This window comes from Ochotona princeps, chromosome 8, assembly GCF_030435755.1.
Source record: "Ochotona princeps isolate mOchPri1 chromosome 8, mOchPri1.hap1, whole genome shotgun sequence".
NCBI lineage: Eukaryota > Metazoa > Chordata > Mammalia > Lagomorpha > Ochotonidae > Ochotona > Ochotona princeps.
In genome coordinates this window covers 56,740,366-56,812,454 of record NC_080839.1, presented here as the reverse complement: position 1 = coordinate 56,812,454, position 72,089 = coordinate 56,740,366, and positions in this window count along the sequence as shown.

Here is a 72,089-nt window from a genome sequence, read left to right as displayed (position 1 = left end):
TCCAGTCAGACTGGCCTACATTCAGAACTCTACTAACAACACCTGCTGGCATGGGTGTGGCGAGAAAGATACCCTCCTTCACTGCTGGTGGGAATTTAGGCTAGTAAAACCATTAAGGAAATCAGTATGGAGAGTGCTTAGAAATGGCAAATAAACTTACCATATGACCCACCTATCCAGTTCCTAGCAATATACTCAAAAGAAAGTTAAACTGCATATGATGAGGGGATCTGTAATCCTATATTTATAGCAGCACAATTTACAATAGCAAAGGCATGGAAACAATCCAGATGTGCGTCCAAAGGAGAGTGGTTAAAGAAACTGTAGTACATCTATTCCATGGAATATTATTCACTCATTAAAAAGAATAAAATTATACCGTTTGCAACTAGATGATCCCAACCAAAGACCGTTATGCTCAGTGAAATAAGACAATCCGAAAAAAGGCAAATACCCTATCTTCTTTATAATATAAGGAAACCATCATGCAAATTGGAATATATAGTGATGGAGCAATGGAGACTACCATATCCAGAAGTGAAGACACAATGCAACATGCATCCCTACCTCCAAGAAAAAAAAAAAAAAAGATGGACTCCCAATGAAAGTGTTGGACAATGGGATGTATCTAGACAATGGGATGATGGGCTGTCTGACATTGTCTGTACCAACAATGTCTTGGCAAATTTAAATAGCAGACTGATAGAATTGTAACTCCTTATGAAGAAATGTGCTGTTGTCACAATATGGGAAAAATCAGTCATGGTTGGGAATGGAGGGGAGGGGAATCCCAGACTATACAGAATTGTATGATAAAATTCAAAATTTCAAATAAAGATTTTAAAAAAGGAAAAAGGCATTGTATCCCCACATCTGAATATGGTAGTCTCTATTACTCCATCAGTATACGTTCCCATAAATGAGAAGCTTTCTTTTTTACACTCAAAATTTTCTCTGCCTCATTTGAACTATAAAGACTAATGTGATTACATTTAGGGCTCACTTAAATAATCCAGAGTAATCATCTAATATCAAAGTCCTTTGCTTAATCACATCTGCCGGAGCCCTTTCAAAGCCCAAACAAGGTAGAATATTTGTGTTTTGGGCCGGGCAGCGTGGCTAGCAGCTAAAGTCCTTGCCTTGAATGTGCCAAGATCCCATATGGGTGCCGGTTCTAATCCCGGCAGCTCCACTTCCCATCCAGCTCCGTGCTTGTGGCCTGAGAGAATGGCCCCAAAGCTTTGGGACCCTGCACCCGTGTGGGAGACCTGAAATACGTTCCTGGTTCCCGGCTTCGGATCAGCACAGCACCGGCCATTGCACTCACTTGGGGAGTGAATCATCAGACAGAAGATCTTCCTCTCTGTCTCTCTTCCTCTATGTATATCTGACTTTGTAACAAAAATAAATAAATCTTTAAAAAAAAGAATATATGTGTTTCAAACATTAGGATCTCAGTGTTTCTAAGGCCATTATCCACCTACTAAATCTAATAATAAGTAAACAGGAGTTTAAAAAAAGAACCGACAGGAGAAAATGATCTTATGTGATGGAATATAATTTAGGTCTATCGCAATTACAGAAATAAAGATTTCAGAGAAGATTTTCCAGTTAGCGTTCTTAAATACAAACAAGCAGAATGTGTGTTAAAGAGGACATCAGAAGCCATTAAGAAAGAAATGCATTATTCAATATAGTCCTAGAGGTACTCGCAGAAGCCATAAGACAAGACAAAGAAATCAAAGGAATCCAAATTGGAAATGAAGAAGTCAAGCTTTCACTATTTGCAGACGACATGATTCTTTACATAGAAGAACCAAAAAACTCAATACGAAGACTCCTAGAACTCATACGAGAATTTGGCAGAGTGGCAGGATACAAGATAGATGAACAAAAATCAACAGCCATAGTGTATGCAAATGGACGCAAGATGGAAGAAGATCTAGCCAACAAGCTACCATTCAAAATAACAGAGAAAAGCATGAAATATCTGGGAATAAATTTAAACAAAAGCGTAGAAGACCTTTATGAAGAAAATTACAAAACACTCAAAAAACAAATAGAACAAGACCTCAAAACATGGAACAACATCCCATGCTCCTGGATAGGCAAAATTAATATCATCAAAATGTCTATACTACCAAAAGCAATATATACATTCAATGCAATCCCAATCAAATTACCCACAGCATTCTTCATTGAACTGGAAAAAATGATACACAGACTCATCTGGAAACACAAAAAACCACGAATAGCTAGAACCACTCTGAAGAACAGGAACTTAACAGGGGGACTCACAGTCCCGGACCTCTGGACATACTATAGGGCAGTGGTTATCAAAACAGCCTGGTACTGGCACAAAGATAGAGAGGAAGATCAGTGGAACAGAATAGAAACAACAGATGGAAACCCACATAGATACAGTCAATTAATCTTTGACAAAAAGATAGACAACAATCCAAGCAAATGGGAAGGTCTGTTCAATAAATGCTGTTGGGACAACTGGTTGATAGCCTGCAGAAACAAAAAAATAGATCCACATCTCTCACCATACACCAAGATCAAATCTAAATGGATAAAACACTTAAACCTACATCCAGAAACCTTCAAACTTTTGGAAGAAAATGTTGGAAACACACTGCAACACTTAGGAGTAGGCCCTGACTTCCTAAAAAGGACTCCAAAAGCAGTAGAAATCGAGACCAAAATAAACAATTGGGACCTCATCAAACTAAGAAGCTTCTGTACAGCTAGAGAAACAATCAACAAAGTAAAAAAAACAACCTACAGAATGGGAGAAGATCTTTGCACACTACATAGGAGATAGAGGGCTGATCTCCAGAATATACAAAGATCTCCAAGAACCCAAAACACCAGAACAAACAAATTACTCAAGAAATGGGCATAGGAAATGGGCAGACATTTCACAAAAAGAACAAACCTAAATGGCAAACAAGCATATGAAAAAATGCTCAAGTTCTCTGGCAATAAGGGAAATCCAAATGAAGACTACAATGAGGTACCACCTAACTCCAGTAAGGATGGAACACATACATAATACCACCAACACTTGCTGGCGAGGATGTGGGGAAAAGGGAACCCTTCTCCACTGCTGGTGGGACTGCAGACTTGTACAGCCTCTATGGGAATCAGTTTGGCGAATACTCAAACAACTGAAAATCAACATACCATATGATCCAGCAATAGCACTCCTAGGGATATATCCAAAACATCTCCTACACAAGAAACCAACATGCACGCCTATGTTCACAGCAGCACAATCTACAATCACAAAAACCTGGAAGCAGCCAAAATGCCCATCAACAGAAGACTGGATAAGAAAGCTATGGTTCATCTACTCTATGGAATACTACTCAGCTATTAAAAAAAACGAAATGCAGTTCTTTGTGGACAAATGGGCCCGACTGGAATCCATCATGCTAAGAGAAATGAACCAATCCAAAAAGGTTAAATACCACATGTTTGCCTTAATCTGAGATGAAAAGATGACAACTTGGAAGATACTACCTGTATATTGTAATATTAGTGCAATCTCTAACAACCTGTATCCAATGCAATATGATAATGTGATACAATCTATAAACCAACAATTAATGTCAGAATACTTAAGATCTACATCGAAAAACTGTAAAACCTACTATACCCTCAATACGCTATGTTAATCCGTAATGGGGAGGGAGTGCAGGGAAGTCTTTCAGGACCATAAAAAGAGTGAGGAAAAGTACAATATAGCCTATCAAGATCAAATCTGGTATTTCATAGACAACAGACTCAAAGCGGCACTAAACAATAGTAAAACTACTATACCAATGCATGAGGGGGGAATCAGGTGCGATCCTGACAACCTCTTAACAGGAGGTCATGTGCGTGGAGCAGGGGGGCACTCCAGAGTGGAGCAGGTGGTAAGGAGGAAGCTTGGATCCCAACCATGAAGACTCCCAGACCTTCACCACAAACTATTAATACGAGCAACAAGGACTATACCCCAACTGCCAAGGAGGCCACAGGGAATTGGATGCCCTCGGAGGCTGAGTATTCTGAGGTCACCCACCCCCAACCGGAGCTTCCGCAGGGGATGGAAGAAGCCCAAACACTACCGTGCACAAACCAACGTCATCGGAAAGACAACCAGAAGCCCTGAGCGGTCCGCAGAAACAGAAGAACAATAAACGTCCTTCGGGACCAGGGAGGAGAGCTTTTTCTGGTCCGAGCCTGGCTCCACCTCTGGAACCCCACTCTCCCTCGCAATGACCATCGGGATCGCTCCAAAAACACCTCATAGCAAACAAACAATCATACAAACTAAAAAAACCTAAAATAAATAGACAAACAACAAAAAGTAGAGCTTGGAATCTGACAGGAAAGAGCTGGCTTGGATTGGCTCATGCCTCGCTGGGTGGGACACAAAGATTAGTCACTCCTCACCATGGTGTTGAGGATTTTCCTGCACAAAATGTTTCCCCCCAAAAAATGTTCTGCACCTTAATTGTTGACAAATGTCTTGTTAGAGTTACAAGCCAGTCTAGATTATCCTAAAATCTGCCAAGATCAGCAAAATTATACTTCAACACAACAAATGGCTAAATACTAAAATGAAATAGACACGAGACAGCTGAATGGTACCTTATAGCCATTTTAAGGTATATAACAGCCAGTCCTGTATATAAACTAAAATTGAAATGTCAATGAGCTAATCATAGGTTATGGTTAAGAACTTGCTTCTTTTTTTTTTTAACATACTGGTTACTCACAACCATGTCAATTCCATAATGTTGCAAATTGATGTTGATGTTATATTGGGACTCTTAATTGACTGGGATGATATTCTACCAGCTCTACCTTCAGACCAGAAATGGTCTCCCCAAGAAACTGTTCAACCCATCTGGACAATAAGTAGCTGGACTCTGTGCTTGGTATACGTTTGCAAGGAAAGAATCTTGGTTGAATTTGAACTGTAATATTGCATCAAGGTGGAGGAATCCACCAGGGAGGAGGGGAGGGGGAGGGGTGGGGGGATTCCCAGAGCCTATGAAACTGTCACATAATGCAAAATAATTAATAAAAAAAAAGAAAGAAATGCATTATGTAGAAAACATTGAGCAATTTTTAGGAAATAGAATTGGTCATTTAACACCACAATTTAGAACATATATAAAGATCTAAAAAGTTAAATTATAAGAGAGAAATAAAGAGGAGGAAACCTAGAAAGATATATATCAAATCTATTGATAAAATGTAATTGAGTGTAGAACAAATTTAAAGGTATATATACCAAAAGTGTAATCAAAATTAAAAATTAATAAATGTGAATAATATGTGTAATAGTGTTATGGCCAATTAATTAATGTACTTAATATAAAATTGGCCCTACAAATTAATAAAAAACATAGAACCAACATGGAAAATGCATAAAAATTTCCATTGCTGGAAAAATATTATTTTCTACTAAACAGGTGAAAATATAATCGCTCATCAATAATCAATTATTTTAAATTGCCATAAGCAAATGACATTGGTTGTCTACAAACAGCATTATTTATGAATAATAATATTTAGTGCTGTTCACAAAATGTGACGAGTATTCTTACACATTGGTGACAGAAATTTAAATTGTTATGATCTCTCCGTAAGTGTAGCAGTATGTAGCAAGTTTTTTTCAACTTTGCATTTCTTTAAATCCTATAATTCTACTAGTTACAATTTATCCTAAATAAATAAAGGTAAAACATAAAACATTTGTAAAAAAAAACTTTTTAAAATGTGAAATGTGAGCCTGGAATGGTGGCCTAGCAGCTAAAGTCCTCGCTTTGAACGCATCGGGATCCCATATGGGCACCGGTTCTAATCCCGGCGGCTCTGCTTCCCATCCAGCTCCCTGCTTGTGACCTGGGAAAGTAGCCAAGGACGGCCCAAGGCTTTGGGACCCTGCACCAACATTGGACATCTGGAGGAAGTTCCTGGCTCCTGGCTTCAGATTGGCGCAGAACCGGCCATTGCGCTCACTTGGGGAGTGAATCATCGGACGGAAGATCTTCCTCTCTGTCTCTCCTCGTCTCTGTATATCTGACTTTGTAATAAAAATAAATAAAACTTTAAAAAATGTGAAATGCATGAGCAGAAATAAATAAGCTAGTGCTAATATGCAAACATTAAATATACACGTTGTGAATGTAGCTTTAGTGAAAGGAGAATATCCATAGTAATTTGCAGGACTGTTAATATAGAACTCAAAATTATAAACACATACTTTCAGATAGAAATCCACCTTGTGCAAGGGGTTTTCAAAAGGTTCATGGAGAATATGTATTATGTAAAAATTCTGCAAAGAGTTAAAAAATTTACACCATAATAAACATGTTAACTTCTATTTTCTCACAACCTTGTGCATTTGCCAGCACACTTAGACAAATGAATCCCGTCAATAACAACATTGAAAACCCTACTTGCAATTGGACTATAAACAAACAGAGACTAGGGATAAGGAATCAATGTGGTACGAGAGAAATCTTCTGATACACTCACCATGAAAGGCCTCTTGGCAGTAGCGACATTTAACCAAAGAGAAAAGAAACATGAAAGGAAAGAAAGGAGGGAAGAAAGAAAGAATTCAGTCGAGAGCCTACTGAACAACATTTTGGAATCAGCCTTTGCAAAATACGTAAAGGTTACAGAAGACAGAAGGGGTAGACAGTTTCAGCAGTTTGTAAAAAGACCAGTGTTAGGAGATATAAGAGACACAGTGATCTGGACTTGACCAGTTAATATAATAAATGCCCAGAAGTTATAACTATCCAGGTTCTGTGGTATTTATCCCAATACCAATGGTTCCAGTTATTAATGTAACATGCCATATTTGTAAAAAACAGTTTTCCTCCATCAAAAAGTCAACACTTTGAAAAAAAAAATCATCTGATAATTTCCCCCCATTTTGTAAATGAAGAAATTAAAGTGTCCCTTGTAGAGTCCTTCCAGTGAGATCTTGCAGATAATCATTTCCAGAATGGGAACCAGGGTCCTCATGGCTCAGAACCTGTGCTTGCAGGTCTTCTTTTGCACTGCCTTTCAGGAACATTGCTCATGAACACATCCTTTAGAAATTGTGGGGACCTGATGTAAGGAATTAGTATGGATCTCCTGACTGGATAGCTCTAGTCCACATGTTTTCAACTCAAATAATACCAATCACACAATTCTTTTTACTCAACAATAATGAATAACATTTAATACTCAGTTGCTTTTTGTAAAATGTATGTAACAACTGTGGCCCACATACATGTGCATGTGTATGAGCATGTATGTATCTGTGCCATGATCAGTTTTAAAAGAAAGCACATTAACTTATATTCTGATCATTATACGAGAAAGCACAGAAATGCAATGATACATGAAATAACATAAAAATTCAAGGACTAAGTTTGAGATAATAACTCTACAGACTTGCTTCAAATTATAAAGCTCCATTAAATCAATTGTAACATTTCTGTTATTACCACATTATGGGATCATAACGAAGATAATAAATACTTGGCATTTACAGAGTTTCTTTCATCTAAATATTCCCATAGAGCTCAATCAACTTGATGTGCAAACTGATTATGAACTATATACAGGTGAAACAGAGGAGGCGATATAAATCACACTAACAACAACACGGTTTTCTCTTCCTTCCACCAGCTCCTTCATCACAGTTACTAACTGGTACAAGAATAAGACCCAAATTTGTTTTTTAATAATGAAACTGGAAGACAGTTATAAGAATCCTCTTATAATGTTGCATGGGCAACAAAAGCAACTTGGAAAAGACAGAAAAAATGATTTGATATTTTAGGGATCATGACTCATTTTCATGGTTAAGCCACTTTCAGAGTGGAGGTCAGCTTTACAGATCATCTGAACAGGAGAAAATGCAGAAACTTTTTCTCAGAAGGCTAGAACAGCACTCACGCAGGAAAGGTGCTTAAAAGGGCCAGGAAAGTGTATGTTAAAAAAACTATGCACAAATTTTGAAAATTTTTTATACCCAAATAAAGTGATGTTTTAATTAAATCTTTCTGTGGATTTTCAGAAATACCCATATATGTGTGATCCTGGCATTTTGTCACACAGTAAAAATGAGCTGCCCACGTTCTTATGCCTGGTTTTATTTTTTGAAGGGCAGAATCCAATTTTCACTCCTTAATCTCCGGAAAATAGTACATAAACTCCAATCATGGTCAATAACTGCATAATACTTTTGGCAGTTAACCAATATGTTGAGTTATCCAATATGCAGCCACTGGCCATATGTGTCTTCCGATTTTATTTAATTAATACAAATTTATTGATACTCAGTTCAGTTACTGGAAAGCCTTCAATTATGTTTGGAACAGGCAAGAATGAATCTACTTCGGGGGCAATAATTTCTATGTTTACTTGCAGGTCAAGAACATCTGATAAATGCTGAACATCCATATTGAGATTTGCTGAAAGTGAAATAATGCTACACATAATTTGGAATAACTAAATGTGATTTTTAGCTTATTTTCTCAAATGAAGCTATTGGAAAATTTTAAATTTCCATGTAGCCCCTATGACAAATGTAGGGGACGCCCGATTTGAGAATGTGAATTTCTGTTTCACTTTAGTGCATTTCCCCGTTATGGCAACAGTCCATGACAGCTGTCAGAAAGTTGTTAAACTGCCAAAGAGCGTGACATTCTGTCTCCGATGTTGATGTGAACAGTGGGATGCGGTCCTTTAATCCTCTCAATGATACCCACGCTCTGGCACAACCTGCCCATTCTCCAGCCTCTGGACCCTTTCCCGGCCACCCCTTCCTCAGTGGCTTTCACTGGCATTTCACATTCCATCTTCTCCCTCATGAATCCCTTGTAATCTGCACACTCTGTTGCACTCACAACAGATGCTCCTGAAAACCTTTACTTCTTTCCAAGTACTCTAGCATTTTACTCAATGGGTCTCCTAGCCTCTCTCAAGTCAGAGACTTACTGAGCCATGCCTTGAATGCAGCTTTTTATATTGTATTGTTCTGCTCATTCCATTTCCAAAGACTTGTGGTTTACCCTTGAGCTGACTGAATCTCCTGCCTCATATTTAGGTGGTTACACTTAATTAACACTCTCCCCTCATTTTCTCTTTACTTCAACTTTTCCCATCTATTGATCACCTTTCTGCCGACTCCTCGCGGATTCTGAGGCAGGCAGAGTGATTTCACAGATGATCTTCTCATGATTCCTCTCTTCGGGATGCCAGGAGGTATCACAAGTTTTCATTTTGAAATTCAAAAATCTCCTCTACAGAAGAACAGTAAACTTCCTTCAGGACTAGGGAGAGGAGCTTTCTCTGGTCCTTGTCTGCTTCCAATTTTGGGTCCCCACCCCCTCTTGTAATAACCATCAGGAGCGCTCCAGAAACCCCTCAAAACAAACAAACAAACAAACAAACAAACAAAACTAGAATAGACAGAGAACAACAAGGAAAGCTTAGAAACAGACAGGAAACGGTCAGCGGGGATGCACTTATAACTCACTGGGTGGGACACAAAGATTAGTTACTCCTCACTGGGGTATGGAAGATTTCTCTGCACACCCCTCCTAAACATGCTCACCTAAACTGTTGACATATATCCTGTTAGAATTATAGAGTCAGACCACCTGAAAAACAGCCAGGTTCAGCGAAAACGTGCTTCAATGCTATAAACTGCTAAATACTAAAATTAAAATAGGCATGAGACAGCTGAATAGCAATCTAAGCCATTTTAAGGTGTATAGAACACGGTTGAATATAAACCAAAATTGAAATGTCTATGAAGAAGTCACAGGTTGTGGTTGAGAACCTGCATTTTCCTATTAACATGTTGGTTAATCAATACCATGTCAATTAATGCCACAATGTTGTAAATGGTTGGAAATATTATGTTGGGGCTTTTAATTGATTGGGATGATACTCTGCCGGCTCTACCTTCAGACCAGAGATGGTCTCACCAAGAAACCATTGAACTTACCAGGACAATAAGATGCTGGACTTTATGCTTGGTAAATACCTCCAATGAAAGAATGTCAACTGAATTTGAACTATGGAAATGCAACAAGGTGGAGCAATCCGCCGTGGATTAACGAGCCTGCAGGACCTAGATAATCTCAGAATACAGAATACAAACCTAATAATTGTGTGTTTGCACAAAAACTCAAAACCCCCTCCCTCCTTTGCTCTCTTTCTTTATTCTACCCAGACTCCAGCCCAGGACTTCCTCCCAGGTTCCTGCACTGGAACCCTATCAGGCCCATATTTCCTGCCATTATCATGTCATCATTTAATGGGGAATGGCTGGTGCCCAGGCTCCTTTGCTCAGCCCCCTCGGTCCTTCCTTGGAGATAACCCATTTGCATGCTGGATTCCCTCCAAGTGTGTGCACACCATATGTGACCAGAACTACTGTGATCAAACTATTTAAGAGCCGGATATTCTCTTCTGGCAGAGTTCTCTGATGCCCACTGAGGTTAACTTGGTCTATCTATTTTCCATTCTTGTTATCCACTGTGTGTTTCTTTCTCCAGAAGAAGAGATCTATTACTTGAATACAGTTATATCTAACATATCAGATGTTAGTAGTTCATTCCCTGTGATGATCTTTCATTCTTTCTTGTACAAACACATTTAAATCATATTCCAAGAACCGGTTTCTGAACTGCTTCCTCCTCAAGTTCCTACCCATTGTTGTCCTTTAACTCCTCAACCCCAGACAGCGTTAGTCGCACCCTTGTCCCTCTGCTGAAACTACGTCTTGATCATGAATATCCAATTAGCCAATTCAAAGCTTTTTGGATTCTCTATCTTCTCATTTTGCTTGTAAATAACTCTATTTCTTGGTGTCCTTGACAAGAAAATTTCTTAGTTTCTTAACTGGACTTAGCCAGCACCTACTCTGCAACCAAACTTTATACAGGCATATCTCAAGATTCAGAGATCCCTCTTAACTTCTGCTCTCCAGGGCTTAATAACCACTCCATAGTAATAGCTCCCAAAAATGCTCTATCTTCCTGAGCTGCATAAAGCATTTCAAGTTATTCCTGGGTTATCACTCCATAGATAACCTATGAGTATTTGAAAATTAATTTCTACTGTCAGACTACGATATCTCATGTGAGTTCTGCATCTGTATATTGTTACATAAAAAGCAGGAAAACATTTAGTCCACAATTCACATATAGTCCTTTATTTGTCCTCTTTCCTTATTGTAAACTGACACAGTATAATACTCATTTGCTTAGCATTACCTTGTATTGGGTATTACAAGTAATTGAGATATGATTTAAAGTATACAGGAGGATAAGCATAGTGTTCTATGCAATACCAATACTTTTCACACAGAGATTTGAACACCCACTGATTGATATTCACCACGAGTTTTAGAAGCAAATCCTCATGGAGACTGGGTGAGGACCACCCACCACGAAACATACCACAGGTTCCCACTGTTTCTTCCCCGCCTAAATATTCCTCTATATTGCATATTCTGCGACTCAGGAAATATAATCAGCATAATTTGCTCATCCTCTCACCCCAGTATTTCAGGCTTAAAAGTTTGGAGACATACTCAAATACTTTATCTTTCTAGTATTTTCTTTCTCTACTTAAACTAAGCAAAATTAAACCCTGTCAGTTGTCCTTGACATTTTTTTCACCTTCCACCCCTCACTCTTGCCTGCTGCACCATTGTCCTGTGTCCAGCCACCAGCAAAGTTGATCGGAGGCTGTTTCTTCTTCTATCCTGTCACTAAACAGAACTCTCAGCCCAAAACTGACCCTCTAATATCACCCCCTTCTCAAACAATATGCAGCACTCTACAATTGTACATACGATTTCATAGGCTTTCTGAACTGGCTGCAGCTGATTTCCTGTGCTGCCTGTCATATTATCCGTGCATTCTGTGACCTCACTAACATTTCATAAAATTTCATGACTCCAGGCCTTTCTCAGAATGTTCATTGAGCCTGCAGTACTCAGACTTCACATCTCTATCCTACCTTTGCACAATCTTTGGAACATTATTTCCTGTAACATGGCTGTTAGGGAACCCCTCCCCCCTTTCGGACATAGCCTTTCTGGCCTCTACTTTCTATAGCATTCTCTGCGAGGATACGGCACTGGATAGGGCAGCGTTTCCTCTCTGTGACAGTCTTCCATGCAACAGTGAGTTTCCACAAGTGAAACCCATGTCTCAGTCAACCTTACATCCCCAAGAGTACCCCCCTTAAGTAGGCAGATTTGCAGGAAATGTTTACTCACTTGTTGACATAGAAGAAACATAATAACAAGTCATTCTTCAGAAGTTGTAATACTCTACAAAGTATCAGATACTCAGGAGTCCTAGCTGTAGCATAGTTCTTAGAAATAAAATCTCTTTCCAATAATAATAAATCTTTTAAAAACAAAATCTCTTTCCACTGAGAAGCCAAGCTTTTCCTAACCTCCATCTTTTAGTCTTTTTTATTCTTTTGAGTAGAAAATGTAACTATATAAAATCTCTAAAACCAGATTTAAGATTGAAAACAGAATATTCCCTTCAGCTATATTCCCAGGGCTGTCAATCAGATAACAGCCAGTGTTTTGTTTTGTTTTCACTTTCTGTCCTTCCGCAGCCTTGCTCAGTAAGGACTCAATATGATCCTAGTGTTACGCTCAACATTTTGTTGATTAAAGAAATAAAGTACAGCTCAAGGTGACAGCAAAGAAGTTTCCAAAGAACGGTGCCCATCTGCCATGGGATATATGAATAGGGAAATTGGAAAGGGCTTTCCTGATGGAATAGGGGGAAAATGCAGTGAAAAAAAGGCAAGCAAACAACTGAAGCAAACATGGCAGCGTTAAGGCAACAAGGGAACAATCTAGGAAAAAAGATGGCCCATCTTAGAATCATAATAATTCAGTTCCATCTAGTTAAATCAGATAAAGGAGCACAACATGCAAAACAAACAAAACTGAAGCCATTGCAGTGAAGTCCGGAGGGGAGGGAATTGGAGGACTGAAGCGCCAGCTGCCAAACTGCCTCTGGGCAACTCCCTTCTCTCAGGCCCAGGGCAACACTTTAGAGAACTCCTCTCAGCAATACTGCAGAATCAGAGCCAGGGGGGAAACAGAATGTAAGATCAAGTAAAGAAAATAGCAATCAGCTTATGGGATGCCATATTACCTATCACACTCATAATTCAGCTCTTCCCCAGACTGAACATACACCATTGTACATGCAGATCCATTCTAACTTGTAAGCTAAATAAATCCGTTTTGATGTCTACATTATACGTATGCATACACTTGATTCCAAAAACCTTAGAAGATCCAGAATAAATGCATGACTCAGTGACTGCCAACTTCCTTTGGAAAAAAAGAAAAACTAAAACGTGCAACACTTTTCCAAAGTCTTTATCAGTAGTTTCTGAAATTCAGTTTCCTTTACTTATTTCCAGCAAAGAATTGATCACTGAATGTGGGAATGCTAATGCTAGCCTTACTACAAGACTTCTCTGATACTCCACCTACATCTAAGTTCAGGGATGCATATCCAAAGGCATTATGATGGTTCCTAGGACAACAAACATCTTAAACCACATTTCCTTCCGCAGTGACTTCATGCACCAGTTCTTCAAGATGCAGAGCCCTTGCTGGCCACTCTGCAGACATTAGAGAAAATACAGATCCTTTGTTAAGAGTGAGAGACACTCTACAGGCACAGGGTGCTCAAAGATCTGAAATCTCAGCACATGAAACTAAACTTAGTGTGTAGAAAATGCATCTGGGAGTGGGTCTGAAATGATGGCAAACGGCTGTTTTCTATTATGTTCTTGTTACCTGCTGTGCTATTGACACACATACCCTTATGTTCTTTTAACTTGGAAAAAAAATATGAGCAGCATCAAGACAAGGAGAGAATTAGTGCATGTGTACAGAGTCAAAGAAAATCATAGATTCTGTATTTCACTCAGAAAGAAAAACTTAAAAATAAATATGCCAGGATTGGCAGAGTAAAAACTCAAGAAGTGGATTTTTACATTGAAGATTCTTTTAAAATAGAAGACTATCATTACTTTAAAGACAGCTGAGCCTTCCACTAGGTAGAGAAGATTTCTTGTATATAAGGACCAAAAGGAAAGTTGGGTATCTTGTTGGCTGAGCAGTTAAGACATGGGTTCAGATCCCTACTCTATGCTCCACTGCTACTTCCTGCCCATTCACTTCCTGGAGGCATCAGGTAACAGCCTAAATACTCTTGAGTCCCTGCCACTAAGCAAATCCTGACTGAATCTCTAGCTCCTAGCATTGTCTGATCCGACTTTGGCCTCTCTGTCCCACTGGCAGCCTTGAACACAGGACATCATGCCTGAAGAACATTGTAAGTCCTGAACAGAAACTGTGTTGTATCTTTAGCACAATGTAAACCTGTTAGAATGTTTCCAACATGTGTCCTGGAGGAGGTCATGTGACCACATTTGCTTTATGAACATATTACAATTATTTACGAACCAAGAGAACTTGGGGTGATACAGAGGTGGAAAAGTTTGTAGAAGGGCAGTGGATAACTGCCAAATTTGGAAGCAACTAAGGTTCTTAGTTAGGGGTTCTTCAGTAAGCAAATGGATATACATTCATATGGTGGAATGTTACTTAGTAATAGAAAAAAATGATCTACCAAGTCACAGAAAATACATGGAGGAAACTTAAATGCCTATTTATAAATGAAAGAGTGTTTCTGAAAAAGTACTTATGGTATGATCTGGAAAAACCAAGCCTGATGACAGTGAAAAGATCAGATGTTGCTAGAGTCCAAGGAGAGGAACAGGTAAGTAGAGGGATTTTTAGGTCAGTGAAATTATTTTGTGTGATTTTGTGATACTAGAGGCATGCCATCACATATTTGACAAAACCCATAGAACCATACAGTACCGAGTATGTACTACAACTACAGACTTTAGTTAATATCGTGTCCAGATTAAATTGTCACTTATGATAAGCATATCAAATAAATATTAAATAGGAACAACAGCATAAACAACACAGCAGAAGCACGTGAGTATAGGGACTCTGCACCCATACCTGAGATCCGCAAGAAGCCCCTCACTCCTGCCTTTGGATCAGTTCAGCTCTGGCACTGGCAGCCATTTGGATAGTACACCAGTAAGTAGAACTTCTCTCTCTCTCCTTTCTGTAAATCTGCCTGTCAAATATAACTAAATTAATCAATCATTAAAAAAATTAGTGTGTCAGTACAACTACAAATATAATCCTGTAAAACTTTGTTTTGTATTTTAGAAAAACAGGTGGCTAATAAGCAATACTAGTATATTTTAATGATCTATGATTATTGTATAGTTTATTTTACATGGGTGAAATATTCATTTTTCTATTCAATTATAGACAATGATTTATAGCCATTTTCTGTATTCCAACTAAACTAAGGTCTTTTTACATTTTATTTCTTAAACTTATTTGGTGAAATATTAAGTCTTTCATTATAGTATGAATCTAAAATATGTTATCTTATAAGTTAGAAAAAAGAGCAGCAGGTGTTAGAGGTACTGACAAGGGAAATCAGAGGGAAATGTCATTGTGTTTTTAGAATTGCATCTGTTGAACACTAAACAAAACATTAAAAATTAAAAATCTATATATAGGAGCCTGTTTAGTGGCACAACATGCTAATCCCCCACCTGCTGCACCAGCAACCCATATGAGCACTGAAAATTTCTCTTTCTTTCTGATCTTTCTCTTCGGTAACACTTATTTTCAAATACATTGTTTTCTTAAAATTTTAAAGATTTGGGTCCAGCATGATAGCATAGGGGTTAAAGTCCTCGCCTTGAATGTGCAAGGATCCCATATGAGTGCTGGTTCTAATTCCAGCAGTCCCGCTTCCATCCAGCTCCCTGCTTGAGGCCTGGGAAAGTAGTCAAGGACAGCCCAAAGTCTTAGGACTCTGCACCCGTGTGGGAGGCCTGAAGGAAATCCTTGGCTCCTGGCTTCAGATCAGCACAGCTCCAGCCATTGTGGTCACTTGGGCAGTGAATCATCACAAGCAAGATCTTTCTCTCTGTCTCTGCTCCTCTCTGTATATCTGCCTTTCCAATAAAACAAAAAAGTTTTAAAAATTTAAAGATTTGTTTTTATTTGTAACACAGACTTTACAGACAGAAGGAGGGTGGGAAGGATGGAGAAAAGGAGGAAGGGGGGGATAGTGTGAACACAAGAGAGAGACAGTGAGATCATGCTTCTGTTGTTCTTCTCCCCAAATAGTCACAGCTGCCCAAGCTGAGCTGATCCAAAGACAGGAGCCAGGAGCTTCTTTCAGTTCTTCCATGTGGATGATGGATCCCAAGGACCTGGGACATCATCCATTGCTTTCCCAGTCCATAAACAGGAAGCTGGATCAGAAATTGAGCACCTGGGACTTAGAACTAGCACCCAATGGCATTCCAGTACCACAGTTGCAGGATAACACCGCACTGACTGCTCTAACTTTCAAAGAAACAAGCATATCTCCTTAAAACTCACATAGTTAATACTAACCTTAACCAAACAAGTGAAAATTGCTACAGAGATAATTGTATAAAATTGTTGAATGCTATCATTGAGAACACTAAATTTGAAAGATATTCTTTGCTCACATATTGGAAGAAATGCTATTGTTCAAACATCTATACCAACAAAAATAATCTATAGATTCAATGCTATCTATAGATTTCAATGCTATAAAATGAAAATTAGGAAAATAAAAGAACTGGGAAATAGAATAATAAAATTCATAAGCAATTACAAAGACTCAAACAACCAAAGCTATCATGAGGGGAAAAGTGGTCAAGCTGGAGGCATCAAAAAAAACCTGATTTGTAAGTATAAAACAAAGCTCTAATAATTAAAACAGCATGGTAATGGCATAAAAGCTGGCTCAATAGAAAGGCTACAATTTAACTCATACACATATTTATTGGCAAAAGTACCAAGAATAGGGCTCATTGCAGTAGCCTGGCAACTAATATTCTCAACTTCCATGCACCAGGATCCCCTATGGACACTGGTTCATGTCCCTGCAGCTCCACATCCCATCCAGTTCCCTGCTTGTCACCTGGGAAAGCAATCGATGATGGCCCAATGCGTTGGGACCCTGCACCCATGTGGGAAACCCAGAGGAGGCTCCAGGCTCATCGTTTTGAATTGGTTCGACTCCAGCCATTGCAGTCGCTTGGGGAGTGAATCAGTAGAAGGAAGATCTTCCCCTCTGTCTCTCCTCTTCTCTGTATTTCTGACTTTCCAATAAAAATAAATTTTTAAAGTACCAAAAATATTCATGGGAGAAAGGAGTATTTTCAAATAATGTTGCTGGCAAACCTGTATATAAATATGTCCATAGGAGGTCCATGACAAAGAAAATAGAAAAATTTCAAACAAAAATCATCATTTCTGATTTTCCTTGCTTCAGTCTGCAAACATAGTACTACAAGCACAGTTCCTTAGCTTGTACCGGAATCACTGTCTTGTCTTCTGGCTAACATAGATTTGAAGAATAAAGAAGAAAAAATAGAGAGGCAGAAAGAGGGAGAAGAAGGATAAGAGAGACAGGGAGTGTAGCACAGCAGCATCATTAAATTTAAAATTATACATATGAAAAACATGAAACATTCCTTTACAGATAAAGAAAAGAAAAAATGAATCAAAATGTTTTTAAAAAGAAGTTAAATCCAAGTTAAACAACTGAACAATTCTTGTCCTTTGTACCTATTCTGTAATATACAGAAGTTTTGTGGCTTTTTTACATCCTGCTGGATTTTTAAAAAAAACTTTTTATTCATTTAATTGTGGAATTCTGGAAGATACTATAGTTCCCCAAATCTTCTATTCCATATCAGCAGAATTTTGCATAAGGGAACCTGAAAAAATTCATATAAACCATATATTATAAGTAAACTATATTTATTTTTGGCAGTGAAATAAACTAATCTTTTAATTCCATTCTGCCCTCCCATCACAAATGTTAAAGCACTACATTGGCCCCAGTGTCCTGATCTGAACCCCCCCGCCATGAAGTGATCGAAATACAAACATGTCTTCACACTTAATCATGTAGGCTAAAATTTCTGGAATGCCAGTTTCTTATGAATTCAGGTTGGCTCAGTAAACTTTAATTGGGCACTTTGTAGTCATCAGATACTGCCAAATATGAGGATATAAAAGAAGCAAGATTCCAACAATGCTTTTCTTATTTATAAACAGCCATTTCTGTGGGAATGAAATGTAAATTACTGCCTCTTGATAAAATATCAAATAGCTAATATCTCAATAATAAAGAAACGTTTTGCAATACATGTGGCATTAGATTATTTAAGTTTTCTAACTGCCTCAGTGGAATGGCAAAGAGCAGGTGCAAATGTGGGACAAAAGCATCAAAGGATACTGGTGGAACATGGTGTCCCTAACCGTCAGAAATTTTAAAACGTAGCAATTTTTTTTTCCCTTTTGGTGACTAAGTAAGCCCCTCAAGTTCACAAAGGGCAGCATTGAGTTCTTGGTATCAAGGTCTTTTCATGCCTTCAGTACATGGGATGAGAGGATGTTCCCTGTCGGGTATAGTGCAATTATTGATGAGAGGCAACATGTATTAGTAAAAATTCATTGTGACTCATCCCTTTTCAGTTATTTAAGAGTCTCCCTCTGTGATATTGGAATCATTAAAAAAAAAAAAAACACAGGAATAACTGATTTAAAACACCTTTTTAAAAATCATACCAAATCCAAAGTTTCACAAAACTGAATCATATTTAGATGAGTCACCTGTCTACATTTTTTCCTACCAGTGGATTAAGAAAATCATGTTTACCTCATTCTGAAAAGATACCTTTAATAGCTTCCTCCAAAAGCATGGAGAGAACATCACTACTAACCATCTAGATGTCAAATACACATAAATAGCATATGAAAAGCTCCCCTCAAACTAAGGAAGGCTTGGCAAATAATCTGTATATTATAACGTAATATGCAATTCTTAATTCAGAAGTAGTCCAGAGGCTATTGCTGTGGCAATGGTGAATTAAGCCCCCACTTATGGTGCCATCATCCCATATGGGCAATTTAAGTTGTGCTGCTTCGCTTTCCATCCTCTCAAATAAAAATAAATACATCATAAAAATGTTTTTAAAAATGACGTAGGCTAGTAACACGAGAAAGCACGCTTTGAGGTATGAAAAATTTCTTTACTTTTAAGCTGCTTTTTGTTGTCTTGCTGCACTTTTTTACCTTCTTGTTCAATTTCCTCACCATCATTCTTTCTCCCAAATGACCAAGGAAACTATACGGATGCAATTGAATCTGTAGCATAAGTCCTCTGGACATGATATCCAGAGATCACCTCTTCAATATTCAGCTATTACCTTAGACTTTTTCCAGTCCATCTCTTAATAATTACTATTGAGGAGCTTATTATCTAATTTTTAAAATATTTTTTTAAATCAAAATTAGAGTGACAGAAGGAAAACTAAAGAGAGAGAGAGTTAGAGAGAAAGATTCTATACATTGTTCACTCCCCAAATACTGCAATGCCTTGAACTGGGTTACTCCGAAGTCAGGAATCAGGAGCCAGGACCTTTTTCCATATCTCCCATGGAGGCAGGGGCCCAAGGACTTGGACCATCCTCTGCTGCCTTGCCATCCAGAAGCAGGGTGCTGGACAGGAAACAGAGCAGCTGGGACTCAAACCAGAACCTAGATGGAATGATGGCAATATAGGCTGAGGCTTATTTACTACACAATGGCCTTGGCCCTTAGTTAATTTCTTTTTACCCAGCTATTTCTAAATAGACATGAAAAAGTGATCTAACTAGATCATATTTTACATAAAACAAATCTGAGAAATTAGGTGAAGAGTAAAATAATGAAATTATGTTTTCTGATCATAAGGAAATGAAATTACAAATCAATAATAGAAAGGTATCAGGACAATTCCAAAACACTAGGAAAACAAACATTCTATCCAATGTCTTTTATTGACAATTAATACTTGCACGTATTTAAGGAGAACAATGTAGTATTTTAATATAATTTAATATAATTATACATTATGGAGCTTTTAAACTAATCTAATTAACATATTAATGTCTACTTCCCACACCTTCTTTCCCAGCATCTGCCATCTGAAATTCCACTCTCTACTTCCTTGAGTTTAACATTTTTAGATTTCATGTGTTAAGTGAAATCATGCAGAATTTGCTTTCCTTGGCTTATGTCACAAGGTACAATATCTTCCAGGTTTACTCATATTATTAAAAATAGCAGAAATTTCTTCTTTTCTTAAAGTCAAATAGTGGGTTATTAAGCATCCATAACACATTTTCTTTACTCATCCATTGATGAATACTTGGTTTACACTATTTTTTGACTGATATAAACAAAGCTACACTGAACATGGGAGTATAGACATCTTTTAAACATCCTGATTTTATATGTATTTTAAAAGATATATTCATTTATTTGAAATGCAGAGTTACAGTGAGAGAGAGAGAGAGGGAGAGAGAGAAAGATATCTTCCATGTACTGTTTGGGAAAAGTCTAAAACAATAGCTGAATATCAATAAGGCACTGTTGGGATATCATGCACAGAACATTTTTGGTGCACTTCACAAATGGTCACAGCAATTGGAATGTGGTCCAGGACAATGCCGGGAGTCAGGAACTTCCTTTGATTCTTCTATGTGGGTGAAGTACTTTGTCCAAGTACTTTGTCCATCTTTAGTTTATTTACCAGGCATATAAGGATATACCTGGATTGAAAGTGGAGCAGCCAGAATTTGCATCGACATCCATATGGGATGCCAGAGGCATGGGTGGAACTTCATCTGCTGTACAACATGGTCATCCCCATTTTAATATTGCCCAAAAATTCAAGCAATGTTCCAATCCCTTTTTAAAAATATTAAAATAAAATCTACATTCCTGCTGCCTTAAGCAACTCTAGAATGAGGCAGTAGTGGAACTACCATTTCTGTGTTGCAACATTTCCTAGGGTTGAGGAAGGCCTCTAGTTTTACAGGCGTGGGTTATTTAATTTACCACAATAACTCTCAGAATGTTTTACTCATTTATCTTATTGCTAGATATTTTTAGACATTCAATTTATAAAATTTAAGATTGATGAATCATTGGGAATACTGCAAAATGACATCAGGACCTAATGCATTTATAGTCTCTAAACCACTGATGGAAGATAAAATTAATACTAATTGATATAGTAATAAGAGTGTAAATATAATAAATGTAATATAATATACATCATAATATAACATAATAATAAGAGTATAATACTAATTTAGTAATATTGTGCCTACTATAGTTAGGCACTGTTCAAAATATCAAAAAAAGGGCATCAAAAATAATTTTGTAATGATTAATGTCAAAACACAGATTTCATAAATGTCAGACAGAATTCTACAAAAAATAACTATATTTCTTTTACTCCCTTTGTTTCCACCATAGGTCTTCCCCATCCTTCCTTTCTCATATTTTCCTTTAATTTTTTCAATAATATAATTTCCATTTATTTTAATTACTAGCTTAATGCAGTACCAACCATAATGTTCAACATGTAAAAAATAGACCATTATTCCACAAGTTAAAAATTACAGAGTTTGAAATCCATTAGTTACTAATATGCATTTTGCATTAACTGTGGAGACATCTCATAGCATCCTTATTTCCCAAAAAGGCTCACCAGCTACAGCAAGTGCCATTGTTGGGCTAAAGTAAGATAATTGTGAAGGTACTATTTAAAAAAAAAATAGTGCTACAATAATCTAAAGTGTATTATCCCTGTGGTTGTGTTGTAGCATATTCATTCCAACAATTTAGACATCAATATAAAAAAATACAAATTACCATGTACACACTCAGCAGTAAATTTTCTCCCTACAAATGAACAAAGGAATGCATACAGATAATCAAAATTACATGACATTTGTATAGAAGATCTACTTTGGGAGAAAGTAAAGGTGTAATTTTGATAGCCATCAAAAATAAGATTGATTGTTGATGTAAACTTAAAGTTTTCACATTAATTACAATTTTCCATGTACTTGGTTTGGTTTCAGTTTTGAAACACTGCTGGCAAATACAGGTTTCCTAAAATCGACAATGTTTCGTTCCATGCTTCTCTGAGGCAGACCCCATATTTGAGACTAAATTAATACCAGGCCTTATATACTTGTGTCAATACCTTTTCCAAGGCATTTTTCCCACTCCTGAAGTAGCTTAAACCTGTAAGTTTCAACAGCAAAAATTTTTAAAAAGACAACTGTAGAATTTCTTCAAATAAAACCTCCCTGTCTCCCACTTGTATTCCTTGAATAATGATTTTATTTGATGTCCCAAAACTATTCAAGTCAAAGCAGAATCTGATGACAATAGATATAATCTTTCAGTGTCCACATGGCATTAATGACCAGCAGTACTCCACTTCATAGTCTGTAGATTTATTTCACATTTCCCCTTCAAGCTTTATAATAAGCCTGTAAGATTTTAATGCAGGGGTGATTGATAACTTCTCAACAATATAAATGTGACTTATCTTGACATAGAATATTATGGGAATATAAAAATAAAGGGCATCAGCTGTGAATTTCTGAATTATTTAGATTGTTATTACGATTTCATGACTTGGATTCAAAAGTGACTTCATATATCCTTTGGACCAACTACTTCATTTTCCAGAGAAGAAATCAATTCCCAGTGACTTAGTGCGAAAGCCAGGGCAAGAAACACAGTACCTTGATTCCCATTTCAGATATATTCCACTATTACATGCACTATTTTCTGAAAATGAAAAAAGAAAAAAACAGCATACAATTTTCCTGTATTTGCAAAACCAGTCTCCACACGTGAAGCTAAGACATAGTCATAAATTTAAACAAGCGTAAAATGTAATTAGTAAAACACAAAGGAAAAGCAGATTTTTAGCATCTGTAGAAAAAATCTGGGAATTTAGGGGAGGTAATAATCATCATTTCATACTCTGCAGTTTTTCAGAAAAGGACTCACTTCTGAAAGTGAATGACTAACTATGCCTTCTTTGGTTACTACACAACCTTAAACGTCGTAACATGTCAGCATTGCTCATTCAGGCACTCAGTTGCTTTCGTGACAAGCAGAAATCTAATTCCACTGTATACAGTTTTCATGCTCAATTTCGTAAACCAATACTTCCTGGGATCTACTCTCAGTTTAACACTGTTTGGTGCAGAGCTCCAGAATAGCATCCCTGTTATCCATTCGCTAACATTGTGGCCTCTTAGACATTTAGAGTTGTCTCCAGTGCAACGTTCCACCTGTGTGTTGATCTCATCTCCTCTCAGATGCCTGAGTAATGTTTCCACATTTGTCCTTCTCTCTCCTGCATCACCATTTTTCTCTCTTTATTGGTTAGCTTCCATCAACCCAAAACGTGCTGCAACATGTCACATGTTAAACATGAAAATTAAAATACAATTGACAACCTCTTCAACTGCCATTCTGGTTTTCTGCTCTGCTTGATAGAACAACTTCTAGAAAGAAATCACTTTGTCCAGGACACTGTTTCCGTTTCCTGTTGCCTGTTCCATCAAAGCCTCATGTTGGGCAGTACTCAACTTTCATTTTACTGTATTTCTAGTGGACTTTCATCCTATCCTTCTGCTTTAGTAGTGTCTGTGCATAGTCATCTGAGAATTTCATGTTTCTATCTACACTCTTCCTCAATGACTGCATTTGTTTTATGTATTCAACCGTTATCTGATTCCTAATTTACACCTCTTGTCCATACATCTGACATACCTCCAAACAAAAGTTTTTATCCTTTCACATTTTCCCCCAGCTCGGAAATAATCAATTAATTCTTTTAGTTACACAAGTCTTTCATTGGTTTCTGACCAAGCTTTTACATCACTAACACCCATAACTTTGACATTATCTGTTCTTCTGTATTTATCACAGTTCTCCAGGGAGGAAGAACAAAGGCAGATAGATGATGATGATGATGATGATGATGATGATGACGACGATGACGACGACAATCAAAAACAAAGACACTGATTTTTTTTGCTAGTTATATATCAATATGTGTGAATTGGAAGGAATAGATACAAATAGATGCATCAATTATAGTTTAACAACTTCAATGATAGTCAGTCAGAAAAACAGAAACGTAAGACATCCAGCACCACAATTCAATGGACAGAAAGCCACAAAGTCAGCGATAAAGTGTGAAGGCCTGAGAACTAGAAGCTCAGAGGGAGAAAAGAGGCTGATGTTTCAGCTTAACAAGTCAAGCAAAAAAGGGCAAATGTTCCCTTTCTCCATTCAGACCCTTAATAAACTGGGCCATTCCCATCTGCGAAGGAAAGAACAACCCACTTTATTCAATCCACTGATTTAAATTGTAATCCCATTCATCTGTATACACCTCCCCACAAACACAACCAAATATTTGCTTAACCTGACATTTGGGCAGCTCGTGAACCAGTCAACTTGACACAATCACCCACTAAAAACTCACATCTTTTTTTTTCTTATGCATTTACCATATCCTGATACAGAGTGAATGTAAACCCAGGAGTGGCAAATTTGTTTGGACCACTGTTCTATCCTGGTAGCCTATAATTATACCTCTCTCAGAACAGGTACATAAATAACTGCACATTGAAAATTATCTTTCAGAAACAATATCCCTTACATAAGTTGTCTCCATAAGTAGGGATAAAGTGTAATTCTGCTTAGTCCTCCAAGTCCTAATAAATCCTCTATTTCCCTCTAGTTCATCCACTCCTGCTATTTATACCAATGGCCATTATTGAAATGTTGCCACAGTTCAAATATGGACTGCCCCAGAAATCCCAGGCACCTTGTCCTCTCTGCCCATCATCTCCTGGGTTGTCCATCATTCATGATCTGAAATCCCTATTTGGTCTGGGTTAAATGGTTATTCAATGGAATTATGAATTCAACAAAATAGCTCATTTCCCCTGCCTTACTCCTTTAAAAACAACTGTACAAATCTGCTTTAAAGCAATACACCTCTAAAATTAAGCAACCCACTATCATCCAAGTCTAAAAGATAGCCTGCATGGGATCAAAGAAATACTAGTTTTAATGCTTACCAGATTTGTAATTTGGCAAATTATCTATCCCTAACTGATTCAATGGAAATAATTGTACTTGCCATTATTAAAGGTTTTTTTTTTTTTTTTGCTTTATTTAAAAGGCAGAATTACAGAGAGAGGGGGAGAGACACAGAGAGGTCTTCCATCTACTGGTTCACTTCCCACATGGCTCCAAAGGCCACAGCTGAGTTGACTGGAAACCAGGAGCCAGGAACTTCTTCCAGGTCTCCCATGTCCTGAGTGCTATTCTGCCACAACAGATATATGTATGCGATAAACTACTATTTGTTCTCTTGACAAAGGCAGTGCTGCTCTTCATTACAATTACTCTAGCTTCATTTTGATGATTCCTTGTCACTTAAAAACTGCTTTTATTTTTACATTTGTTTTCAATCAAAAGAGGCCAGTTATTTTCATTTACATTTTTTACATTTTTTTATAACATTAATCCCATCGATCGGAAGTGTTTACTGAATTTTTAATAAGTTAATTAACAATAAATTCTAACTGGGAATCTTTTCATAGGTTTAACTAATACTTATGAAGATTTACAATACATTTTTATTTATTTATATTGCTGCTCTGTAAGACTATATTTCATTAACCAAAGAACTTTACGTGGTCACCCTGAAGATTCTTCTGAGGTACAGTGGAGTAACAAAGCTATCAATCAATTCAGTTGAGTAAATCTTATCAAATAATTAATTGACTTAATGGGAAAGAAAAGATTGATTTTTCACTTTTTCAATAAATTAATTTTACTTTGATAAATCACCTTTTGAAGAGAGCTTTCTGAAGCTTAAGACATTGGGCTCAGGCTGTTCATCATTCAATAGCTTCTAAGAGCGGAGACTGAAAAAAAACTCATTTGGCAGGAAGGAAATTAAGTGAAGGAGTGGAGTATGCCAGTCAATTTGTCAGGTGCTTTCTCATTAAGGGCTTTAGAGATAAGGTCAGTCTTTGAGCTAGGAGCAGATTCTAAACACACACTTTGCTATTAAATGGTTTCACAACAGAGCCAAATTCCAAACCATTTGGAACTTTGAAGATAAGGCTATACACATTGCCAAGTTCCTATCAACTAAACTGCCATTGTTATTAATTATTGTAATAATGACTCACACATGAGGCATTACCTGACAAGCACTGATTCAGTGCATTATCAACCATGAATGGAGAGCTCACAATAATAACAGATGTGAGGGAAACACAGCAGTCTCTTGCCATCAAATGACTTTTGTTCCCAATAATGAAAATTTTGATGTTTAATTTAGAACTGATATTGGTTTCAAGTTTCTTTCTTAACTGAACATGACTGTCCAATATTGATAACATTCATTAGATCAACTTTTTGCAAATACCTTTGAAAGAAGCCAAGAGAAGTGTAAAAATGTACAAATCAGGGTTCTACTAGCCTCACAATGCTTGACAATCAATAGAGAAGCTACATGTAAAATAACAAAATATAAAGCATGTAAAGAAGTACAGAAAGGAACCCGGCATGGTGGCCTAGCAGCTAAGAGTCCTCACCTTGAATGCACCAGGATCCCATATGGCTGCCGGTTCTAATCCCGGCAGCTCCACTTCCCATCCAGCTCCCTGCTTCTGGCCTGGGAAAGCAGTCGAGGACGGCCCAAAGCCTTGGGACCCTGCACCCGCGTGGGAGACCTGGAGGAAGTTCCTGGTTTCGCCTTCGGATCGGCTCAGCAACACCGTTTCGCTCACTTGGGGAGTGAATCATCAGACGGAAGACCTTCCTCTCTGTCTCTCCTCCTCTTGTATATCTGACTTTGTAATAAAAATAAATAAATCTTTAAAAAAAAAGTACAGAAAGACTGAGTGTGTCAGAGGTAGAGGAAGCCGGGGTAATCTCCAGCTGGGGAAGTTAAGGATACCCAGAGATTCTTGTTGGACAGTGAGAGCCTCAGGGTGGATGATTGGACCTGCATGGTAAACATGTACAAACAATGGAAAGATAATGCTGGCATGCATAAGTAGAAAAATATGTGAAATAGGGCACTGATCAATCAAAAAGGTTATTTGCACAAAAAGGAAGCAACTAAACTATTTTAATATATACAGGAACAATTTCTCAAAGTGCTAATAAATCTCAAAGATGTTAAATCAAAGTATTCAACCCACAATTTCACCTTGTTTTTTTTTATTATTATTCTCCTTCAATCCCTGTTTCTTTTTCACATTCACATTCTAACCATCATATGAGCTAGATCCAAGTTCTACTCACATTCAGAGTTTTCTTTCCTTTGTATTTTTCAGTAAGCTTTTCATGTTAGGATAGTGTGAGGCATACAGGTCAAGGCCCCATGACATGTTTTGCTTCTGATGAACTGTCAGGGGTGGTAGTGATCAAGAAGAGGGCCATATTCAACAATTCCTTATAGGAAAGACAAAACCAGTAAAGTGAAAAGCATATAGAGCCCATACCATTTAAAAAGATTGCACTAATTTTATGTAGCAGTAAACATCAATTTATGCCACAGTATATTTCTGTTTTATTTCTAATTAACCAATGTTGCCCTCCAGTAGATCTCAAGTTAGCGGGCTAAGTACTAAGGACATGCAAAATGATGGAGCCACAGTTAGAAATTGTTCTCAAATATTCAATTAATGATTTTGGAACAGCTTACCTTACTGATTTATATATAACATATGTGGAATTTGATTTACTTTTGGTTCTTAACTGCTTATTTGATTGGTGGCTATGATCAATTTGGGAATATCTAATTAAGTATGAATCAGTCATGAGATGGTTGGGATTTGACTGCAATTGAAGACCACCATGTAAAATCACTACTTGGCAAATATAACATGCTAAAATAACTGTGTTTTTAATATCACAGGATTTGTTGTGCATGCAATTTACAGCACTAGATGTGAGAAAGTCATCTCTTCATATTCTCAATATTGTGAGAGTACATACAAAAGAGGTCCTTGTCTAATCTGTTTCTTTTTTTTTTTTCACTTTCCCTCATAATTTGTAATTGCTCCAATCCTTGGCGGGAAAAGGCGAGCCAGAAAGGCCAGTGTTTACAGTCACAGTTTGAACAATTTGTGACTCAATCTATTTGTGTGTCTTGGTTTCTACAACGGAAGAGAAACAGGGAAAACAGATGTCTGATGGGGTTATCATGAGGCCTAATTGAAATCATGAAGTTGAAATTTGCACAGCCCACAGAAAAATGTTAACTTTGTCTTTTAAACTTCTTTTCATTTAAACATATTGAACAAAAATTTTCAGAATTTATATGCAATGCCAGAGTCATGAACTTAGTATTCCTTCACATGCCTTTGTTAAAAACAACAAACTCAGGGCAGGCACGATGGTCCAACTGGCTAAACATCTACTTGCAAGCACCAGCAACCCAAGTGGGTGCTGGTTCCTGTCCTGGCAGCTCCAACTCCCTGCTTATGGCCTAGGAAAGCAGTAGAGGATGACACAATTTCTTGGGACCCTCCTGCTTGGGGGACCCAGAAGAAAATCTGTTCCTGGCTTTAGATCAGCTCACCTGTTGTTGTTGCAGCATTTGGGGGGAGGGGTGAAACAGCAAGTGGAAGCTCTTTTTCTATGTCTCCTTCTCCCTGTATGCCTGCTTTTTCATTTTTAAATAACCAACCTGGGGACAGCATCATGGTGCAGGTGGTTCGGCTGCCTCCTACAATATAGGCATCCCATGAGAAAGAGCTGGCTCGTATTCCAGGTGCTCTGCTTCTGATCCAGCTTCCTGTTAAACTGACTGCTAAGGCACTAAAAGACAATCCCAGTAACTCAGGCTTCTAACACACGGTAAACCTGGATGGAGTTCCAGGCTCCTAACATGAATCTTTCACAAGGCAGATTCTTTTCCGGGTGAAATGGGGTCCACATCTGCAGGTTCTTGGATCCAGAAATCACCTGCTCAGTGTCATCTTATTCCGTATCTTGGTGATCAGATCTGTAGCCATCCCCCAGTGAAAGACATCACCCAGATCACCGTGGGCAATTCCTGTCCTTGATTCCCTCTCTATTTCTGACTTTAATTACATAGTACCCTATAATCTGATGGCCTATTTCCTTTCATTGCAAGAAAATAACTGCTTTGAAAGGGTCCACCTAAAACGGAGACCATTATTAACATTTTCTGGAATGTATTTTATTCATTCACACTGTTAAGGCTACACCTTATCCAAAACAGTGTGGAAATGGAGAACTCAGATAAATTTCCCAGCCTTGAGGTATTAGTACTTGTAAAAGATCTTGCAGCTCAGTAAAAATATTTTCTCATGTTCTCATGTTTTTCATATTCTCTCACTAAACTCATTTTGTACTTCCATCATGTTGTGATTTATATGGGGCAACAAAAATGTGTTATCTCTTTCTTCCTTTCTCATCAAATACACATTTTGTTTAAAACTAGTATAATGTCATTTTACTGAAATCATGTTTGCTTTTATGCAATACAGCTGTCATGTAAAAATCACTATCTTATGAGAGTTGGTAAATATAAATGAAGAGCATTCTCTGAATCAAATGGCATGAGACACATCTTCACGTTCATGTCATCTTTCTGCTCTCCCTGACAAAAGTATGTACTTCCAACACAGCAAAGCAGTATGTTTTCCTTTCTGTTGCTAGTCTCTTCCTTCTGTGCACACAAGGACAAAAGCAACCACTAAGTCCCATGCAGGAATGATGCAATCTGTGCCAAGGACTCCTGCTACAAACTCATCGTTCAGACACATGCCTGTCTTCTTTTTTTCCAGATACAGTGAATGACCTGGGCACACTGTAACACCCTGAAATGCAAAGTATCCCCATGGAATACTTGATCACTATCAAGTATTGATCAGTATCACTATCACTATCACTATATCGCAGAGTTTCTTTTTACCTCTTTTTAGAACTTTGCTTGAGTTTTGCCACGTAGGAATAGATTAGTACTAGACTATGTTTTTCTCCCAGTATTAAGGGACTCACATTAAGTGCACGCACAAAGCACGAACTTGATCCTTCATTCTAGAGTCTTTTCAAACCCAAGAGTCATATATTATAGATTGTGATTCACGTATGAGTGTTTGATGTGTAAACACAAAGTACTAAGACAACCCTGTAGTCTGTGGAACTGTGTTCTATTTATAAATAAAACTTAAAATTTTCATTCACTGAGATCTTTATTGGATCAACTAATACTGTCTAATATAAATGTGTCTTTTTTCAATTATTCAGCGAACTTGTCAAAACCCAGAAGAGGGATTTTTCAGGGAGTTTTATCCTGTATGTAAACACAGTGCTATTTATTCACCTCAAAACACTGCCTCATGAAAAGCAAATTATTACTGTGACAACCACTTTTTTCTAAACCCTGTGAAGGTCCACACAAATTTTTGCAGTACACTTGGTTTTTTAGAAGGATAAGGGGGATTCTTCCCTACAGGTGAAGTGGAAGTAACAGGCTCCAATCTATACGACTACAAGGAAATATAAAGCACAGTTCGACCCTTCTTGGCCACCTCTAACTCGAATCAATATTGCACTATAACCAAACATAATCAAATCATTTGGAGTGTTAAGACTCTGAGGATTGCAAAAGGCTCAGCAGGAGGTTGAAGGGTTCTTTTCATTCTTTCAGATTGACTGGGGAGTAGCCTTATCCTAATGCCTCTAACTCAAACTGAAACCACTCCAAAAAGAGAGAAATGGGATATTAAGAAGTAGATGACCTTTGAATCTATTTACACCTCTCTGTAAAAACAGCAGTGTGGCTGCAAGGAGTTGTGAAGGCTATTCTTTAATGGAAGTCTTGTATTTCTTGCACCTGCTTGAAAGATACAAAGAATTAAGGGAAAGTTTTGCACAGTGTTGTTCTGTCTCCCAGGAAAATTCTTCCTTCGAAAAAATTGTTTTGAAAAATTCTACTATTTCACTTTGTTTTGTTCCATTTTTTAAGAATAAAATCATCTTATCTTCCTGCTGTGTTTTTGTCTCCAATAATTAGACTCAGTGTCTGGAACCTGTCAGGCACTGCCCCAGTTAGCCATTAAGTCACTTTGATTAAATTCAATAAATAAGGAATAAACATGGTTTATGGTTTATTAAAATTACAATTGATTACATACTGAAATATTCAGAAACCTCTGAATAAATCAAATAGTACAGAAAACTCAATATTTTTAAACAGGATAAATTTATCTTATGAGTATATTTCATAAAAACCATCTCTTTGTGATATATGTTCCTCCTTATGGTGAGGCTTATAAGGGAATTCAAACCGAGACATTTTCTCTTCATTTAAGTCCAGCCCATTCCAAATTTAGACACCTGCATCTTTAGTGTTAAATCTCTTCCAAATGAGAGATTCCAAAACACCATTAACCTATTCTGGGGGGCTAGGAAAAGAGGCTCACAAACAGAGCAAACATGAAGCAAACAGTCAAATATGTCAAATTAAATCACAGTGAAATTAAATGTGCCTAGGCATAAACACAGTGACCACATAGCAGAGGCCCGGTTCTCCCCCAGCAAGCTAGCCTTTTATAAACTGAGGTCCTGGTGAGGTGGGGGTGTTGCTAGCGATGAAGCAATTCCAGGAAATTGAAAGAGTGGTTTGTCTTGCTCCCTGGAGGACAGGAACTGCAGAGACCAAGGTGGGGGCAGGTCAGCCTGGTCTTTTGAAATGGAGTGTAGGAGTCCCAGGTAGGAGATTTTCTATTTACTAACCCAAGAGCACAAGGCTTAATCTTGTGTTCTTGTTCCCTTTACTGTGTTTCACAAAAATCAAGTAAGACATTTTCCTTATTTTGCTTAAATCCTTTCTCTAATATTAAGAAACAAAGGAAATTTGAGCCAGTAAGAAGCAAAATCATAATTAAAACAATATTTTTGTGTGTTTGGCTCTTTATATAAAGCCTAACACAAGAAGGACTTTCGAAGGTCAGTCATGACCATAGAATTGCTATTCCTGTAGCTTCCTTTACGTCTCATCTCATGTGATTTCAACAAAGAATATAACCAACAATCTATGTTACCTGATCTTCACATACCACTCCACATTTAGCTTTCCCACATACTTCCTACTTCCTTCCTTTTCTTTCTTTGTCCACTAACCCGATGATCTGAGGTTTCAGTCTTCCATCTTTTTAAATTTTTTATTGGAAAATCAGATATGCGGAGAGGAGGAAAGACAGAGGAAGATCTGTCCATTGATTCACTCCCCAAGCAGCTGCAATGTCTGGAGCTGAGCCGATCTGAAGCCAGGAGCACAAGAGCCTCTTTCAGGTCTCCCATGCAGGTTCAGTGTCCCAAGACATTGGGCAGGCCTCAACTGCCTTCCCAAGCCACAAGCAGGAAGCTGGATGGGAAGCGGGGCTGCCTGGATTAGAACCAGCACCCATATGGGATCCCAGTGCATGCAAGGTGAGGACCTTAGCCAATAGGCTACTGTGCCGGGACCCTCAGCACTCCATCTTTTCTCTACTTTCTTAGATGATGTCACCACTTCCAGTGGTTCCATCGACATTTGACATTAAGTCTTGGATTAACAGTTAGGCTTTGATTTTTCTCCTAAACTCCACACACATATCCTATTCCCTATCAGTATTAGAGAGAATCTAACAAGTAGATTACATCTAACAAACAGCAAACAAGTTTGTCTTCTTTCTAACCCTACAATGTCATGATCAGTGATATACTTTCCATCAAATTGCCAGGGATCTGAGATTCTTTAAATTCCTAGGGCATCCCCTAGTTTCTCATTGCCTACATAAAGTAGTAACCAGAACATAACATGTCATGCTTAACATCATATCCTCTTAAATTAAGGCAAACATGTGGTATCTAACCTTTTGGGATTGGTTCATTTCCCTTAGCATTATGGTTTCCAGTTTGGCCCATTTAGCCACAAAAAACTGCATTTCGTTTTTTTTTAATAGCTGAGTAGTATTCCATGGAGTAGATGAACCATAGCTTTCTTATCCAATCCTCTGCTGATGGGCATTTTGGTTGTTTCCATGTTTTTGCAATTACTGATTGTGCTGCTATGAACATAGGAGTGCATGTTGGTTTCTCGTAAAACAAGTTTTTTGGATATATTCCTAGGAGTGCTGTAGCTGGGTCATATATACGGGATGTTATGTCATATGTTGTATATAAACTAAAATTGAACTGTGAATGGGGGGTCAGAGAAAGTGGTTAAGAAATTGCATTTATTTTTAACATGTTGACTGCTCAATATTATGTCAATTAATTCCATAATGATGTTCATTGTTGCAGATGGTATGTTAGTGCTTTTATTTGACTGCGATGATACTCTGCTGTCTCTGCCCTCAGACCAGAGAGGGTCTACCCAATAAGTAGTTGGACTTGACTGGACTATAAGATGTGGGACTCTATGCTTGGCATATACTTGCAAAGAGGGAATTTCAACTGAACTTGAACTATGGTTATGCAACAAGGTGGAGGAACCCACCATGGGGGGAGGGTGGGGGGAGAATCCCAGATTCTATGTAATTACAACACAATGTAATTAATGAATAAATTTAATAAAAAAATAAAGTAGTAACCAGATTTTCCTAAAATGCCTCACATTATATCTAATCTTCCATTTCCACTGATGAGTGGCTATCATACCTAGTTTACCTCAATAGCTAGTCTTCCCATCATTGTTAACTTTCAAATGTTTCTGTTTAATTATTTTTATTTAAAATGAAACAGAAATACAGACATCTCTCAGGTGCTTCTCCCAACAGCCTGATCTGGGCCAGATCTACACCAGAAACTCAGTACTCAGGGTTTCCCCCATGGGTGTTGAGATGTAAGAGCTTGAGGCATCACCCACTGCCTCTCATGGTGCACACTACTAGGCAGACAAAATAGGAAGTGGATTTAGGACTCCATGAGGCAGCATGAAATGGAGTAACCCAAGCAGTGTGTTAACCATTGTGCCAAATGCCTTTCTCCTCATCACCGTTATTAACCTGTCCAATCTCAATGCATGTATACTTTAGAGACCATTTAAAGGTGCAAAAACACTTTGCAAAACAAACAAAAAACATACAATCTTTCTGATGGCTCCATTTGCATGCATTTGCAGATTCAACCAACATATGCTGAGCAGATCTAGCAGACACTGTTTTAGATACTGTGGCATCTAGTATAGCTCAAGGTTATCACATCTGGAGCTAGGAAAAGTGAGTCTTCATAGGCCACAGCTGTCTGTGAATTTCCTCCTTCGACACATTTTCATCTACAAAGGAGAGGGTTGCAGTACATGATGCAGGGATTTTTAACTTTGGACATCTTTCTCAGAACTGCAATTAAATATTTTGTGGCTTTTCATTCAAGGAGATGTATAGTAATTGTGTAATGGAGACTATCATATCCAAACATGAGGATACAATGCAGTATGCAACTCTACTTCCAGATCAAAGATGGACTCCCAATGAAACTGTAAATTATATCCTACAATAGGATGCTGGACTCTCTGCCATTGTCCATGCCCACAATTATGGACATATGACTGTTTATTAAGAACTATACTATATTAATAATATAGGGGAACTCTGTGTGTGTGGGGAGGAATTAGAAAGGGGATAAGGAAAATCCCAGGGCCTATAGAACTGTATCATAAAATGATAATAATAATACAAAAGAAATAAAATTTAAAAAATAATAAGTAACACTAACTACCCTCTATACATAGCTTTTGAATATCATTATGCATTTTGGAAACTAAATTCTTACTTTACGTCTACCAAACAACAAATGTTTGTTTGGAGAAAACATGCTCTATCTCTGAAAACTGAGAGGTAGAGACATTCAGGAATGGGTTCTAACTGTCTAGCTGTAAATTTGATATAGCTGTTAAGAGATAGAGTGGAATAAACTTAAAACACCCATAAACCACACTACTTAAATTTCCAAGTAAATAAATGCAAAATGGTTAAATATTCTATGCAGCAGAATTCTAAGCATTTTACAAATATACTTGCCTTGAAGGATGTGAAACCCATCTCCCCACTCCTTAAGTGTGGGGGTAAACATAGTGACTTCCTTCCAAAAAGTACTTTGTGACAAGATGGAGATAGGGCAGAGTGATCAACAATGAGCAGATTTGACAAACACTACCTCAACCTGGTAATAATCAAAGTTAATATCCACAAGGAAAATTCATATTGGCAGTATGTGACAGTACGCAGCCCTGATACAATGTGTTAAGCACTGATTTCATTTCTGAAGTCTTCTTCCTAAGAACTAATAAATCCAGTTTAAACATGAATGAAACAGCAAAACTCAAACTGAGTAGCATTCTGCAGAATACTTCATTAAGACCCTTCCGATCTGACAAGGTCATAATAACAAGGAAAGTCTAGGAAACTATTGTTGTCAAGAACAGTTCAAGAAGACTGGATGATATAGTGCAAGGCGAAATCTCAGATGGGTTTCTGTGACACAAAAAGGGGGAGGCATTTGACAAAACCTGAAGAAATCTTAACATATCACATAAAGTATCAATGTAGTATTAACTTTAGCTCATTCAGTTCATCAGTTTACAACTTTTGACCAACATTTCCCCTTTAGCAAAGAGAGACCTTAAAACTTTTCAACACATTACACACATGATAAGTATGATAATCTAGTTTCAACACAGAAATCATTTCACAATGTATGCACGTGAGAATACTTCAATGAGTTCACAGAAGCTGGAACTAAGAATAAGCTAATTCCAATGCAAAAAAACCCCTCTGATATCTATACACAGCTTTTTTCATAATATGTATGTTCCATGAACTTTAAATCTACCTCCTGTATTAAAATATCACATTGACTATGTTAAATATATGAAAATTTTTGTCAATTATATTTTAGTAGAGCTGGGAAAATTTTTGAAGAAGAATCTGATAAGGTATTGACTTTTGCTAATAATTAATGATTTTATATTGGTTCATTAATGATAACAAAAGGACACTCTTAATGTAAGATGCTGATAATACCAGAAATTGGGTGCTGAGTAAATGGCTTTCTAGTCTATCCCCTGTCAAAAAGCATTCGTTTAAAGGGGACTTATTAGGAAGATAAAGCATAGATACATTCATTCATTCAACAGAATGATTTGAATGTCAATGAACACAAAAGCCAGAGATGCACACAGAGCATGCTACAAAATTTAAACTATTCGCTGGATACAACAGTATTGAGAGGAAGGTGAATTTGTGTCTAGCTGTACATAGCAGAGGAATGTAAGAGAAGGTGTTAAATGTAAGCTATACCTGCTTTACAACATCTGGATAAGTTTTTTATTTATGCAAACATGGTTAGGGAAATTTCGCTGGGAGCAGAGGAGAAATAAAAATAGAGTAATTAACAAGAATCAATCTGCACAGATCATGTGAATTAGAAAACCACGTCAAGCATCCCTACTGAAGCGCTCCAGAGCTGGGAGAGGACTCAGCTGACAATTGGTTTAGATCAGTGTTATGGATGGAATGCTTGTGTCCCCCACAAAAGCCACATATTGAAGTCCTGACTTGTGATGATATTGGAGCTGACATCTCTCAGAGTAATTAAGTTCAAATGTCTTACTTATGGGTACAACCTCCATGATGGGATTCATGTCCTTGTAAGAACAAGAGACTATATATGTTTTTCCAACAATGTGAGTTCACAGTAAGAAGCAAGTATTTACAAGGCAGACTGGGGTCCATCATCAAGACCCTGGCCATCCTGGCACCCTGGTCTTAGCCTCTAGAATCTAGAGAAAGGCTCGCATTGTTTACATCACTAATCTGTGGTACTGTCTTAGAGTAGCTCATATACAGTAAGAAGGTCAGATGTCTACTGAAGTGACTATAACTGAGTCCCTGTTTAATGTGTGAATTGCTGTGTAAGACAGTTGATGAACCCTGATAGGCAATACTTCTCACAGCTAGTGAAGGCCTTAAAATTTAGAATATATCTTCCTCCCAGTGAATAATATACCCATAGTATGTCGTTGCCTAATAGTATCAAGGAACAAAATATTTTTCACTTCTGAAGAAAATGAAACAGTTGAAAATGAATCATGTTTGCTGCCAATGAAGATTCCCTGCAAGTGAATGACGCACCTCCACGTGCCTAAAGTCCCTTTTATCATGCAGAAGACACAAGCTGGGATGCCATTTTCCCAAGTTCACATTGTAAAGCTCTTTAAGCAAACACTGAACACATCTTTTTCTTTTTCCATCATAATACCAGCTAGTCTATTATTGATCTTATCCTTGATACTGAGTTAGTATAAAAGCACGTAGAAAGGATAGGATTTAAGAAGTAATAATGTTTGGAAGGTCCCACCTTGAAAACACTGGGTTATTAGAGTTTGAGATAAGAAAGAAGGGAAGACCATGTGAGATATAAGATTAGCCTGTAGGTACAAATAATGTCATACGCTGGCACAACACAATTACCTGAGTTGTCAAACTTGGGCTTGATGAAGTTTATCATAAAATCTAGGTCAACTCAATTTGATGTACAAGCTTTAAAGGCATATAGATGAGTTCCCAGAAATACTTGATGGCTACGGGGGTAAAGCACTGTCATTATTTGAAAAGCAAAGAGAAGACAGGATCCAAGCCATTGAGAACTAAACTGGATAATGCAGAGGACATTTCAGACTTATGACGCAAAAGATCAGCAAAGGCAAGAGAAGACAAGCTTGCCATCCAAGGTATTATCAAACCAGGTTTCCAATTCCTGCAGTAGAAATGAAGTAGTAGGCAGGAACCTGGGACCAGACCCACAAGTCTCAGGAAAGCATGAGCCTCTGTAAGGTTTAGCTGTGAGTTTACTTTAAGCATAGTGAAAATAAGACTAATGGAGTTGGGGCCCAGCGGCGTGGCCTAGCAGCTAAAGTCCTCGCATTGAATGCACCGGGATCCCATATGGGTGCCGGTTCTAATTCCGGCAGCTCCACTTCCCATCCAGCTCCCTGCTTGTGGCCTGGGAAGGCAGTCGAGGACGGCCCAATACATTGGGACCCTGCACCCACGTGGGAGACCCGGAAGAGGTTCCTGGTTCCCGGCTTCAGATCGGCACGCACCGGCCGTTGTGGTCACTTGGGGGGAGAATCATCGGACGGAAGATCTTCCTCTCTGTCTCTCCTCCTCTCTGTATATCTGACTGCAATAAAATAAATAAATCTTTAAAAAAAAAGACTAACGGAGTTGGAGGTAACAGCTTCTTCTTTGGTTTGCTCAGCGCAAGATCAGATGCTGAGTAAAGCCAATCTTCTGTGCACATTTGGGCAAGGCTACATGGATTAGATGCTGACAAACAGAATTTGTAGCTGCGTAAGAAAAGGATAGCCCAAGAAGATATCACAAATTAAACTGAGCCTTCCATGACCACTTTATAACCATAGACACAAGTATTGCTCATGCATGAGAAACCCACGTGAAATTGTGTGTGTGTGTGTGTGTGTGTTTTAAGTTCAAGACAATAAAAGCACAAAATAGTTTTTCAGGGAATACATGTCTGGAGTCTCACAGAGAGGACAGTGTTCAAAACATTCAGTCATAAAAAGAAGGAAACAGGAAAATAGATTTCTTCCATCCTATAAAGGAACAATAAAAAATTGGGAGAGGTTACAAAACCACACTTTAATTTTCATCCACCAGAGCCTTGTTTTTTAGAACACTTGTTTAAAAATTGCCCTCAAGAAAGAGAGAGATTTTCTAACCATGTATCTAGTAGATTGTAACCTGTGCTAAAGGTATTGAATAAAGTCAAACAATCCCAGGGCTCTTTCAATTCCTGTAAAATCAAGTCAGTCAAACACCACTATTTTACAGGATCCCACAGTGATTTATCCAGAAGGAATATTTCCTTGACTGAAAGTAAAATGCTCAACCCTGTGTGTCTAATTAGGTTTTCCCAGGCACCTGGCAGATAGTGGCAACAACCATGCTGTGAAAGTGATATTAAGAGTCAGACCATTTTCTGGCAAATGAGAAGGATATCAAGACAATCTGGAGAGCATATTTTTTTCCCAAGAGCTCTAAAAAGTGTTAGTTGCTTCCACTTTATTATCTAAAAAATAAATTCCCTGAAGTGTTGGGTTGAATGGGACCATAGTGCAGTAGTATGAGCCACTGCTTGTAGGTCAAAACCAGGGATAGACAAGACAGTCTTTCCTGATGAACTTATGCTCCAAGTGAGGAACAGTGATGGCATCTGTCAGTGTATGCCCATGTTCACATCAGGTGGAAATACCTGGGCACACATAGGGCAGTGGAAGAGGCATATCACAGTCACATCCCCATGGGGGAAAAAATTACAGATCCTGTCCTACAGTGTTTTGTATATTACTTCCATCTCAAGGGCTTTGTTTCCTTCCCAATTTTCTTTTCTTTCTTTTTTCACTGAAAAAGAAAGAGTTTGGTTGGTTGATTAGTTCATTTCAAAGAATAAAGATATGGGTGGTGGCAGAGCAGGCAGTGGAGAGAAGTTGGGAAATGGCCAGCTCTTGGAACGCCCATCTTCCTGTAGTACAGTGGTTAACCCTGTTCACGTTTTCCAGAAGGAGTGCTTCTAGGAAAGAGATTCGAGAAGGATAATTTGCTGAGAGGATAAAAATCATTTCAGGCACATTGGTTTAAACCAGAACATCTGCTTTACAGATCCTCAGTATAGTAGATAAGAATAGAAAGTGAAGCGCCTTGCAGGTAAGGAAATAAGCTTTCAGTCTGATCAACCACACGATGACCTTCAAGCTGCTGCAGCTTAGGTCTGAATTATCTTTTCAAGGAATCTAGAAAGTAAAGAAAAAAAGGTCATCTGTTCAACACAGTAAGCTCACCTGTTGTCCCAACATAGCTATGCAGGTCTCACTACCCATGAATGTTACGCTTTGTTTCTTTCTTCTCTGTTGTTCAGGAATAGGAAAGCCTTCTTTTAGATAAATGAAGCTCTTTTCAATTCTAAGGAAAAGGAGCAAACTCGCTACCCAGGGATGCTGGGAGAACTCAATAAGTATTTGTTCACATAAAGCCCATTGTTCAATCTTGTTCTATCTCACAGAACTGGAACACTTAAACGCACCTATGATTCAGGACCTTAGATTTTATTTCCATGTACTAGGATTCCAACATCAGATAAGGTGTTGAAACATGCGTAGGAAAGCCTGTTTAATTCTAGAACTCATGTTGACACATACAAATATGATCCTACTTTGAAAAGCTATAGGAATGAAAAATGGGGGCTCATAAAATATACAGTAGCATTATGAATAGTATTCATTTTCAAACATTGTATAATAGTATGAGTCCTCTTTCTTAAACCTATTTATATTATCATTTCCACAATAGCTCATTCTAGAGAGATCAATTAGTAAATCTCTTCTAAAATTAAATTTTTATTTCCAGCTCTTTAGGAAAAGGTGATGAATAATACATATTAGTTTTCAAGGTTATTGAGTTGGAGCAGAATAAAATGCAAAGAAAACCTGAATACCCAACCCATTTATACAAATAAATCTTTGGAAAAAATTTGTTACATATTATAAGAAAATAACACTAACTTAACATAAAAATGTATACACATTTTTTGCCCACTTGGGCAAGCATTATACTCCTTAAAGTAAAATTTTCTTTAAACAAGTTCACTATACAATTGCAGAGTCAAAAAATTACTTGATGCAATAAATACTCTCTTAGGACACCACAAAGTTCTTTAGGTGAATCATACTCACTGCCATCAGAGAGTAAGACTCAATAATGGAAGAAAGAAAAAGAAGATAAGGATGGAGCATGGAAATAAGGAAGGAAAGGATGGAGGGAGTGATCAAATGAATAAAGAGTAGATTTCCCAAATCGGAAAGAACATTGATAAGATACTAGACATATGAAATGTGTCTGCATGGGTAATGGGGGGTGGAAGTTCAGGGAAACATTAGATTCCTTTTTGATATTTTTTATCCACCCCAACCAAGTAAATGGCAGTCTATTTTATTTACATTTAACTTCAACACTTAATGCCACTTGTCTTGAACAAGAATTTCCACCCAATACAATCGAAAGCTTCTCTTACCATCTACTAGCTATTTCCCTGGAAGAATTCTGTGGCGCACTTCTATAACTATGTCTTTAAAAAGCAATGCATGGTATTCACTGTCATTTTTAAAGGTTTTATTTATTTTGATTTAAAAGGCAAATTCTACAGAGAGAAGGAGACACACAAAGAGAGCCAGTTCTTTCATTTGCTAGTTCACTTCCCAAATGGCTGCAACAGCCAGAGCTGAGCTGATCTAAATCTGGGAGTCGGGAACTTCTTCCCAGCTTCCAATATGGTTGCAGTGTTCCAAATACTTAGGCCACCCTCCACTACTTTCCCAGCTCATAGTCATATCGCTGGATCGGAAGTAGAGCAGCTGGGACAGGAAACAGTGCCTACATGGATTGCTGCTATTAGCAAGCAAAGGACTAGCCTACTACATTACTGTGCCAGCACTATCCATTGTCATTTTTAGGAGCTTTATGCATTACTGAGATTCTTCTCAATTACAAAATGTCCTTCTCTAGGAAGCAGATGATGGCCTGATACTTGGGTTCCAGTGACACAGGAGAAAGAATTCCTGGTTCTGACTTTAGTTTGGTCCAGACCTGATTGTGGGCTTTTGGAAAATGAACTAGCACATGGGAGACCCACCTTTCTCTGTCTCCTTCTTTCTCTGTCACTCTTCCTTTCAAAATAGTAAATATTTGGATCTAGTGCCAGAGGCTAAGCCTCTGATTTGGTGCTAGCATCCCATATGAGTGCTGGTTTACATCTTAACTGCTTCAGTTCTTATCAGGTCCCTGTACATTGCCTGAGAAAGCAGCAGAGAATGGCTGAAGTCCTTGGACCCCTATAGCCAATGGGATAGCAAGAAGAAGCTCCTGGTTTCTGGCTTCAGATCGGCTCAGCTCTGGCCATTGTGTCCATTTAGGGAGTCAAACAGTGGATGAAAGATCTTGTCCTCTGCCTCCCCTTCTCTCTGTAACTCTACCTTTAAAATAAAACTTAAAATAAATGAACAAATAAATAAATATTCAAAATTTGCTTTCTTTCTGTGAAATTTTTCAAATACCACTTACCTCACAGGCAAGTCCTAGAGCAACTGGAGACTAAAGTTCAAGCAGAGAGGAAAAATCAATGTCAACTGAAGCAACACATGTTATTAAACTGCAGAGACCTTGCACAAAGCATAGGACGAATGTGGGCCATATTACCCATCCTCAACAGCAACGAGTTCTGCCAATTAGTGATGTCTACCATGGGCATCAAGTCAAATGGGAGGAACATCAGTTTAACACAAACATCACCTCTGATGCAAGGTGCTATTTATTAGTTAGCATTCAAGAGGCGGTGTCCTTTCCTTTCTTTATGAAGCCTGGGATGATTTAGTTTAACCATTCTGCTCTCTTAACATAATGGAGATGGCAGACCCATTAGGTACTTAGTCAATGAGAACTCATTTAAACAGTCACTATGTGCAAATACCACTATATATCATCATCTTCTCTATTCCTCAAAAGCAGATAGTCTGTGGTAAAACCATACCAACCAAAGACATCCAGGAAAATTACTCTTATAAAGTGAGAAAAACATCAATCATTTAATTATGTACGGCTATTGTTTGTGCAGAGGACACCATGACACTATTTTCCTTTTTCACAATCAATGTGACCTGTTTGATTAAAAAAAAGATTTGAGTGAAGTAGAATAAAGAGGCTAGAGAAGTAAAGAAAGAAGTTTCAAATTACAGGAAAAGAGCATAGAAAAGGAAATACAGATCAAAGCAATAGGGTTAAGGAGAGAACAAGGGACAAAAGGAATGTCAAATAGGAGCAGAAAGACCAAAGCCATGGTAAAAATTAGTTAGGAGGAAGCCAAGTATGGTTTCACTTACAGTACTGCATAAGGAGATTTTAAAGGAAAAATGATGTCACTTCCATGTTAGTTTAGCAAAGATATTTCATAGAACATAGCTGGATTCATTTCTTCAGTAAGGACCAGATTATTGCCCCGCATATATTTTAGTGTAAATTATATATATACATATAACTTCTATATCTATATGGATACACATGCCTATACTTACAGAGAGATATATAGAAGTAATCCTCAAAAAGTTCACCAAAATGCATATTATAAAACCTACACACAGATTTGAAAAACATTTGCACCAAATTAAATTTTTTTTAGTTCCATTTTCCACGAACTTTTGGAGCATCTACGTGTGTATGTGTGTGAGAGAGAGAGGAAGAGAAAGAGTTTATGTGTGCATGTGTGTGTGTCCCAAACATGTTTCACAAATTTTAACATCACTTAACTTTCAAAATCACAGCTTACTTAGGGCTGTGAATAGTCTAAAGATAACCTAATCTAATCTTATTTTCACAGTGCATGGACCATGAAGCCATTTGCCTCCAAACTTAAATTCAGTCCTTTAAATATACAAATTATATAAAGGAGAATTAATGACAAATTGGATCTCACACGTTTAAGGGTCATAAATCTTTATGCCTTCTATGAATACCCAAGGAACGATGACACCTCTGACACAGGTTATATCTCCTTAAAACATTGCTTTTCTTCTCACATCTACAAATCTGAACCTAACGTTTCTGGACCTTAATAAGATACAAAATAAATTTCAAGTTACATTTCTTGTTCTTTCCATTTAACAAATCCACTACATTGGAATTTTGGAACTTGCTTTAACTACGAAATTTTGCTTGGAAAGGCACAGATAATATCTTTCCTTGGCACCCAAGAGTAGAGCCATTGTGCAGCATATGAGGCTTCAGTCCTCAAATAAAATTTTATAGAGGAAGGCATTTTAGGCTCGTGTGTTGGGGGCACTGACAATGCCCTGCCCTAAGATGATGCCTGGACCCTACTGCCTCTTGGAGCATTGGAAGTGCCCTGTGATTGGCTCTTTACCGCATGCCTTGGGTATGTAAGCTGATTGGATAGGATTGACAGATAAGTCAGGGGCTTTCGGGGAGGGGCGGGGCTTTGGCGTAACGGTTTTTAACGGAACGCGGCAGAGTAACGGTTTTAACGGATTTAACGGTTAGGAGGGTTATATAAGCCAGGGGCTTCTGCCCCAACCGGGGGGAACTGAAGATTGAAATAAAAGAACCTCGGACGATCTCCAGTGTGTCGGGTGATTTCTTCCGCGGGACGGGAGACACCGATATCTGGTGCCGTGATACTCGGATAGAAGTCAGCTGGTGAATACCAGGAAGGTAAGTAGCTGAGCAGATCGCTCAGAGAGCCGTTTATAACGGGAATTAGTTTTCAACTGAGCTTTTTGCTCAGGGAGCCGCACTAGGCGGGAACGTGCACGTCAGGGTCAGTTTCGCGGGTTAACTACGAATAAAGATCGCGAGTTAGCGACGAGCAAAGGTGTTAGAAATATGGGTAATTTAATTTCTTCAGTGCGCATGCATTTATTGCAGAATCTGCTGAAGACAGATGGCACTGATAAATTTAGAGGGCTTATGCAGGAAGGTAAGGAAGTCTTATACGAGATGCAGGAAGAAGCTTCCTGCGGAGACAGCAGTGAAGAAGACTCAGACTCAGGCAGTCAGGCGGGGGCCTCTGGCGAGGATATAGATGAACTCGCACAGAAAATAGAGACCACCTCAGTGCAATCAAAAAGGTCTATCTGGCAGCCGGCTCCCCCTCCGGGAAACCCCCCACTCACGCCGACTGCGCCGCCCTGGCAATGCCGGGAGCAAAAGGGAGATCGAGTATGTGCCCCCCCGCCTCGGGGTGCAAGTTCATGGCGCGATTTTGCCGAGGTGGGCCAAGTGTTTCCAGTTACAGAGGATAGAACACAAAATCCCCCAGTTCGCTCCTGGGTCTCACTTGATTTTAAGTTAATTAAAGATTTGAAGGCCGCTGTTGATTCCTATGGTGTTCATGCTCCTTTCACCCTCGCGGTGCTGGAACAGATAGCAGGCACGGCATTGACCCCTGATGATTGGAAAAATCTAGCTAAAGCTACCCTGTCCCCTGGACAGTATCTGGTCTGGCGGTCAGCCTGCCGCGAGTTGGCACTAGATACCGCGCGTCGTAATGCCCAAGCAGGCAATCCTGCGTGGGACATAGACGTACTCCTTGGGGAAGGTGCTCGAGCGGGACAGGAAAACCAAATAGATTACCCCGAGCCTGTTTATGCCCAGATAGCCACCATAGGGCGCAAGGCTTGGAGGGCCCTTCAGAGCAAAGGTGATGTGCGTTTTTCCATATCTAAAGTGACCCAAGGGCCTAATGAGCCCTATGCGGACTTTGTGAGCCGCCTCATGGAGGTTGCATCAAAATTATTTCCCGATGTAGAACAAGCTATGCCGCTAGTGAAGCAATTGGCCTATGAAAATGCTAATAAATGGTGTCGCGAAGCCATACGCCCCTGGAAGCATAAGGATTTGGACACATGGATTAAAATCTGTAGAGATGTCCATGATCAAGTTACAGCTGGAGTTATACAGGCAAGAGAACAGGCTAAAGTGATAATGAATGCTATGAAACAGGAAAGCAGGTCTAAAGGGCGAGACCAAATATGCTTCAGATGTGGCAAACCAGGACACTTTAAAAGAGACTGCCGCCAAAGAGAGCGCACTCGTCCTCCTCCTCAGCCTCAATTATGCCCGAGATGTGGGAAGGGGAATCACTGGGCTAATGAGTGTCGCTCGGTACGAGATATTTCTGGCCGCCCCCTGGAAGGGAACTTTAAGCCAAAAAACGGGCAGAGGGGCCCAGCATCCCGGGGCCCCTACAGAGCATACGGGGTGCACCAGGAGCAGACAGAACAGACAACCAGGCAATACGCAGAGCCACGCCCGGAAGCGCAGGGTTGGACCTCTGTGCCACCTCCAACCTGGTATTAACCCCTGAGATGGGCCCACAGGCACTTGATACTGACTTTCACGGACCACTTCCTAATGGCACAGTGGGATTGGTGCTTGGACGGGGTTCTAAGACCATGCAGGGCCTGATTGTTCACCCAGGAGTAATTGATTCGGATTATATTGGCATTGTCAAAGTTATGGTTTCTTCACCAAAAGGAATAACTGTTATAATTCCAGGAGAACGTATTGCCCAACTGTTAATCCTTCCTAGCTGTCATGAGAGCTGGCGGAGTCGCCACGCCACCCGTGGGGACAAAGGCTTCGGATCCTCTGGAGACGCCTTAGTTAATCTATCTGTCTCCCTCAAGGACCGACCATTGGCCACACTTATGCTACGTGGCACCCCATTTGAAGGCCTTTTGGACACTGGGGCAGATGTCAGCATTATTAGGCAATCAGATGGGCCAAAAGAATGGCTCCTAAAGCAATCTACTCAAACCTTACGAGGCTTAGGAGTGGCTAGCCAACCACAACAGAGTGCATCTGTTATTTCCTGGGTGGACCGTGAGGGTCACAAAGGGTCCTTTCAGCCTTATGTTTGTGTCATCCCTGTGACCCTATGGGGCCGGGAAGTCTTAAGTGCTATGGGACTTCGTCTTAGCAATGAGTCCTACCAAACAGGGAGCCAACAAGCATGGAATATCATGGAGAATATGGGTTATTCAGGAAAGGGCCTAGGTAACAAAGAACAAGGAAGAATAGAACCAGTTCCAGTTAGACAACATCCAGGAAGGGCAGGGTTGGGTTTTCAGCAGGGGCCACTGCGAAACAACAGCCATTGAAGATTACGTGGGTATCGGATGATCCCATATGGGTGTCGCAGTGGCCCCTGACCTCTGAAAAGTTAATGGCTGCCCAGGAGTTAGTGTTAGAACAACTATCATTAGGACATATAGTGCCTTCAGTATCTCCATGGAACACACCTATTTTTGTTATTAAAAAGAAATCAGGGAAATGGCGACTTTTGCATGACCTTCGCGCTATAAATGCCACTATGCAACCTATGGGTGCAGTACAACCTGGTGTGCCTTTAGCTACCGCAGTACCTAGAGAATGGTATCTTATTGTGATTGATATTAAGGATTGTTTTTTTTCTATACTTTTACACCCACAAGATTCAGAGCGTTTTGCCTTTACTTTGCCTTCTATTAATCATCAAGGCCCAGATCAGAGATACCAATGGGTTGTCCTCCCACAAGGTATGATGAATAGCCCTACTATGTGTCAACTATATGTAGCTCAAGCACTGTGCCCTGTAAGAAGAAAGTTTTCACAGCTTTGCATATATCATTACATGGATGATATTCTTGTGGCAGGAAAGCAGAAAGGAGAAGTGCAGGCCGCCTTAGTGTGCTTGAAACAAGAACTGGCACGGTGGAAGCTGCACATTGCCCCTGAGAAGATTCAGGAGGGCCCCAATGTGAAATATCTGGGACTACAGATGACAGCCCGTCAGGTTGCCCCATTACAGGTTAAAATTAGAATGGATGGTTTAAAGACCCTTAATGATTTCCAGCAGGTATTGGGACATATTAATTGGATCCGGCCATATCTTCGTATTACTGCCAAAGATTTAGAGCCCTTGTTTTCTATACTTCATGGAAACCCCGCATTAGATTCACCCCGAGAGCTTACTTTGGAGGGACGCAAGGCCCTTGAATTGGTCCAGCATAGACTCCAAGAAGCTCAGGTTGAGCGTTGTGATCCCTCACAACCATTGTCCATTCTGATTATACCTGAGAGTATTCCTGCTGCGCTGCTATGGCAGGGTGGGCCTTTAGTCTGGATCTATTTAACCATGCAGCCTTCCAAAGTGCTTGCCACCTTCCCTGAACTTATGGGCCAAGTGATTCTTAAAGCAGTGGAGAGAGCCCGAGAAGCCTTTGGTGTATATCCTAGCTTATGTGTTACCCCTTATTCTAAAGAAATAGTTGCCAGCCTATGCCAAACAGTAGATATTTGGGCCATTTTGCTGTCCTGTTTTTCTTTGCAATTTGATACGCACTATCCATCCCATCCTTGGGTGCAGTTTTGCAAAGAAGTTCCATTGTGCTTTCCCAAGGTAGTTAAGGAGCGGCCCATTAGTGGGGCACGGCTCGCTTTTACAGATGGGGCTAAAGGTGGTACAGGGGCAGTTGTTTTGGATACCCAAATTTTCCCAATTGCGGTTGCTTCCTCTTCCCCACAAGCTGCAGAATTGGCCGCCGTTGCCTTGGCCTTGCGGTTAGTGCCCGAGCCCCTGAATATTCTTTCTGACAGCCTATATGTGGTGAATGCTGTTAAACGCCTTGAGATGGTAGAATATATTTTACCTCGCTCTACAGTGCATGAGGCCCTGTTTCAAGTCCGACAATTGTTACTATCCCGGACCAATCCTCTTTATGTGGGCTTTATACGTGCACATTCCAACTTGCCTGGACCTTTGGCCAAGGGCAATGCCAGGGCTGACTCCGCTTCTAGATTCCTTTTAGCATTCTCTGCAGAGGAAGAGGCAAAGCGCTTTCACCAACGTTGGCATGTTAGCGCACAGACCTTGGTGAAGCGCTTTCCCATCTCTCGGGATGCTGCCCGCACCATTATTAGACAATGCCAAAATTGTGTCCCCTTTTTATCCCAGCCTTGCTTTGGGGTAAATCCCCGTGGTCTTATGCCTAATCATATATGGCAGATGGATGTTACACATTTTCCCAGTTTTGGTCGCCTTTCTTTTGTTCATGTTTCTATTGATACCTGCTCTGGAGTTCTTTATGCCTCAGCTCATACAGGGGAGAAGGTTCAAGATGTTATATCTCATTGCCTTCAAGCTTTTGTAGCCTGGGGCGTCCCCCAGTGTTATAAGACGGATAATGGACCTGCCTATACAGCCAAAGCATTTGATAAGTTTTGTTCTGAATTTGCAATTAAACACTCCACTGGCATCCCATATAATCCCACGGGCCAGGCCGTGGTAGAACGTGCCCATGCAGTTCTCAAAGCATTATTAATAAAACAAAAAGGGGGAGTAGGAGCTGCCCTATATCCCAATAGTCCTAAACATCAATTGGCTTTAGTTACTTATATTTTTAATTTTTTGATTTTGGATTTGGATGGCCGTTCTGCCGCCGAACGCCACGCTGTTGGTGCAGGCCCCTGCAAAGATTGGGTGATGTGGAAGGATGTTTTAACAAAACAATGGATGGGCCCGCATCCGGTCTTACGACGGACGCGAGGTGCAGTTTGTGTTTTTCCGCAGGATTCTGATGGACCGGTGTGGGTGCCAGAACGTTTGACGCGAGTGATAAGAAAGCCGGAGCAAGATGAGCCTGTGGACGTGATGGGTGCTGATCAGCCTGATGTTTATTCAGAACCGAGACAGCCAGAATCTCCAGCTATGGGCGATAGAGTGCATCAGTTCCCCGACTGTGCCCGTGGAGTGAACTAAAAGCACTATAAAAGGGGATGTGGCAGATATTGCCTCACTGTCTAGGGCCTTAGAAATGGCCCCCAGAATGGACTGGCTGTCAAAGTACTGTGACTCCTAGAAAAGTAGCACCTGGTTTTGCTGTGACCAATTTATTTCCTACATATTCAAATTCCACCTTTGTGGGGTATAACTGTACTAGTAGGGGTGGGTGTTCAGATATATCAGTTTTTGCATTTATTGATAAGGTAGTGATAAAAAATTGTAATTATAGTAGTAATGGTTCTAGAATATGGGAAGAAGATGTTAAAAGTTAATTGCAGTCGTGATGTTATCTATAACGCTATTTATGTATGTGTACAAGCTCCATTTATGTTTATTGTTTCCATGAGTGCTAATGTTACCCTTTTGCATTGCTCTGTAGTTAAGTGCGCCCTTACCCAGTGTTGGAATGGCTCCGGCACTGCGGTGCTGGCATGCATTCCACAACTTATTCCCATGCCCGTTCAGGTGAAAGAAAGTGATCTTCAGGTTCTTATTTGTTATACATTTTAAAACAGGCATTTTACTTGTTAATCAGAGGGTGGATCTTTTGCAGGAGGCAGTGGAACAACTGCTCCATTATATGGGTATCTCCTGTGTGCTTAGTCTACCTGGATTGTGTGTTACTCCCTGTATTGTCACCAATGGTTCCGGAGCATTGAATTTGTCCAGAGAGTTATAATTTGACTTAGGAACTAAGATCCCAAATTATAGCCATAAATAGCACCAAAGTAGAGATTGCCACGGTAGAGCAATGGGCAAATTGGATACTAAAGGGTCTTTCCTTTGCACGCCAATGGGCCGGTATAGTAGGCCTGGGCCTTATCTTATTTCTTTGGGGGTCTGCAGATGCTTCATCTTTGAGTATGGCATCAGCAGCAGCAACAGCGGCTGCTAGTGCAAGCTTGCTTGCCCTTCATAACAGAGAATCCCCAGAAGTCTGGCTAGGCATGCTGGACCGGTAGCCAGAGACGGGTAAGTATCCGATACAGCTTCACCAACCTAAGACAGGCGCCACGCTCCTAGCCACGTGGTTAGCCCATGACGGGTAAGGGGAGCCTGAACTCGGAACACCTAAGACAGGCACGGTCCCTTGTTTAATAAAACAAGAAGGGGGAGATGTTGGGGGCACTGACAATGCCCTGCCCTAAGATGATGCCTGGACCCTACTGCCTCTTGGAGCATTGGAAGTGCCCTGTGATTGGCCCTTTACCGCATGCCTTGGGTATGTAAGCTGATTGGATAGGATTGACAGATAAGTCAGGGGCTTTCGGGGAGGGGCGGGGCTTTGGCGTAACGGTTTTTAACGGAACGCGGCAGAGTAACGGTTTTAACGGATTTAACGGTTAGGAGGGTTATATAAGCCAGGGGCTTCTGCCCCAACCGGGGGGAACTGAAGATTGAAATAAAAGAACCTCGGACGATCTCCAGTGTGTCGGGTGATTTCTTCCGCGGGACGGGAGACACCGATACTCGTGGAGTACGCTAGCGTCTATACACAACTAGCCCAGTGTATATGACCTTGTCAGCCCTTGACCTGCCTCCCAGTTTGTGACCTGATACAGACCAGAGTATTTCACAGTCAATTCCTGTGTTGGTTTATTTCATATTAGTGGAATTTGGCATACTATGTTATAGGAGTTATATAATAAGTTTGTAAGATTTTTATGAACATATGACTTACAGTTCAGACGTTCACCACAGTTTGATTGCTAAGCAAATGAATATGCATCCATTAACTGGAATATTATGTAGCCATTAATGACTATATCAAAAAAAATTTAGAAGGTACAACACCACCTGTAGAAAATGTTTCAAAATGATAAATACTCCATAATTTTATATTCAGTAGAAAAAACTAAGATGGAGTACATACTATAAAGACCAAAAGCAAACTTAACATAATTGTGCCTGAATAGCTGGATTATAGCAACCTGTCCTATTTTTTCTTTTATTTCCAATATTTCCTTAATGAACTTATGCCAATGTAGTAATAACTATACCTTATTTTAAAGTCTTCACTTAAAAACTTGGTTTTGTTTTTGTTCCCCCCCCAAAATCCATTTTTTTTTTACTTATCCTTTCCAATAGGAAAGGAACAAGATAGAGCACAGCAGGGGTTAAAAAAATTGGGCAGATCTGAGTAGAGGACCAGGGATGAGCTATGGAAGCTTCCACAAAACATCACGTAGCCACCTAGCTGAAGATTTATCATGGGTCAAAGTTACAAACTGGAAGTAGCCACCTAGAAAAGAGGATAGAAACAGAAACCCCATTTCAGTTAGGGAAAAGAGGAAAGCCTCTCATGGGATGTTTTACAGGCAACAAAATCCACAATAGACTCTGAGTCTCAAGAGAAGTAAACATTTGCCAAGGCTCATGGGAAATGAGAACTATTTGCTGCTCTCCCCTCCTCAAGCACACATACCTCCAGCAGCAGGACTGGCTTAGAAATGTGCAAAAGATGGAAGTGGTGGTGCAACCACCCATCACTTTCACCGCTGGCTTTCACACACAACAGGAAGCGTGACTCTCGGACCACACTCAGTCTGCCTGTTCTCAACCTAGTGCAGGCGCCAGCCACAGCTCCAAGTCAATGCAGAAGGAGCAGGAGGAGCAGTAGTTACCAATTACAAAGCACAATTGTGCTGTAATTTATCCAGCCCCATCATTGTTGCTTTAAAGCCCCTGGTGTGTGGATCAGAATGAAATTAATGAAACCATATTGAGTGGTATGTTAATACAAAATGCTAACATGTCCTATTAGTACACTCCATCATTTACTCATTCAATGTAAATTGCTCCAGGAGCATGCTCTGAATATGCAACAATGAAACAGAAAAAAAAAAGTTCCCACACTGGATTATAATCTTAAATAAGAACGTTGATCAAAATAAATTTAAAAATTAATACATATCTTACTGATAATCAGGTATCAATACAATATGAAAATATAAAAGCAGCACCGCCTCCTGCCCTCCCCAAAGAAATAGGATCAAGTGATTAGGAAGTCTACTTTGCACAGTCAGGGAAGGACTGTTTGAAGAGGTGACATCTGACTTGCAGCATTACAATGCTGAAACCACACAGACCTGAAGGTGGAAGACAGAGTCTTCAGAAAACAACCTTACCTAAATCCAGGACTCACAGAGCACAGAAACTAAGGGCAGGAAGGTAAAGTACAGGCTGTGGGGGTGGGGCATCTCTGTAAGAACAGTAAAGGCACTTGGCTGTTTCATGGGAAAGAGGATTTGAAACAAAAGATAAAAGTTTCCCTAAGAATTTATATTTACAAGCTTAAATTTGCATGAATTAATTGCCAGGATATGTACTACTCATAATGGGGATGAAGAGTAAGCTAAGAAAAATGAAAATCCTCTTTGTAGAAAAGCACATTTAATCTATTACTAAAAAAAATCCCACAAATTGCATTCCATAAGATACATATTCAGAAAACAAATCATACATACAACAGAAACTGATGCAGAAAGACTGCCAATATCAGAATTATGTTTAACATAATTATAGAAATTAAATTATCTGTCTAAAATATAACAAAGACGAGAAGTCAAGATGGCCGATGCAGTTAGACTGATGTAACCGAGGGTCCTGAAAGTTAGGGACAGGAGCAGTCTGAAGTGAGAGGAAAAGAACCGCGGGGAACACTGTGGGAAATTCCCCAGTCCCGCCAAGACTGAGAAAAATGGCACACGGCAATAAAACAATCACGAAATACTGGGATCTGCAACCTGAGGAGGACAAAGAGGGAGTCCTGGACTGCAGACTCCAGCGAGATTCGGGGAGCGAACCTCCGTAAGTCGCTAAAGCAGGGAAGTGCCCGCCCTTAGCAGGAGGAACTTGGGACAAAAAAAAAAGGTACCTGAACTTTTGGCTCCGATCTAAACAGGCCTGGATCTGGGCAGAAGGGCCAGAGGACACAAAGGAAAAAAAAAGAAAATCTAGGTCAACAAGACCTCAGGTCACCCACTAGGTGGCAGCAGAGGTCACGGGTGTGAAGTCAACAATACCATATATCAAATAGTCATGGGGCGAGGTCACAGGAAAATAAATGAGTCAGAGGAAGGAGCTAGTGCCACCCCAAGAAGTCACCAAAAGGCCTGGTCAATCACAGAGATTACAGATGAAGAAATTGAAGATGTATCAGAAAAGGCATTCAGAAAAATAATTATGAAACTCTTCAGAGACAATGAAAAACAATGGGAGGAACTCAAGGGATTCAAAAACCACATAATCACAGAAACAAAATTAGTCAAGAACGAGATCCTTGACCTGAAGCACAGAACTGAGAGCTTAGCCAAGAGAATTATTGCAGCAGAAGATAGGATATCCAAATTGGAAGATTCCCAGAATGAAAGCAGGCAGATTACTAACCAACTGGAGATACAATTGCACAAGGCGTATAAGACGACCCAGGAGATGAACGACGACATCAAGAAGTCAAATATTAGAATTATAGGGCTCCCAGAAGGAGTGGAAAGAGAGACAGGCATACAACTGGTGCTCAATGAAATTATACAGGAGAACTTCCAAAACTCTTGGAACGTGAGCCCAGTTCAAATCCAGGAAGGCCAGAGAACGCCCCACTGGTTTGACCCAAAAAGATCTTCTCCCAGACACGTGGTAATCAAGCTCCCCTCCAACGAATACAAAGAAAGAATCCTGCGGCTAGCACGAAGCAAAGACAAGCTTACATTTAGAGGCAGGTCCATCAGGATCACTGCTGACTTCTCAGAACAGACGCTCCAGGCAAGCAGGGAATGGAATAAAATCTTTCAAATCCTGAAACAGAACAACTGTCAACCAAGAATAATGTACCCAGCAAAGATCTCATTTGTATTCAAGAATGAAATTAGACACTTCCATAGCAAGGAGAAACTACAAGAATATGCGAGCACAAAACCAACTCTACAAAATCTAACCAGCAAGTTACCATTCAAAATAACAGAGAAAAGTATGAAGTATCTAGGAATAAATTTAACCAAAAATGTAGGAGACCTTTATGAAGAAAATTACAAAACACTTAAAAAACAAATTGAACAAGACCTCAAAAGATGGAGCAACATCCCATGCTCCTGGATAGGCAAAATTAATATCATTAAAATGTCTATATTACCCAAAGCAGTATATGCACTCAATGCGATCCCAATTAAATTACCCAAAACATTCTTTATTGAACTGGAAAAAATGATACAAAGGTTTATCTGGAAACACAAAAAACCACGAATAGCTAGAACCATTCTGAAGAAGAGTAACTCAACAGGGGGGAGCACAGTCCCGGACCTCTGGACATACTATAGGGCAGTGGTTATCAAAACAGCGTGGTACTGGCACAAAGATAGAGAGGAGGAGCAATGGAACAGAATAGAAACAACAGAAGGAAACCCACATAGATACAGCCAATTAATCTTTGACAAAAAGACATACGACAATCTAAGCAAATGGAAAGGGCTCTTCAATAAATGCTGTTGGGACATCTGGATGATAGCCTGTAGAAACAAGATAAACCCATATCTCTCACCATACACTAAGATCAAATCTAAATGGATAAAACACTTAAACCTACACTTTTGGAAGAAAATGTTGGAAACACAATGCAAGACTTAGGAGTAGGCCCTGACTTCCTAAAAAGGACACCAAAAGCACTAGCAATCAAGGCCGAAATAAACAATTGGGACCTCATCAAACTAAGAAGCTTCTGTACAGCAAGGGAAACAATCAACAAAGTAAAAAAGCAACCCACAGAATGGGAGAAGATCTTTGCACACTACATAGGTGATGGGGGCTAATCTCCAGAATATACAAAGATCTCCAGAACAACCAAAACACCAAAACAAACAAACTACTCAAGAAATGGGCATGGGAAATGGGCAGACGTTTCACAAAGAAACAAACCCAAATGGCAAACAAACATATGAAAAAAAGCTCAAGTTCCTTGGCAATAAGGGAAATCCAAATGAAGACAACAAACAGGTACCACCTAACGCCAGTAAGGATGGCACACATACAAAAAACCACCACCAACACTTGTTGGCACCGATGTGGGGAAAAGGGAACCCTTCTCCACTGCTGGTGGGACTGCAGACTTGTACAGCCTCTATGGAAATCAGTATGAAGAACACTCAAACAACTCAAAATCTTCATACCATATGATCCAGCAATAGCATTCCTAGGGATATATCCAAAACACCTGCTACACGAGAAACCAACATGCACCCCTATGTTTATAGCAGCACAATCAACAATTGCAAAAACTTGGAAGCAACCGAAATGCCCATCAACAGAAGACTGTATAAGAAAGCTATGGTTCATCTACTCCATGGAATACTACTCAGCTATTAAAAAAAAACGAAATGCAGTTCTTTGTGGTCAAATGGGCCCAACTGGAATCCATTATGCTAAGAGAAATGAACCAATCCCAAAAGGTTAAATACCACGTTTGCCTTAATTTGAGATGAAATGCTGTCAATCTGGAAAATAGTACCTGTATATTGTAATATTATTGCAATCTCAAACAGCCTGTATCTAATGCAATAAGATAATGCGATGTAATCTATAAATCAACAATTAATGTGAGTCAGACTGCTTACGATCTACATCAAAGAACTGTAAAACCTAAAACACTCTGAATACCCTATGTTATTCCGTAATGGGGAGGGAGTGCAGAGAAATCTTTCATCTCCCTAAAAAGTGTGAGGAAGACGTGAAATATAACCTATCAGGATCATATCTGGTAACTCATAGACAACAGACTCTAGTCGGCATTAGACAATAGGAAAGCTACAAAGGCATAAGGGGGGAATCGGGAGTGATCCTGACAGCCTCTTAACAGGAGGTTGTGCGCATGGAGCAAGGTGGGGGGACCCAAGAGTGGAGCAGGTGGACAGGAGGAGGCTTGTATCCCAACCCTGAAGACTCCCAGAACCTCACCATGGACTATCAATATGAGCAACAAGAACTACATCCCAACTACCAAGGATACCAGGGGGAATAGGAGTGCCTTCGGAGGCCGAGAACTCTGAGGTCACCCTCCCCCATCTGGAGCTTCCACAGGGGATGGAAGAAGTCCAAACTCCGCTGTACAGGAACCAGCGTCACTGGAACAAAAACCAGGAGCCCTGAGTGGTCCGCAGAAACAGAAAAACAATAAACTTCCTTCGGGACTAGGGAAGGGAGCTTTCTCTGGTCCTTGCCTGGTTCCGGCTCTGTGTCCCCACCCTCTCTCGCAATGACCATCAAGATTGCTCCAGAAACCCCTCAAAACAAACACACAAACAAACAAAAAAACCTAGAATAGACAGACAACAACAAGTAAAGCTTAGAATCAGACAGGAAATGGTCAGCGTGGATTCACTCACACCTCACTAGGTGGGACACAAAGATCAGTTACTCCTCACTGGGCTATTGAGGATTTCTCTGCACACCCCTCCTAAAAATGTTCTACACCTAAACTGTTGACACATGTCTTGTTAGAGTTACAAGCCAGTTCAGACCACCCAAAAAACAACCAGGTTCAGCAAAATCATGCCTCAACAGTATAAACTGCTAAATACTAAAATGAAAATAGACACGAGACAGCTGAATAGTAATCTATAGCCATTTCAACGTGTATAGAACCCGGTAGTATATAAACCAAAATTGAAATGTCTATGAAGAAGTCACAAGATGTGATTAAGAACCTGCATTTTCCTTTTAACATATTGGTTAATCAATACCATGTCAATTAATACCATAACGTTGTAAATTGTTGCTGATGTTATGTTGGGGCTTTTAATTGATTAGGATGATACTCTGCCAGCTCTACCTTCAGACCAGAGATGGTCTCTCCAAGAAACCGTTGAACTTACCAGGACAATAAGATGCTGGACTTTATGCTTGGTAAATACTTCCAATGAAAGAATCTCAACTGAATTTGAACTGTGGCAATGCAACAAGGTGGAGCAATCCACCATGGGGGAGGGTGTGGGGATGGGTAGGGGGAATCCCAGTGCCTATAACACTGTGTCACATAATGCAATGTAATTAATAAAATAAAATTTTAAAAAATATAACAAAGATGAGAGACTAAAATGAGATACACTTGGCAAAGAATTAAATAGAGGTTATAGAAAAATAATTAAGTGAAACTAGAGATTCAACAAAATATTTTAAAAAACAGGTACTAGGCAATTGGGGAAAATATAGAAAGTACTTTGCTGGATTAAATATATACCAATTGACAAAGTCATTAGTTGGTAACTACTGATTTTCTTTCAATAGACAGCTAGAGAAGAATCTATCCCCAGAGATGAGCATATCAAGCATCTCTTCAGGGAAAGCATCTCCCTGCAGTCTCCTTTCACTCAGAGGAGTGTAGACCCCAAGCAAGGCAACATGAGTGTGACTTATTCACCAGTAGAGCTCCAGCATTTGAAATAGTTCCTAGGAAGTGTCAAAATAATTGCTAACTAAATGAAGGAATGAATAACACTGTATGTAATAACGGTTTGGAGATTTCAGTATAACTCTGGGACTATGCATCTCTAAAATACCTGGAGGGGAAAAGAGAATTAAGCCCATTAGGAAATATGTTTTATCCAGAACAACAACTTTCACGTGTTGAGATACAAAGAGATATTTGGATTCCTGTAATTAACCATTCAACAGTTGACAGTTGTTTGCTCTCCTCACACATTTTGGTCAGACATTGTGCTAACAGAATGCAAGCAACAATCCATCTCCCCAGTCCTGTCCATCCTTCATACTTCCTGCAGGTTTTGAGATACTGAATTTAGAATTTTCAAAAGCCACTGTGCACATTCTGGTGTGCTATTCAAAATTCAATCCCAATCAATTCTGGATCAGCCAAAGTTTATCCTTAACATAGAATATGTGAGAAGTGACTCGGACATCAGCCCCCAAACACTGATGAGACCCCCACCATTTTAGACCACCACCACCTTAATAAGTTGTTTCCCTTAGGCTTCAGGACCCTCAAGTTTCAGTTTCAGTTTCAGGCTCTTTAGTTCCACGCCCAATTTTGTTTTTCAACAGTCCTAATACACCAATCCCTCAAGGTCCTGTAACCCTGGTCCCCACCTATTACTGTAACTACCAATCCCTGAGACCTTGTACTTCCAGTACCTGCCTCAAAAGCATGCTGGCTTCCTTCCTCTCTCCATCTCTCTGCCCTCCCAGCTCCCGCCCTTTCCTGGCTTTCCCCACTCTTCATCCTCTGCTCCTCCCCTGATCTCCCTGAGAGCCTCCTCCTGTTAACAACGGCAGGAAACCTTTCTCTCTTCTCCCTACGCCCTCTCTCCATTCTCATGATCATCTTCCTCCGCCCTGCTGTCTCTCACTTCCCAACAGCCACCTCTCCTGCTGAAATAAAGACCTCTCGTGTAACTGACTGTGTCTGGTGCTTGGGTTTGTGGCGTTGTTGGGGACATGGCAGAGGAAAACAGGTAAATAGCTTTCAGTGCTTTCAGCACCACATTACATATAACATGCCTACTCTGTCCAGAGTGAATGTGGTGCTCACACAGACATGACTCTGTCCGTACAAAAATCAGCTGAAAGCCCAGCCATCTTATCAACAGAATAACCTACAGTTTCACAGAAAAACGTCATTCCCCACATAGGGATCAACTTCATACGGGGAATTTCATCTTCCAGGCTATCTGTATGTTACAGATCAGCATGGCATCTCTATGCATACATCTCACTGGAGTCCCCACACTACTACTTTTAAGTGAGGCCATTTCTGTTACCAACAGTACAATGGATTTTCTAAAATGGATAGAATGTCAGAAAAACAGGGTGATAACCAGTCTTTGCCAATCTGCTACAATTGTTTTTTAAAAAGGTTTATTTATTTTTATTTGCAAGGCAGATTTTAAAAACAAAGAAGGAGACACAGAGAGGGAGAAGTTTCCCATATGTTGCCTCACTCCCCAAATGACCCCAACAGAGCCTAGCTGATCCAAAATTAAGAGCCAAACGCTTCTGCATATCCCATGTTGATTCAGGGTCCCAAGGATTTGGGCCACTCTCCACTCCTTCCCCGACAATAAGCAGAGAGCTAGATGACAAGTGGAGCAGCTGGAACACAAACCGGCACCCATATGGGATGCTGGTACTAACAGATGGAGGATTAGCCAAAAATGCCAAGGCGCTGGCCCCAAACCACTATCATCTTTAAACCCTGGAAGCCTAATTGAACTGAAAAATCCCTCGTGATACCAACAGTCACATGTGAACGACAGGCCCATGACTAAATTACTAGAAGTTTACTGTTTCTCTAAGTTTTCATCTTCTATTGCTGCAATGTTCTCTTCATAAGATATTTTGGAGGAAAGAATAGGCACTTTAAAATCTGAAAGATACTGCTTCAAATAGCTCTGAGACTGAATTCAATGCCTGTGGAATATTTACTAAGTTTTAATTCCTCATTCATCTACAGCTCTATTGTCTCGGTTTGGAATTTGATTGCAAGTGAAATCTCAGTCCATTTGTATTTGGCTCAAAGACATTGCTAATAATAATTACAGTTGCAAACTCAGTGCAGACAAGTCCTAGGGAGCTCCAGCATGTGGGTCATCAATAAGAAAATGCATACAAACACAAGGGAGAAATAGCCCCTCTAGAAAAGGATAAGGTTCATGGACAATCTTTCAATCAACTTGTCATAATTAATCAATGAAGCAAATAAGAAATCTAGTTTGCAAGCACACATTTCTAAGTATATTTCATAGGTGTATGTCAGGAAGTTCCGCCATATATTATAAGATCTCAAATTACTGGCTTTATAACTGCAAGAAAAAGACAAGTATACACTAAAGGCAAACTGGTCAGAAAATGTGTGCCCTATGTATGACTGCATTATGCTGGTACTACAACAACCTCTTAGAAGAAATTGTTTGAAAGAGTTGAAAAATGCTTTGATGCTATAGGTAGTGGAGGCAACAGAGGGAAAGGTATATTACTAAACTCCACTGGGCCTAAAGTTCTGTTGGAAAGAATACAAATATGCATGAGATTCATGAAGATGTACTACAAGAACACTCCAGTGTAAAGATGAATATCAAGCATGACAAATGTTGAGTCCCAAGTTTGCCAGAAAATAAATTAATATAGACAGAGGAGAACATGCCTAGGTTGTACAACATGGCACAGATGCACAAAAAAATTCTGCAAATCCCTTTAGCTGAAGAATTATTTCCATTCCTGACAGTTCCTCAATAGATATGATGTGTTCAAGTGGAATTGATATTGTGTTCTAAAAATTTTTTTAAACATCACCAGCAGTGAGGAGGCCGGCAGTGGGAAGATTCATTTTCTTATGACATTTAAAGCATAAAATGGGGAAAACAGGGGACAGTGCCTGGAACGGCAGCATGCCACTAAATAAGTTCTATCAATCACCCACGTAAATGCTACGTTCTAGATCAATTAAACCTTTAAGCTTTTGAAATTTTTGTTCCATTTTAAGGCTAAAATAATCCAGTTTATAACCTTTTTTTAAAAAATTTCCTCAACATTCAGCTGTTTGGAGAGGCACAGACCTGCAGTTAAATTAAAGCTTTACAGTACATTTCTAAAAACCACAGACCAAGAATTGGCCTAGTAATCATTTTATCCATATTAAAATTGTATCTAGGATTTATCCTCAAAAAGGTAAGCAATTTTTAGTATATACTACACCTGTGAATAGTGAAAAAACTGACTATTTTAGCATCATCTGTGATTTTCAGTGCTTCAAACAGCAACTGAGGTATGTTCATGAACCAGAAAAGGATTTAGTAAAGGCACACAACTATATTTTGGCATTTACTTACCCTGGAAACAGTTTCACTTTATTGCAAAATATGCCAGATGGCATATGCACAGCATGCTTTAAAAAATACATGCGGAACTCTGCTCTCCTGCAAGCACTTCACTGGAGGGAACATTTGATCACCTGGCTTTGACATCTCCACATGATACTGTACAAGTGACCAAAGCCCAGAGTAGAAAATACTTTAGTTAGTGGTTGTCTGCTTTGCCAAAGGAAGTGGCACAGCTTTGCAACTGCTGAGAATCCTGCTGGTAACTGAACTATGAACTGGTGTTGATATCAGAAGTCTGGTCATCTAAAGAATTCAAGTTTATATACCATTTTTAAAAATCCTATTTCAGCTAATGCACGTAGATGAGCTGGGAGACAAACTGGGTTATTTTAGGAAACAGAATGAAGTTTTTGGAATAAATGAAACCATACAGGATTCAAGAACACAAAGACTTATATTAATGTTGATGAATTTAAACAGTAGTAAGATATTCAAATATAACATTTTTAAAAGGAAAAATGTGTGAACAATTTAATTTCTGAAAGAAAATTACATTGTATGAGAGACTTGCATGAGTACACTTAACAAGTTTCTGGACAGGGCCAGTGTGGTGGCTCAAAAGGCTAATGCTCACCACCTAGCGTCATCACCTAATACGGGCACCAGTTCTTATCCTGGCTGCTCCACTTCCAATCCGACTCTCTGCTTATGACATGGGAAAGCAATAGAGGGTTGCCCAAATCCTTTGGACCCCCAAGCGCAAGACTTGGAAGAAGCTCCTGGCTCCTGCATTTGAATTAGCCAAGCACTGGCCATTGTGACCAAACAGGGAGTGAGGATTGAATGGAAAATCTTTATCAGTCTTTTCTTCTCTCTGTATATCTGTCTTTCCCATAAAAGTAAAGAAAATCTTTTTTTTTAAGTTCGCTGACAGTAAAATGAAAACAAATTTATTTTGTTTCAAAAATTATTATCCATATGTAGTTATGGGTTTTTCTTACCCTTATTTTAAAGTTACAAACAGAACCTTTCATATACTCGTTCACTCAACAAATGTCCAAAATAACCAGGGCTGAGTAAAGCTGAAACCAGGAGCCCAAAACCTGATGTGTATCTCCCACATGGGTGGCAGGAACCAAATATTTGGGCTATTACCTGGACTAGCTCTCAGAATGCATGTCGAAAGGCAACCAGAATAAAGCAGAGCTGGGAATCAAACCATGAATAATAACATCTGAACCAACAACTGAAACACTCACCCTGAAAGTTTTTCCATAATACACAAATTCCAAGAACTTCTTAAAGACCCCCTCGTATGCAGGAATTTCAAACTTTCTTCCATCAACATAACCTTTGCTAAGATTTTTTTTTTCTTTACAAGGCAGGTTTTACAGAAAGGGGAGAGAGAGAGAGAGAAAAAGAGAGAGTGTGACCATCTGCTGGTTCACTCCCTAAATGGCTGCAACAGCAAGAACCAAGACAATCCAAAATCAAAAGCCTGGAGCTTCTTCCACATCTCCCACTTGGATGCAGAGACTCAAGTACTTGGGCCATGTTCTGCTGATTTCCCACCATGAACAGGGAGCTGGATCAGAAGTGGAGCAGCCAGGCCTAGAACTGGTATACATATGAGATACCAGCACTGCAAGTAGAGGATTAGCCCGTTCAGCACCACACCAGTCCTGTGAACTGTTCTTTTAACTCTATTTTCCTTCAACATTTTGAAATTCCTAAGAAGTTATATGATACAGTCTCACATACCTTGAATTACAGTGAACAATATTGACACACTACAATTTTCCTAGTATTATAGAAAAACAGATATTTGACTTGAATCTGTTTATTATGCTAGATTTAGAAAGCAAGATTTAAATGCACAAAACGATGTTAATTATAATAAAAATTATGGGTAATATCAGCAGTTCAACCCCCAATTAGGTGTTACCAATCTCCGTGAGGACTTGAGGTAAACCTTGTCTTCACGATTATAGTCATATTTTGCAAATATATGCAATGGGCTCAGAGAAGACCTAGTCTTTGTCCTTAGATTGAAAGTTTTCACATTCTGAGTTGAATTTCTTTTATTTTCCAACAGCTTTATTATTATTATTATTATTATTATTATTATTTTTTACAATCTTTACATAGCTAATTAGGGCACAAGGATTCAAAGGGCTACAGGAAAGTGGGTATTTGAACTGAATTTTGAGCCAATCTCATCCTAAATCTCTGTCCAATCTGTCCACCACTCTACCTGTTGACTAGTAACTCTTCCCAGTTGTGTGCTCCTTCAGATAAATGAAAGCTCAAACTGTCATTAGCTATTTTTGTACTTCTATAAACAGAGTTCAGATCCTTCCTGTGAATAAGGGAATAGGATATCCCATAAGGATACCTCGAGTTTGAAAGAGCTAGGGGGAAACAAAAAAATAAAGAGGATAGAATGTTAAAAGCAAAACTAGTTTGTACAGTTGCAAACTGAAGGCCCTCTATTCTGCACCCCCTCCTCCAAAAAAGACAAGAATCTACAGAGTAATAGCCTATCAGGAAATATTTAGACCCAGAACCATCGGGCTTAAAAGGACCTTAGATATCATTGGGCAGTTTAGTTTTGCGGAGTAATTTTATTACTATCATGAACTTGATTTCCAGCTGCTCTTTTAATGTCATAGGCTACATCAGTGCCATGCTGAAAGTTGTAGGTGATTCTGAGGAGGTGAATCTAATATGGTAAGTTCCAATTTCTTTTCTGACTTCTTTTTGGTTTTAAGATTTATTTATTTTTATTGGCAAGGCAGATTTACAGAGAGCACAGACAGAGAGAAAGATCTTCCATCCGCTGGTTCACTCCCAAGCATCTACAATGGCCAGAATTGAGTTGATTCAAAGCCAGGAACCAGAGGCTTCCTCTAGATCTCCCACAGAGTTGCAGGGTCCCAAGGCTCCAGGCCATCCTCTACTGCTTTTCCAGGCCACAAGAAGGGAGCTGGAAGTGAAGTGGAACAGCTGGGCATGAACAGGTACCCATAAGGGATCCCAACACATACAAGTTGAGGACTTAAGCCACTAGGCTACCTCACTGGGCCCTCCTCTGACTTACTCTTAATCCTTCAATTAATACATATACTGTATTACTTAATTTCTTAATTTAATACACATGAACATCTATTTTTTAAACTAGCTTATAACATTTCTTTTTTTTTAAAGATTTATTTTTATTACAAAGTCAGATATACAGAGAGGAGAAGAGACAGAGAGGAAGATCTTCCTTCTGATAATTCACTCCCCAAGTGAGCCGCAACAGGTCGGTGCGCGCCGATCCAAAGCCAGGAACCAGGAACCTCTTCCAGGTCTCCCACGCAGGTGCAGGGTCCCAAAGCTTTTGGGCTGTCCTCTACTGCTTTCCCAGGCCACAAGCAGGAAGCTGGATGGGAAGTGGAGCTGCCGGGATTAGAACCGGCGCCCATATGGGATCCCGGGGCGTTCAAGGCGAGGACTTTAGCCGCTAGGCCATGCCACCGGGCCCAACTATCTTATAACATTTCAACAGAGCATGATCAAGGAAAGGCAAGTGAGATGGTTCAATCCTGAGAGTGACTACATCCTTATAGCTTGCATTCTTACTGTTTTCTTCATCTAATGCTAAGCCCTGTATTTCTTTTTTTCTTTTATTTGATTTCGTTTTATGACACAGTTTCATAGGCTCTGGGAGTCCCCCATACCCTCCCCATGCTCTCTTCCCATAATGGATTCTCCACATTGTTGCAGTAGTACAGTTCAAACCTAGTCATGGATCCTTCATTGCAAGCATGTACCATGCATAGAATCTAGCATCTTATTGTCCAGATAAATTCAACAGCTTGCTTGGGAGATCATCCCTGGTCTGAAAGCAGAGCTGGCAGAATATCATCCCATCCAATGAAAAGCCACAACATAACATCAACAACAATTTACAACACTATGGAGTTAATTGGAATGGTATGGTATTGAGAGACCAATATGTTAGAAAATGCAAGTTCTTAACCACATCCTGTGACTACTTCATTGACATTTCAATTTTGGTTTATATACAACTGGCTGCTATACACCTTAAAATGCCTATTCGGTACTACTATTCAACTGTCTCGTGTCTGTTTTCATTTGTATATTTAGTGATTTATAGTGTTGAAGCATAATTTTTACTGAACTTGGTGAATTTTAGGATAGTCCAATCTGGCTTGTAACTCTAACAAGGCATATGTTAACAATTGAGGTACAAAACAGTTTTAGGAGGGGTGTGCAGAGAAATCTTCAATACCTTAGTGAGGAGTAACTATCTTTGTGTTCTACCTAGTAAGGTATATGTGAGTCCAAGCTGACTGTTTCCTGTCTGGTTCTAAGCTTTCCTTATTGGTCTCTGTCTATCTAATCCAATTTGAATTTTTTTATTTTTTTTTTGGAGGGGGCACCAGAGCAACCCTGCTGGTCATTGCAAGAAAGGTGGGTATCCATGGTTGGAACTAAGGACCAGAGAAAGCTCTCCTCCTGCATCCCAAAGGAAATTTATTGTTCTTCTGTTCCTGAGGACCGCTCAGGGCTCCCGGCTATTGTTCCAATGTCATTAGATCCTATGAGGAAGGATCTCAAGTCCTCTATTTCTAAAAAGTTAAGAGTTCTCACTTTGGTCCCAGATGTGGTCATAACACTAAGATAAAGAACTGTAGTTTGTTATTCAGATAATTAGGCAAAATGTAGACAAGCGTCAAATGAATCTCCAAGTGAATTCATCACTCTTTCCTGCATACAGATAATATTCAAACACAGATAAAAATCATGAGATTAGAGTGGAAACAATGGTATTACCCACTTTCCTTAGCCCTTGGCCCTTTGTACCCTAATCAACTAGGTTAGATTATTTAAAAAAAAAAAAAAACTATGAAAAAAGTATAGTTAACTTTAGTTTATAAAGACTATAAACCTTAGGCAATCACATCTCTAGCAGACTTGTTTTTAGAAGCTTCATATTTCAATGTATGTCTGTGGGTTTTAAATTAAATTTGAAATATACTTTGTCATCTATGTTATAGAAATAAAAATCACTTTAAAAAGGGGGAAACTCGTGCCCAGCGTGGCCTAGCAGCCAAAGTCCTCGCCTTGAACGCCCCGGGATCCCATATGGGTGCTGGTTCTAATCCCGGCAGCTCCACTTCCCATTCAGCTCCCTGCTTATTACCTGGGAAAGCAGTCAAGGACAGCCCAAAGGCTTGGAACCCTGCACCCACGTGGGAAACCCGGAAGAGGTTCCTGGTTCCCGGCATTGGATCAGCGCAGCATCGACCATTGCGGTCACTTGGGGAGTGAAACATCGGATGGAAGATCTTCCTCTCTGTCTCTCCTCCTCTGTATATCTGACTTTGTAATAAAAATCAATATATTTTTTTTAAAAAGGGGAAACTTCTCAATGCTGTTGCCACATGACAAATGGAAGACAATAATAACTAAATGACCAACCGGCATTGAAAATCTATTCATGGAAACCAAAAATTTTGCCACCTACACGCCAATACAGAACCTCCAATAGACATGTTTAGTAAAGAATCTTATCACAACACACTATAGTCAAATTTTCAAAAGCACAACACAGAGACATTATTCTAAAATTTACAAAACTAAAGTGCCAAGACACTTTTAAAGGTATGATCAGTACACTGATAGCAGATTCCTCAACAGAAACCTAACAGTAGGAGAAAATAGAGACATAAGATCCAAATTCTGAAAGAAAGAAAAAAAAACTGCCAATACAGGTTGCTTTATAATTTGAAACTCCCTTTCATAAATGAAACTATCAAAGCTGATAGGAGACTTCAATAATTTGGATTTTCACATTCAGAAGTTTGAAACCAGACTAATAAATTAATACCCTGAAAAGGGATTGTTAGAGATTTTACCAGAGATTAGCAAATTCAAAGAGGTGGCTGTCTGTCTGGGTGCAGATGCAGTGACCACATGAAAGAAGCTGCATTCTTCAGCAGGCTGGGCTTTGTAAGAGTCTGAGGTCTTAGGCTCTTCCTAGGGATAGGGCAATTCCAAGAAAACGGAGGAGCGGGTGGGCCCCTAAGGGCTTTCTCACAGGGTTTTTTTTTTTTTATCTCGGTAGGCTTGCTACCTGGGATCAAGGTAATTGGGGGGTTCATACGTGGTGAGTTAAGCAGACAGTGCAACGCACCAGTTGGACTTGACTTTTACAATGCAGGAGCAAACAGTTATTGAAGAATTTGAAGGTAGGGATGTTTGTGTCATCGTGCCCTGGTAATCAATTTAAAATGGACCAGGGATCTAAATATAACACGTGAAACTACAAGGCTGCTATAGGAAAACATGGGGGAAATACTCCAAGACACTGGGATAGGCAATGACATTAGGAATAAGGCCCCCAAAATCCCAGACAATAAAAGCAAGGATAGACAAATGGGATTATATCACAGTAACAAGCTTCTTAACATAAAGGAATCAACAGAAGGGAGAGACAACTGAGAGAACGAGAGAACACCTACAACCCTGCATCCCATAAAGGATATATATAATGTGCAGGAGGTTCAAGAAACTCAGCAGCAACAACAAAAGCAAAAAACACCAATCCAATTAAAAGGTGGTTAAAGCACCTAAATAGGCATTTTTCAAATGAAAAAATATAAATGGTTAACAAACAAATGAAAAGATGTGCAGTTTCATTAGCCATCAGGAAAATAATAATAAAAAAACACATTATGGCAATTATCAAAAAGCTAAAAATAGTAAATGTTGACACAGATATGAAGAAGTAAGAGCAATGGGAATGCAAAGTAGTATAACCATTATGAAAAACAGTAAGAACATTCATTCAGACTACCCAATGAATAAATAAATAAACAAATAAATACCCAACTAGTTCATTTCTGAAATTATATCTAAAAGAAATAATATTAGCATATGAAAGTGTTACCTGCACTCCATTTTTATTGCAGCTTAATTCATAAAACCAGATAAATATCGGATACATACATATCTTAAATGTCCATTAATGGATGGTTGGATAGAGAAAATGTATGACTTGATGAAATATTACTCAGCCATAAGGAAGAAAGAAATCGTGATATCTTTAATGGAATGAATGGAATTAGAGATCATCATGCTAAGTGAAGTAAGTCAGATACAAAATGGCATATCTTATATTTGGAAGCTTATACATATTTTAAAGGGTATGGATTCCATAGTATTAAATATACAGATAACTATTAAAGTTGTTCTCAATAAATTATACCCATAACATAACAACATACTCTTATTTGGTCTTTGTTATTGAATTGATGTTATGTGATATTAATATATCCACCCCTAAATTTTTCTTAAAAATATGATATATGTACATATAATACTTACATATCAAGTACATAACAAAAAACATTAAAAATTAGGGCCCAGCACGATAGCTCAGTGGCTGAAGTCCTCGCCTTGCATGCACCAGGATTCGGTATGGGCACTCATTCTAATCCCGGCAGTTCCACTTTCCATTTAGCTTCCTGCTTGTGGCCTGGGAAAGCAATCAAGGTTGGCCCAAAGCCTTAGGACCCTGCACCACGTGGGAGACCTAGAAGGGGCTCTGGGCTCCTGGCTTCTGATCGGCTCAGCTCCAGCCATTGCAATTGCTTGGGGAGTGAATCACTGGATACAAGATCTTCCTCTCTGTCTTTCTTCCTCTCTGTATATCTGACTTTGCAATAAAAAAATAAATCTTTTTAAAAATGTTAAAAATTGTTAATTCTGTATGTGCTCATTGGACTCATATTTACTTCTATAAAACTGAAAATTAAAAAGACAAAAATACAGAATAGATTAAAATAGGGCTTTTGGAACTCAGCTGTGGTGCAAGAAGTTAAACCACTGCCTGGGACTCCAGCATCTCATATGAGTTTCAGTTTGTTTTGCAATTGCTCTACTTCTGAACTAGCTACTTTCTAGTGTGCCTGGAAAAGCAGTGGAAATCAACAAGTGTATTTGAACCCCTGCTAAGATTCACTCACTTCATATACAGAGAAAGGAAAGGAGGAAGAAGAAGGGAAAGAATTGTTATCTAGAAAATAAATCACATTAGAAGATTACAGCTCCAGGCACAAATGTTTAGGCTAGTAGTTTGAGCAGGTTAAGATGCCCATGTCCCATATCAAAGCACTTGGGCTCAATGCCTCCTAGTTGCTGATTCCAGATGGTTGCTAAGGCAGGCCCTGGGAGGCAAAAGTGATGGCTGAAAAAATTAGGGTCTTGTCACCCATGTGGGAGACCTGGAGTTAGTTCTCAGCTTCCAGCTTTGGCCTCTGCTGGGGACTATTGTGGGCTCAGTGAGCAAATCACTGAATGGGAGCGCTCCTTCTTGCTTTCATGCTCCCTTTCCATCAAATGAATCTATCTTTAAAACTATTTTTACAGAGAAAATGACAGCACCTGAAAGAGATAGGTGGAAAATTCATGGAGAAAAGGATGGGCAAGAAAGAAATTTTCTAGAAAGCTAAGTCCTTTTACTATTCAATATAATGTTGCTTTAACCTAAAGACTGGTTTCCTCTTTAAAGCTGAAAACAACACCAACAAAGCTGATACCGAGGCCTGGACACTAAGATAGTGTTGTGGCATAATAAATCGAGCAACCACTAACCACGGCCTGTATCCTGTATTGGATGACTCACTGCAGTCCTGGCTATTCCCCTTCTAGTCTAGCTTCCAGCCAATGTATCCTGTGAGGCAGTAAACGACACTTCAAGTACCTGGGGCACTACCACCCACAGAGCAGCCCCAGCTGCTGTGGGGAGTAAACCAGCAGGGGAAAGATGTTCTCCCTGTTTCTTACCCTCACCTTTTCTCCATCACTTCAGGCACAGGAAAATCAAGTATTTATAAGGAGACTAAACATATTTTTTTAATCTAATTTTGGATTTAGAGACAAGGAAATGAGGACATACAAATTACTTTCTGAGATAGCGTGATTTATTGTTTTATATGGTTTGCATTTCCTATTTAGGTGAAACTTCATATTGTCAGAATCGAAAGACAGGAAGAAGAAAAGATGGATTCACTGATGCACAGTGCTTGGCCACATCTTCAGAGTAAGAGCAGGCATGCTGGTGTGAAGTCCTCTTGGTCACACCATCCCAGAGCAGCAGCATTCAGGTCTGCCATGGTCAATGCAGCAATCAGCATTCGAAGCAGCTTAGTGCCGTTGTTATTTTTCTTGTGACATTTGTCTCTTTTATTCACTTTTTATTTTAAAAATATTCAATCAGCTCACAGTTTTGGAGGTTGAAAGTCCCAAAGGACAGGCTTTTTCTGTTTGTGCATTTGTTTGAGGAGAATGCCTGCTGCTATAGATCTCAACATAATGAAATTTCCAGTCCTGAATAAAGTCCCCTAACTTGGAGGAATTTGTATCAGTTAAGTATTCTTTGAAAGAATGAGAGACAAAAAAAAGGTGACTCTACTTTCTAATTAAAATAACAATAAGAATGAAATAAACATCAACAATAAGTACTGTTACCTTTTAAAAAATTCACTTTTTTTTTTTTTAATTTGAGAGAGACAGAAAGAGAGAGGCCAAGGCAGGTCAAATCCATGATTTTACTTTGCAAATGTTTCAGCACGCAGGACTGGGCTGGAGCCCTAGAGCCGAGAACCAAGACCTCAACTCAAACTTCCCACGTGGAGGGCAGGAACATAATTACTTGAACCACCACCACTGTTTCCTGGGACTGTATCAGCTACAATGAGGAGTTGCAACTAATAATCAAATCAGATACTCCAATGTGGGTGCTTGCATTCCACAAGCTTTTTGACCTTTGCATTAGAACAGTTAACACCTGCTGGCCATTTGAAACACATAGGCACAGCTCTTGAAGTATTATGCACATGTGATAACTCCACTTTCTTACAACATAATGAGAATCCAGCTTTGAAGTGTATATTCTTAAAACCCACAGTATCCCACAAGGCTCTTTTACTAAAATTCAGTCTAAAATCCATCCACTAAATACATGATGAATGTTTAAAATCTATTTAAACTATTGAGACTTCTCAGCCTAAACTGCAGCTGCCAGAAACTCTGTTGCCAAATGCTGCCTGTAGAGAAGATTATTTCTTCCCTCCCTGAGATATTCTGCGGATTTCCTGTACGGTAGTGATCCTTGAGGGATAGAAACCTGTCATTTGAATGAACAAATTAATCAATTTAGTCCTCAGCATGCATGACAAATAGGAACAATGTGTTGCAAATATCACACCTCCCTAAAAAAGAGAATAAGCTGGGCCTGGCCGAGTAGCCTAGCAGCTGAAAGTCCTTGCCTTACACATGCTGGGATCCCATATGGACGCTGGTTCTAGTCCTGATGGCCCTGCTTCCCATCCAGCTCCCTGCTTGTGGCCTGGGAAAGCAGTCAGGATGGCCCAAATCCTTGGGACCCCGCACCCACATGGGAGACCCGGAGGCAGCTCTGGGATTCTGGCTTCGGACTGGCTCAGCTCCGACCATTACAGCCATTTGGGGAGTGAATCAATGGAGGGAAGATCTTCCTCTCTGTCTGTTCTCTCTATATATCTAACTTTATAATAAAATTAAAATATTTTTTTTAAAAAATAGAGCAATCTGAGTTCATTACATCCCCACAGACCATTCTATATAACAAGTTCATTTGTTTTGCACTCTTT